Genomic DNA, 72,089 nt, shown 5'->3' with positions numbered 1-72,089 from the left:
TTTTTGTGGTTTATGTTATTGCCAGTATCTTCATACTCTCATCAGTGATCAAAACTCCTATCTTCATATTCATACTAGGGTCTTTCTTAGAAATTTTTGTCATTCCACCTAGGTCCTCATTCAAAAATTAACTCATTGATGGTAGCCCTAGTCTAAAAACCTCACTCTCCCTCAAAAAATCATACTCGCTGGCCCACCTTCATGTCTTACTGAGCATACATCAATTATGAAAGTTCATTTCATCATGTCTTCATGTTAGTCAAATCACCATGAAGTCTGCTCACTCAAGGTTTCGATTAGGTCATTAGGGTTTCCAAGGTTCCAATAAAACTCCATTGTATTACATATGACCAAAAAGTAAAGGGTGATCAAATAAAATATCTTCACCATGTGAAGATGATTTGTAAATATAAATGCTTATTTCATCATGTAATTTTGTGTTCAAATGTAAATTTTTATATTTTCACTATGTAAGAAGTTCATGAATCCCAAGCTACCAACTTAGAGTTGAACATGCCAAGCATAAAAATGTCAAATTCAAATGCCAACTACACTAGAAGTGCTTTCCAATGAGCTATCATGAGCTCAATTTGGAGTTGAGGAAGGCCTCCAAATGTTGTCTACAAGAGTAGATTGTGTTTCTGCACCCCCATTCTGCATTTTTTAACCAGTCTTAGGTGAATTGATTTTTTAGGAGATAGACTTGATCATTTTCAATGCTTGATAGGTCCAATATGTAGCCAAGCGAGAGATGTTTCTAAAAAACTATCCTAAGATCAATTTGGAATTCTGTAAGGCACTCAAAAGTTTATTTGAATTCAGCATTGTGCACCTGTTCATTACACTGCGCGCTTGTGTTTTGCGATGCAGGCTTGGTAGAAGGAGGGTGCGCCTATTCATTGCGCTACACACCTGCTTGAGTTTCTCACCAAGCTTCAAAACAGAGTACCATCACCCTAAACTTTCAAAAATTCCTCGTTTCATCATCTTGCAAGTGAGTATGACAAATTTCTTACCTTCTTGAACTCCTAAACAATGATTTCATGGTGTTTTAATGTTCTATGCAAAATTTGGTCTCTTCTTTGCTATAAACACTAGTTTCATTCCTAATGTTCAAATATACTTCCTAAGACTTTCGAAAAACCTTCCCACATATATAAAAACAATATCCCTACCCTTACACTACCATTCCCTTTCCCCAAATCACTTTATCGCTTAAACCCTAAGACCTAGGTAATTCAATTTCCTAGGCTCCCAAATCCCTACACCTGTCATAAAATTCCTATTCCCAAATCCCACAACATTTCTACTGCCTATCACCTCCCTCAATTTGACAGTCCCTTCCCACATCTCCCTAATTTTTTCCATCCCATTCCCCACTCCCTAAACCTACATTTCACTCCCAATTCATCTCCCTAGGGTTTTAGACACTAAGACACCATGGAAAAAGAAGAGAATAGAAATTATAGTGAGGAGGAAGGTAGAAAGCAGAGAATGACATAAAAAGGAGGATGGAAAAACACTATGCCAAGAGAAACAAGAAAGGTCAGAACTTAAGAAAGGCCAATGCAAAACTTGAAACCCTAAAAATGCAGAAAGAGGAAGGGAGACTTGATATCCTTGCTAAAGACTCACTCCATGGCTAACCCTCATCATTAGTCACCACTCAGTAAATTTTGACAGGTTTTGCTGCATTTTTGCAAATTTTGGAATTTTTGTGCATTTCAAGACAGGTTGTGATAGCCAAAATGTCAAGAGTGAAATTCCCTAGGTGTTGTTGTTTTGTTTGAGGCACTTTTTGGTGAAAAGGTGAAGAAACACACAAAAAATCAATGTCCTACTTCCTTTTTCACCTTGGTGATGTGCGTTGAGCAGTCTTGGGAGGAACACATTTAGAGGGGCCACATCAACTCCATTCTTCAAACTAAAGGCACATCTGGAAGGTAGATAGAATAAGCTTTCCAACGAGCTAACCTGAGCTCAGTTTGGGCACCGAAAGCAACCCAAAACTTGTCTGCAACATGGAGGGTGCACCAGACAAAGAGATGGTGCACATGGCACAAAAATGGCACATTTGACAAATGTCTGATATTTTTCAATTTTCACTGCAAATTTGATTTTCATCTTGGAAAATCCTATTTTTACTTATGTAATTGATTATGTAAATGAAATTATGATGTTTTACGGGTAAATACATTAGGTAAATAGACTTAATGAGGTGTAATGAATTAGTTCACTTAAGTTAGGAATGAGGTACTTGGACCTCCCTAAACTTCAGCTTTTAGCTCAGTTTTTGGTGGAATTGCTCCTCCTCTAATGGATTCAACCCCGGAGGATGGGAGAGCTTGTTTGAGGTCTATATCTTGTACTTTTTTACTCATTACATAGGTTGTACTCAATTGGATGTTGTTGTAATGATTCGAGACACTAGTGTAATAAGTATTTGGCAGAAATTCAATGAATGAGTTGCAACTATTTTGATGGAATGCCTGTGGTATGGCATTTTGACATAGTTTCTTCTTATGTTGCATATGTTTGAATGTTTTGTACTCTCATGTTTCATTTCACTTCTATGATATGTTGATGGGAATAATACATCTTACATGCTGTTTTGGGGAAATATTCATAATTTGTCCATTTCCTTCAGTTTAGAAAGAATACATGCTTGTTTTTCTCTTTCTAGCACCCCACTAGTATAATCCATCTCACTCAAGAACCTTAAATTGTTTTAGTGTCTGCCTACCATGCTCCATTAGATGTCTGCAATCATACCCTTATTTGCCTTGACCTAGTCTCTTTGACCTAATCCTCATCCAACAACCCAATTTCAAACAATCAAACCCTTATGCACATCATAACTAGCCTAAAACCCTAATTCATCCAGCCCTCTTGGTTGTGATTTTTTGGAGAGAGCCCTCTTCAACTTGGTAGGGCTAGATACCAAGTCAAAATGTTGGTATGTGGTTACATTAGCTAGAGCCTTCCTCAACCTTGGAGATCCGAAGGATTGATAACAATTTACGTAACCATGTGTTTGCTTAGTGCTAGAAGAGAATGGAAATACGAAAGAGGATGAGGCGTGAAAGGCCTTCTCCACAGCAGAGAAAGAACTAGGTCAAGTAGATCTAGAGGAAGAAGACTTATAGCACTAATTGCGATAGAGATGGCCATTAAAGAGCCACATGTTGGAGTATCCATCCAGAGCAGCACCTTAAAGACAAAGCGTTAGTGCAAGAACCAGTTGAAAAATTTGTTTGATGAGCTAAACCACCACAAGGGGATGACCCATTCACATTGATAAGTGAAAAATGGTTTCTAGATATGGCAGCTTATCATGGGGATGTTTTTGTAAATCAATTGTTGCAATTTAAATGTAAAAGTGGTGATGTGTTTTGCATCACTTGTTAAACAAGAATGATATTTTGGCCTTGTTTTGATAGCTAGGGTATCATTTCCATTTTGTTGTAAACTTGACCAAAGAGTATGTGTTATAAAGTTGTGGAAAGTATGGGATGCTTGGGTCATTAGTCGGTCATGTAAAATAAGGGTGTAATTTGCAGAAATATACTACAGGTTTGCAGAGGCTATAGGTGTTGGCTCATTGGTTGTGGCTCTGAAAGATAGTGGTGAAGGAGAAGGAAGGGTGACCTATCATGACACTTGTAGTGCATACAAGGTACAAAGAAGTTGCAGATTATTCTCATTCTTTTGGAGGACCAAAAGCCTCTCAATGGGGAGGATTCATCCAAGTGGCTATAGAGACATGGAAAAGTCCAAGAGGGCTTAGAAATGTTCAAAATTAAAAGTGGTCATATTGCTCTCAAACTAGAACCTGATCGAATTGCTCATTTCCTTGATTCCAATGGTGAAAACGACACTCAAATCTGAGCTCATATGAGAGAGATAGAGCTCTTCCAAGTTTGATAAGACAGGGAAAAAGTGGGGCCCACAACATGCCACATGACTTCCTAGTCAGCAGGTGGGACCTACTAAGTTTATCTGGTGACTGAATGGCCACTAAACCATCGACACATGTTGCCTAACATTTTCTCCTAACCCTGCACAAAAAGACAAGAAAATAATCATTTTAAAATATTAATATGACAAATACCATATAAAACAAAAGAAATCATTAAAAAACAATATATATTAAAATATGGTTATAATAAATCATTTAAAGAAAGCAATGAAGTAATGGTTATTAACCATATCATAAAAGACCAAAGACAAAGATTAGATTCAAATTGTTCCAACGAGTATTAGTGGTACATTACTTTTTAAAAGGGAACACTTGTGGCCATAACATTTCAAAAACCAACAAACTTATGTTAAAAAGATATATGGTTATGGTATAATAACCAATGGTAGAGCAACACGCCAATGCAATGTGTCCATTCAACCCATTGACAACTTCCCAATGTCACTGTCACAATTTCTTATAACTGCCAACTTATAAGTGAAATCTGCCAACAAAACATGACTAAGGTGAGGGTTGGTGGGGTTGTATCCCCTGACCTCCTGTCACTGTTCCGAGGCTTTCACCATTAGGCCAATGATACACATTGTTTATTCCGCCCACAGACTTCATATAAGTTCCTTTCTAACTAGTTGACTAAGGAGGAGAGCAGAGAACAAAATGGAGACAGAGAGCCAATCGAATGACGAGGTAGAGAATGGAGTTTCGTGCAGTGGAACCATGCCTAGGTGGAACCATGACGTAGTTCTAAGAGGCAGAACCTTGACATGATTTTTGTGACGGGGGATATTCTCTCGATGTCGAAGATTCCTTGGGAGGTAATTTTTCTCAGTGTCAGAATGTGATCAAGTTTAGAGTAATTTTTCTCAAAATTTCATAGGGAACGTAATGACGACGTCAGATTCTCCTTTTGAGTAGCTAATTTACAGATTCCCAGCATAGGAGAATCTTTGAGAATCTTCAGGGAATATTCTAGATTCATTGGAGGCTGAAATTTTCTAGATCTAGAATGCAACCAACTTTATATTCATTCCTCTTAGAATTTCACAATGATCTCAATGGTGAGATCATTTTTTTGATTTGAGTTGTAGATTCCCTATCAACCTAGAGGAGGGATTCTTTGGGGAATCACGTGGAAGTCTAAAAGATTCCTACAGGCTCAAATTTTTCTGGTGTTAGAATTTGATAAATGGATAGTCGATTTTACACCTCTTAACGACACAAATTCAGTGTTGCAGTTAGTTTTTGTAGCTCAGCCTTATATTTTTTGACCATATTCTAGATTGGAGTGACGATGTCAGATTTCAGAGTGTGGACAGTTGATTCTATGCCATTCGATGCCACAATTTCGATGGTATCTAACAGCTGAGTATTCTATTCATCAACTAGCATCAGAGTTGAGGTATATGAAGTGTTGTTTTCATGTACTTCTTTGTTCATTTGCTGTGAAATGTACTATGTTGTTTTGATTCCTACTTGACGTATAATGAAGAATCTTTGTGTCTATTTCATGTGAGATGTATTCATCATGGATTGTTATGTTTGTTATTATTAAGATCCCTTTGTTTCCATGATGGAGGGATACTCATTGTCACCATGTGTAAGATTATTTCATGCTGGTAGGAGGTCTATTATGAGTGATAGTTCTTGTAGAGGAACATCTCGTGGAGATATTTTTCCACTCATGTAGAGAGCACATGTACTTGTATGATAAAAAACACAGTCCATGTACATGTTCACAATTTCCAGCACTAAATGAAGCGACCAACACCATCTTGACACTTAGCCCAGATACGTAGACCACACTGGATGAACTTCATTATCAATGTCTCTTATTTATGATTTTTTGATCGTCATTATGTTTCCATTTGCTTAAGCATGCATATATGTTCATTTATTCTCTTACAAATGAAATTCTAACTACATCATGAAATCAAAAGATTTGGTTATTTCTGGAAGTTGAGTCAACTCAGATCAAAATGTCATACAGGTTATATCCTTCATGGTATTGATTCGATATTATTGATGATTCATTTGATATTTTTCAAATATCAAGCATTCAATAATAACCTTAAAAAGGAAATGAGTAAAATTTCAATGGACATTATAGTGTACGACTAGTTTTGTGTTATGTAACGAGCTCACAAAACAAAACAAAAGATAGATCAACAACTTAAAAATTAATTTTGTTCTAGGGGGGAATCTCCTTCATATTACATAAATGAACAATTCTCGGATGATCCAAATTAAAATACCTCGATGGTATAAATAGGAGCCTAAGTGGTCACAATATAATTAGAGCCTACATAACAATAATAATTTAAGGACACAACAATGACAATAGTGGGATTCTAAGAGGCACAATAATAACAATATGGGTAATACACGGGAACAACAATAACAATAATTGGCTACACTAGAGAAGGGGTGGGGGGGGCTACACTAGTATTATAGGGACCTAACATGCCCCTCTCCTTCAAGGAAAGTGCTTTCCTCAACACTTCAGTAGTCCTGGATGCTTCTATATAAAATTCTCATCCTCCCATGTGGAATATTCAACGTGTAAGTTCTTCCACTTAATGAGATACTATAAAATTGATAGATTCCATAGTTGTTCGATTCTTGTTTTCATGACTTCTTGAGGCTCTAATATGATTTTTCCTTCATCGTCAAGTTATGATAGTACTGTTTGAACTGGGGGCTTATCATCGATACCCTTATTTAATCATCAAACATGGAAAACAAGATGTACTTTGGAAGATGTCGACAATTCCAATTTGTATGCCACAATATCAATATTTTGCAACAGCTTGTAAGGATGATAGTACTTGGTGATATTATTATCCTTATTAGCTTGTTTTAGGGACATTTGTTTGTATAGTTGTAGGCGTAAAAATACCCAGTCACCTACATGAAAATGTCTTTGACTACAATGTTGATCAACCTATTGTTTCATTTGGTTCTATGCCATGGTGAGGTTATCCTTTAAGAGTTGGAGAACTTGTTCTTGGTGGTTGATGTGATCTTCAACTACTTGAACCTTAGAATTTTATCTTAAAGATGATGTCATGAATGGTGGATGATATCCATAAAGTGCCATAACTAGGGTCATTTTCTGTGCAGTATGGAAGGAAGTGTTATACCACCATTGAGCCAAAGGTAGCCCCTTGACCCATTGTTTTCATTTATTAGATACAAAGCAACGAAGATATCCTTCCAAACATTTTTTCACTGTCTCTATTTTCCCATCATATTGAGGATGATAAGATGAGCTATGAGCCAATTGATTACAAAGACAAGAAAATGATTCAATGTAAAAATTTCGAGTGAAAATTTGATATTTTTCACTTACAATAATATTTAGGTTTCCATGTAGATTTTGAATTATTTCGATAAATGCAATAACAACTGTATTGGCTTTCAAAGGATGCTATAATGAAAAATAGTGAGCATACTTGGTAATTATATCAACTACCACCATGATGAAATGCTTTCCTTTAGAGTTTGGTAAAACTACGATAAAATTCATTGAGATCTCCCCCCATCACTGACATGGAATGGCTAAAGGTTGTAACAGACACGGGGTCTGAATTGTCTCAACTTTAGTTTTTTGGAAAACCAAAGATTCTTCCATAGAATTCTGAATATCAAATTTAAGGCCTTCCCAAAAAAATTCCTTCTTGACCTAATGGTAATGTATTAAAATTCCTAAGTACCCTCCTAATGGGTAGATTGCAATTCCAAACGAATATTTTGTTTTCGCTGTGAATTCTTAAAAATATATAGGTGATCTTTGTACCATAATGAACTATATTTCCTCATAAATTTATCAGATGTACTACGATATTGCTGCAATTTTTGAATGAGTGTCCATATCTTTTCATCATTATTCCATTCATCCCTTGCTTTAGTTATACAATTAGGCTAGATAATAGAAATTTCACAGAGAAATTCTTCCACATCCTCATCCTTTCCTGAGAGGTCATATGCAACAACATTTTGCTTCCCTTTTTGTATATGATTTCAAGGTCATAACCCAACATCTTGGTGACCCATTTTTCTTTCTCTTTTGAATATAATATTTGTTCCAAAGAGTATCTAAGACTACCGGGATCTATTTTTATCTTGGAGTGTCTTCCCATCACGTAAGCTTGCCATTTCTTAAGCACATGTAATATTTCCAACAATTCCTTCTCATAAATAGGCTTGTGTAAATACTTTCCCTTGATTTGAGGACTTCGAAAAGCAATGGGTCTTCCTTCATGCATTAAAACAACACCAATTAAATCTCCTAAGGTGTCAAACTCCATAATAAAGGCTTTTATGAAGTCTAGTGTAGCTAAGACTGGCGCTTAGAAATTTTTTTCCATAGGATGTTCAAAGGCCTTATTTTCTTTTAGAGTCCAAGAAAATGAATCCTTCTTTAGTAATTATTTTACAGGAATTTACATTCTCCCATAGCTTTTAACAAACTTGTGATAATACCTTGTCAACCTGAGAAATCCTCGAAGATGATTTATGGTTGTGGCGATTTTCCATTCCTTAATGGATTTAATTTTGTTAGGGTCTACCTAAATGATCCAGGTGGATCTTCAGATACAATGGAATGGAAAAATAAAAAATCAAAGTTCTTATAATGAATTCAAATTAGGACCAGAATGCAGATCTTGTTATCCCAATTCCAACGACATGAATGGTAGTTCAATCCGAGTCTGGATGGTAGAGTTATTGTGAAACGAAGGTTGCTTTGTTTCTTAAGGAAATGAGGATTTTTCCTTTAAACATGGGTTTGAAGTGTTGAAGGTAAAATCACAATCGGAGGATTCATGGAGGTGGACTTAAGAAAGGCATAGTGGAACCCCCAATCGCCAATCTCCCATTAAGTCGGATCGGCGATCAAAGGGCGATCGGTGGTCAACATTCTCCCTGTTAACAAAGCTCAAAACCTCAACAACTTGCGATTGTGATGTCGGTTTGGACCCGATAAGAAAATACACCTGACTAAATGATTTTTGATGTTTGAGGCTTGAAGATTTTGGTTGAATTTTAGTGTTTTTCGGGATTTTTGGGTATTCTTCATTTCAATGATAAATAGGCCAATTTAAGGGGCGGTTGTACCTACCGATCCTTCCACACCACTAGCCTCTATTGTGAACCAGACAACCCTGAATTAAAGGGGATTCTATCCAAAAACCCATTATAAAAACATGATGGATGGAAAGAGCAGGGAGGGAGTTTGGTAGCACGTTATTTTGTTTAGCAGGAGGCTGATAATGAATTTTTGTCTGTTGAGACAAGTTTTAGATGTGTTCAGCCCCTTTCAGTGCAATGGATGCTTTGATGCTACCCACTTCTCCATATGAGGCATCCATCTCACAACCATCTTTCAGATTGGAGGTATAATCCCTTGTATGCAGTTGATGATTGTAAATTCTCTTTGTCCATGCCATTCAATAGAAAGGCCTCCCCATTGTTGAGCGGGGCCTGGAGATATAGTTTGAATTGGACGAACTCCGTTATCAAGCCTTGGTGTCTTATTTTTGTGCCTTTTATGTGTTTTCTTCTTCTTTTCCTTTGTGCACATTAAATTTCGGTGTTAAGCTGCAATTTTTCATGTGATTATTTTCATACGTCTATAAACAAAAGTATCCTTGATCAAGTGGTATCAGAACAAGGCTTTTTAAATGTGAATTGCATGTTTGTATGCTAACAAGAAGCAGGATTCAACGAGGCAAAGAGAAACTAGAACCTTTTGATTCAGAAGCAGGGTGTGCACCTTGAAGGAGAAACATGGCAAAAGATGAGTTCAACTTGAAGAGGAGCGTAATTTCAAAAAGACTTTATATTCAATGGCAGAGAACCTCAGTCAGCTGGTTTTAAGATTAGAGAAAGCAGAAGAGAGGAATCAAGAAGGATAAGGTTCAGAACATGGGAATGGTGGAGAAGAACCCCCCCCCCCCCCCCCCCCCCCCCGCCTTCTCCTTCTGGGAGTCAAGGTTCTCCTTCCTCTCACCACCAAAATCAAAGAAATCCGAAGGAAGCATCTAAGAAACCTTTTTTTTATATTAGATGCTAAATTTGATCTTCCTATGTTTAATGGTGAAAGTAGCATAGAGAAGCTTAACAATTGGATTAGGCAGATTGAGGTTTACCTCGGGATTCAACAGATCATAGAGGATGAGACGAAAATCTAGTTGGCCTCTCTACGGTTGAGCAGCACAACTCTTGTTTGGTGGGAGATAAAATTGCAGAGTAGTAGTAATGTGGGTAAGCTCTTTTCCTCATGGTCTGATTTCACCTCTGCGTTAAAGGAACAATTTTATCCTTTAGGATACAAGCAGAAAGCTTTGATGAAATTGCAAGATTTAAGGCAAGGCAAAGGATAGGATGTTCAAAGTTTTACAGAAAAAGTTAGGAACTAAGCACTGAACTTGGGTATTGCACTTGATGCACATGAAGTTGTAACTAAGTATATTGGCTCATAGCATAGCTATATTAGGCATTCATTTTTATTTTTTGAACCAACCATTATTGATTCAGCCAGCGTAAAAGCAATTTATATTGAGAACAAGGGCAAGAATGAAAGAGATGATTAGTCTAGAAAACCACCGTTCAAACCTCCCAATGGCAAATCCAAAGTGAAATGGAAAACGAAGGAGAAGAAAATAACAAAAACCAAAGAAGGAGAGTGGCCTTATTGAAATCACTGCAAAAAGGAAGGCCACAATGATGATCACTATTGGAAGAAGCACCCAAAAAAGCATCCAAAGAAGTATGGAGGAAAAGGGAAGCAAAAAATAGTGGCAGTGGCATAGCAATACCTTGGATCGGATTCGGGAGATGAAGCGCTGATCACAACAATGCGAACAAAAGCTACTCTTACACCTCCTGTTAATTCTAAATAGCATGAAGGCACCAATTCTGTAGATGAGTCCCTTTCAAATGAATGAAAAAAAATTGAATTATTTCATATCAGAGTTATAGTAAATCATACCAAATTTGAAACTCTATTTGATACTGCATCCCAAGTAAACTTAATTGCATAATCCCTAGTAAAGAAGCTTGGCTTAGAGACAAAACCACACCCGAAACCTTGCCCGCTAGGATGGATACATGATAAAGCAAATGTTGGAAATAATACTGAGAGGGGGGGTGAATCAGTATTATCAGATCAATCAAACTTTTCAATGCTCAGAAACATATACGCTACTTCAATTAAGTGAACCCGCATGTACACGCTACTGTGTCTAATGAAACTCGCGTATATCCAGAGATCTTATAATTCAGTTATCTTAATCTTCAGTAAATGCATCAGATCATTATTAAGCATATTAACAGTAAACAGGTGCAGAATAATAGAACAGAACATCACACAAGAGCCACACACATGAACACCATGATATAAGGTGGAAACCCAATGTGGGTGAAAACCACCTGCTGCAATTCGTCTCTTTCTTCTTTAATAAGAAACTTCTTTTACAATGCACTGGTGCAGTCATTTACCAGCACGCAGGCTGCAACCTGCAGAGGGCTACAACCCTCATAGCTCTTGTACTAGCCGATCCATTTACTAGTACGTAGGTACCAACCCTACAGAAGGCTACAACCTTCATAGCTCTTGTACTAGCCGATCCATTTACTATTACGTAGGTGCCAACCCTACAGAAGGCTACAACCTTCACTCGTTTTCCAGCTGCTCCTGGAAGGGAGCTACAACCCCCCTTGGCTCTTGTACTAGCTGATATGTTTACCAGTACGTAGGTGCCGGCCTACGATCTTCCCGGGACCACGTTTCATACATTTTCATACTGGATCCATGAAACAATCATCATTGTAGAACAACCTGCATCATCAATCACTGAAACACCCAATTCTGAATCACTGTAACCCTGTCAACAACAACCAGACAACATAACAACAACCAGATCCAACTTCATCTTCAAATATCATACTTCACATTGTATACGCTACTTGGATGAACCCAACCTGCGTGTATACGCTCTTTTACCAAAGCCAACCCGCGTACAGATCTGCAAATTCTGCCTTATAACTCTGCAGCTATATCAGACATCGAAACATACCCAGATAATAATAATAAACATGCGTCAGTAGATCTGATCTATCCACAGGCAAACCATATGAAGATAATCATTCCAAGCCTTGAGATCTCGTTCCATCATTCATCATCCTCCACATGAGTGAAACCTTGGTTCAGATCACCAACCCATAACCAGCACTTGGATCACACACTTTCTCAGATCTTCATCACTCACACTTGCTCTCTTTGGCCTAGTGATCTTCTCCTTATATAGCCTTAGGCCTTGCTCAATACCAAGAGCCAAAACCATAGTAACACAATACCATCAACCTCGAAACTAGGGATCGACACGTCCGTCGAGACACCATGGTCCAAAACCATAGGCACAACTTCCAAGGACTAACTGCCACTGACCAAAGGTACGTTTTCACATGTACGCGCTTTTACTGAAGCCAACCTGCGTGTACACGCTGATTCTCCTTGCTGAACCTGCGTATATCTCTTTCTTGTCCTGCTATACTGAGATCTGTCCACTAGTTAAGTTGCCATCACCTGTACCAGTCTCTGAGCACCTGTACCAACCTCTGAGTGAGTTGCCATCAAGGACAACACTTGAATCATAATGCCAACAATCTCCCCCTTTGGACTTGATGGCAACCACCACACCAAGTCACTCTCCCCCTTTGACATCAAGGGCAAAGGGTGGACCAAGATATTCTCTTCTTTGGTATACCTTCTGCTGTCCATACTGCTGTCCATACTCCCCCTGAGTACATGCTGAAATCTCCAAATGTGCTCCCCCTTTGTGTATGCCAAAGTGTACCAATCTATCCATCCTGCTCTTGCTGAATTGTGCTGTTCATGCTCCCCTTGACTGTAGGCAAGATCTGCAAAAGATGTTCTTCAAGAAGAACAAAGACTTATACATTATAGAAGACCTTCCTATCACCAAAAGACTCAATACATACATTCATCACCCAAACTGGTGGGGATATACCAATATTGACTCATCCACCTAACCATGTGGAGATACATTAAGAGTTTACTCATGATAAGACATGAACATTACATCATTCATCCCAGGCATAGTGGGGAAACCAACATAGGCCGTTACATGACCTTGACACCATAAAAGAGATATCACAACAGAGATACATGCTGAAGTTTCTGAATGGGCTCCAAGTTGTATCAATCCATCCATGCTCCCCCTGAGTAGATGCAAGTTCTAGGACCAGCAATTCATTCAAGACCATGACTATCATTCATCATATATGATCTGTACCATCAGCCTGCAATGCCATTCCTTTGATCAAACAACAAGATGTATCATTTAGCTTCATAGACTTTATAAACAACTTCTAACCATAATGCCAACAATGCATTATTTGAAGTATATGCTCCCCCTGAGCCTGTGCCATCTGTAGTTAGATCTGATCATGCATACATCAGTAATAATCATCAAGATCTCATCATCAAGTTAGGATTAAACACTTCTAGCATCTTACAAGTATCAAAACATTTCCAAACATCCTCAGCAGACTGTAACTGTTAACCAATAGAGCATATACTGGACTGGATCATATCAGACCCCTTTTCTGAGTCTGTCCCCACTGCTTTTTCACAAACTGACATATACGCGACTTTTTAGTGTGAAACTCGCGTATATACGCGGCTTTACTTCATGAAACTTGCGTATGATAATTAGAACACTGAAGTTTTACATCTTCAGCTCCCCTTGAGTCTGTTATGTCTGTGCTGTGCTGAGTACCCTGTGCTGTGCCACATCTTTCTGGCTGAACTTCCTTCTTCTTCCATATCTTCAAGCATGTTGATGATTTCTTCTTATCATGAGCTTTGTTCCTGCAATCTCTTGCTTTATGTCCAAACTTGTTACATGCATAGCATCTTACATGTTTCATATTCCTCTTATAGCAATCAACAGCTTTTTGGCCAAATATATTGCAAGAAAAGCAATATCCATTAAAGTACCTTGAATGTGATGATCTTTCTGTATGATGGTCTTGAAACCTTCTTCTTCTACATATGGCTGCAACATGTCCAAGATTATGACATACATAACATTCAACATTATTCATGGGAGGAGTAAAAGATTTTCTTTGAGGAGTCTCTTTCCTTGATTGTTGATGAGGTTGACCTTTCATCTCCTTGTAGAGCCTTTCAGATTTTGCATTAGAGATTCTTGTCTTACTTTGTGAAACAGATTCACCTTCAATAGACTCATGAAAACCAAGACCAGTTTTGATAGCAGGGGACCTTTGACTACTAAGAATATCATCCAAGATCTTAGTACTATCTTGAAATCGTAATAGTTTATCCTTTTCTTCTAATTTACTTTTCAAGATATTTACCTCAACTTGATGTTGTTCTTCTTTGTCTAGACATTGCTTCTTCAAGGTCTCTTCAGCTTTCCTTCCTTCATCCAACTGATGTCTTAGTTTGAGGATCTCGTTTTCTTGCTCTTTATTCAGTGCTAGCAGCATTTCTCGAATTCTGGAGGCACATTCCAACGGATCTTCTAATTTGATGATTTCTTCTTTGAGGGCATTCTCCTTTTTGCTAGGTAGATCTTGCTGATCTATGGTTTGATCTGATGCTTCATTTGTTTGTCCATCTTCATTCTGAGGTGATTCAGGATCTGAATTCAACGGCAGGTTGTCATTGTTCCTTTGAGCTGCCTTCTTCTTCTGACGTGCTTTCTTCCCCATTGTTCTACGAATCTCCTTCAAGCGATCAAGCTTCTCTGAAGGACCTGCTCCGATACCAATTGTTGGAAATAATACTGAGAGGGGGGGTGAATCAGTATTATCAGATCAATCAAACTTTTCAATGCTCAGAAACATATACGCTACTTCAATTAAGTGAACCCGCGTGTACACGCTACTGTGTCTAATGAAACTCGCGTATATCCAGAGATCTTATAATTCAGTTATCTTAATCTTCAGTAAATGCATCAGATCATTATTAAGCATATTAACAGTAAACAGGTGCAGAATAACAGAACAGAACATCACACAAGAGCCACACACATGAACACCATGATATAAGGTGGAAACCCAATGTGGGTGAAAACCACCTGCTGCAATTCGTCTCTTTCTTCTTTAATAAGGAACTTCTTTTACAATGCACTGGTGCAGTCATTTACCAGCACGCAGGCTGCAACCTGCAGAGGGCTACAACCCTCATAGCTGTTGTACTAGCCGATCCATTTACTAGTACGTAGGTACCAACCCTACAGAAGGCTACAACCTTCATAGCTCTTGTACTAGCCGATCCATTTACTAGTACGTAGGTGCCAACCCTACAGAAGGCTACAACCTTCACTCATTTTCCAGCTGCTCCTGGAAGGGAGCTACAACCCCCCTTGGCTCTTGTACTGGCTGATATGTTTACCAGTACGTAGGTGCCGGCCTACGATCTTCCCGGGACCACGTTTCATACATTTTCATACTGGATCCATGAAACAATCATCATTGTAGAACAACCTGCATCATCAATCACTGAAACACCCAATTCTGAATCACTGTAACCCTGTCAAGAACAACCAGACAACATAACAACAACCAGATCCAACTTCATCTTCAAATATCATACTTCACATTGTATACGCTACTTGGATGAACCCAACCTGCGTGTATACGCTCTTTTACCAAAGCCAACCCGCGTACAGATCTGCAAATTCTAACTTATAACTCTGCAGCTATATCAGACATCGAAACATACCCAGATCATAATAATAAACATGCGTCAGTAGATCTGATCTATCCACAGGCAAACCATATGAAGATAATCATTCCAAGCCTTGAGATCTCGTTCCATCATTCATCATCCTCCACATGAGTGAAACCTTGGTTCAGATCACCAACCCATAACCAGCACTTGGATCACACACTTTCTCAGATCTTCATCACTCACACTTGCTCTCTTTGGCCTAGTGATCTTCTCCTTATATAGCCTTAGGCCTTGCTCAATACCAAGAGCCAAAACCATAGTAACACAATACCATCAACCTCGAAACTAGGGATCGACACGTCCGTCGAGACACCATGGTCCAAAACCATAGGCACAACTTCCAAGGACTAACTGCCACTGACCAAAGGTACGTTTTCACATGTACGTGCTTTTACTGAAGCCAACCTGCGTGTACACACTGATTCTCCTTGCTGAACCTGCGTATATCTCTTTCTTGTCCTACTGTACTGAGATCTGTCCACTAGTTAAGTTGCCATCACCTGTACCAGTCTCTGAGCACCTGTACCAACCTCTGAGTGAGTTGCCATCAAGGACAACACTTGAATCATAATGCCAACAGCAAAATTGAATGTAACCCAGTAGTGCAAGGTCAAATTTGTGATTGTGTCTAAGCTAGTAGATGAAGTAGAGTTGGATGTAATACCATTGGATATCTGTGGCATGATGTTAGGGAGTCCATACCTATATGATAGAAAGGAAATATTATTCTGTCATGAGAACAAATATAAAATCACCAAGGATGGGGTAGAATATATAATGACGGCTCATCAAAATAAAATTAATGTCAGCCTTGTAAGAATTGGACAAATGAAAAGACTGGTGTCCAGTAAAGGATGCATGCTTATGGTTGTAAGGGAGAAAGAGGCAGAATTTGCTGATGCATTCTAGGGCTGAGATTGGGAGCATAAATAGGAATTGACTGAATTGATTTCTAATTTTGATGTGTTGTTTTAGGAACCGAAGGGATTACCTCTGAAGAGGGAAATCCAACAATAAATCCATCTAAATCATGATTCCCCTCTACCAAACATTGGCATGTACAAGGTGTCGATGATTGAAATGGAAGAAATCAAGAGACAAGTGCAAGAATTGTTGGACCAAGGCGTCATCAGGCCGAGCACCTCTCTGTGTGGCTTGCCGATTGTTTTAGTGCGAAAGAAATATGACAACTGGAGGATGTGCATGGATTACCATGCGCTCAACAAGATAACGGTTAAAAATCGCTATCCCCTTCCATGCATAGATGATTTGTTAGACCAATTAAAAAGTGTTTTTTATTTCACAAAGTTGGATTTGCACAATGGTTATCACCAGGTCAGAATTGCGGAGCAGGACGTGTGAAAAACCGCATTCAAGACCAAGTAGGGGATATTTGAATGGATGGTGATGCCATTCGAGCTTTGCAATGCTCCAACCACATTTATGCGGGTTATGAATGATATATTTTAGCCTTTCATTGATGAGTTGTTCTTGTGTATTTAGATGATATACTAGTTTTTAGTAAGAGTTCGCTTGAACATGTGAGTCATGTAAAGAAAGTGCCTGATGTACTGAAGAAATAAAAACTCTTTGTAAAATTATCAAAGTGTGAGTTCGAGAAAACCTCTTTGGGTTACCTAGGTCATATTGTTGGTCATGGTCAGTTAAAAATTGACCCCTATAGAGTTGAAGCAATTGTAAATTGGCCTAAGCCTACTAATGTAACCGAGCTCCGTAGCTTTCTAGGTGCAGTACAGTATTGGAGGATATTTATTGCTAATTTCTCTATTATTGTAGCACCTTTGCACACATTGACAAGTGTGAAACAGGTCTTCCAATGGGGAGGAAGACAGTAGAAGTCCTTTGAGACATTGAAGGAAAAGATCTGCACCGTGCCCGTCTTAGCCTTACCTGATCTCCAACAACCATTCGAGATTGAAACCGATGCTAGCAGTTATGCCATGGGAGTTGTACTGATGTAGCAAAAGAAGCCAATTTGTTACCATTCTAAGAAATTTTCTCAAGCTGTGATAAACTATCCCACATATGACAAGGAACCTTATGCCTTAGTGCATAGTGTGAAAAAGTGGAAACACTACCTAATCGGTAAGGAGACCATCATCCACATAGATCATCAGCCCTTGCAGTACCTTCAGTCACAAACCAATTTGTAGAAATCTCGTCATTTTAGGTGGATGGTATTTCTTCAACAGTTTCATCTAGTAATAAATTATAAGAAGGGCACTAGCAATAAAGTGGTTGAGATGCTATCTCGCCCTCCTATTTCTGCTTTTGTTATTTTGCATAATGCTTTGTTATCTTTTGAAGGTTATGTTGAATAATATGCTAACGATGATGCCTTTAAGGAGATTTCTGCAAAACTAACCCATGGTTCATAGGTGGACAACTATCACTTGCAGGGGAAATTGTTGTATCACCTTGGTAAATTGTGTATTTCCACAGGGGAAAGAGTACATGTAATTCGAGAGGCCCACAACTCTCTTGTGTCCAGACACTTTGGTGTCAAAAATACTTTATGTCATGTATAAAGATTTTGCTTTTGGCCTCATGTGAAAAACATTGTGACTCACTATGTAAACGGTTGTGTGATGTGTTCTATTTCAAATCCCTCTATTAGAAAACTTGGGCTCTACACACCACTCCCTATTCCAAGTCGTCTATGGGAAAGTGTGTCAATGGAATTTGTAGCAGGCTTACCTTTGTCTAGGAAGATTCATGACTATTTGAATGTTGTCATTGACCATTTTAGAAAAATGTGTATTCTTACGCTTTGTAAAAAGAAGATTACTGTAGAACAGGATTCTTTTAGCATGTTTGGGTTAGCTTTAGATTACCCACATCAATTGTGTTGGATCCAGGATCTCGCTTTCTGGGAGAGTTTTGGACTAGTTTGTGGAGGATGATGGACACCAAATTGAAAAGAAACACGACATTTCATCCACAGACCGACAAACAAACAGATGTTGTTAACCATACCATGGTACATTTGTTAGAAGGCTATTATGGGAAACATCCCAAGATGTGTGATGAACATCTCCCATATGTACAACATTCCTATAACCGAGCAGTGCATTCACCTACGCAATGTTCACCATTCGAGACATGTTTTGGTTACCTACCAAAGGACCCTTTTGATATGGTATTTGGAAGGGAAGATGGCTCGGGTGGACGTAATGATAGGGACAAAGATCAACAGTTCATTCAACGAATCCAATTGATTCATGAAGCAGTACAAGAGCAGTTAGAGAAATGTCAAGCCCATTATAAGGCTTGACATGATACTAAGTCAACCATCAATTCCAAGTGGGAAACAAAGTGTGGTTCCACATCAGCAAAGACAGGATGATCGGAGAAGGAAATAATTTGCGACCAATTCGGTATGGACCATTCACCATTTTGGAGAAGATTGAGAACAATGCCTTTCACCTCGACTTGCTGGTATATATGCAGATGTACTCAGTAGTGAATGTGGAGAACCTAAAGTTGTATGAACCACCTTTGATCATGGACACTGATGAGGTGGGCACAGTTACTACAGTCGATGATTTTACACCAAAATATCTCGATGAGTTCCCTGAAGACATCATCCTTGACAAAAGAACCAGGATTTCATGGTGAGGAGATGTAGAATACCTTCGAGTTGGTTTCAAGGGAATGCACCCCAGCAAGGCTAGATGGATGGAGAAAGAGAAAGTGAGGGATCAATTCCCTCACTTGCCAATTCACTAATGAAAAGCTTTTTGTGGTTCAAAAGCTCCTCAATGGGGAGGATTGATCCAGGTGGATCTTCAGATACAATGGCATGGAAAATATCAGCAATCAAAGTGCTCAGAATGGAGTCAACTCAAGGCCAGAATGTAGATCTCGTCATCTTGATTCCAATGGTGTGAACGGTACTTCAATCCGAGTCCGGATGGTGAAGTTATCCCGAAAAAAAGTTTGCTTTATTTCTTAAGGAAATGAGGATTTTTCATTTAAAAATCTATTTGAAGCCTTAAATTCAAAATCACAATCAGAGGATTTATGGAGGCAGACTTATGAAAGGTGCAGTGGAACCGCTAATCGCCAATTTTCGATTAAATCAGATAGGCGATTAGAGGGAATTCAACGGTCAATGTTCTCCCTGTTAACAAAGCTCAGAACCTCAGCGACTTGCAATTGTGATGTTGGGCCGGACTCGATAAGAAAATGCACCCGATTTAATGACTTTTGAAGTCTGGGGCTTGAAGATTTTGGTCAAATTTTAGTGCTTTTTGGGATTTTTGGGTATTGTTCGTTTCAACGATAAAGAGGCCATTTTAAGGGGCGATTGTGCCTACCAATCCTTCCATGCCATCGGCCTCTATTATGAACCAAAAAACCACGGTTTAAAGGGGATTCTATCCAAAAAACCATTTTAGAAACATGATGGATGGAAAGAGCAGGGAGGGATTTTGGCAACACGCTATTTCATTTGGCAGGAGGCCGATAGTGCATTTTTGTCTATTGAGACAAGTTTCAGATTTGTTCAGCCCCTTTCAGCACCACGGATGCTTTGATGTTGCCCACTTCTCCATATGAGGCATCCATCTCGCAACCATCTTTCATATTTGAGGTGTAAGCCTCTTGTATGTAGTTGATGATTGTAAATTCTGTTTTTTCGTGCCATTTAATATAAAGGCCTCCCCATTGTTGAGCTAGGCCCAAAGACGTATTACGAATTGGATGAACTTAGTTATCAAGCCTTGGTGTCTTCTTTTTATGCCTTTTATGTGTATTCTTCTTTTCTTGTGTACACATTAAATTTTAGTGTTAAGCTGCAATTTTGCATGTGATTCTTTTCATACATCTATAAGAAAAAGTATCCTGGATCACTAAACACACTCATGAAATATAATATGACCCAAATATTCCACCGTCTGTACTCCAAAGAAACATTTCAAGGTTTTTTTCATATAATTATTTCTCATCCAATAGTTTGAGCACCCTGTTAACATGTTGAACATGATCCTTCCAAGACTTGTTGTAGATTAGTATATCATCAAAGAATACTAATACAAATTTTCTAAGGAAGGGTTTGAAAATGGATTTCATTAAAACCTGAAATGTGGAAGGTATATTAGTAAGGCCAAAAGGCATGACCAAGAATTCATAATGAACTTCATGAGTTATGAATGTTGTTTTTAGAACATCTTCAATATTCATTCTAATTTGATGATATCTTGAATGAAGATCCAGCCCGTTGAAGTAAATTGATCCAATCCAACAATTCATCAAAGATGCAAATGAGAAATTTATCTTAATAGTGATCTTGCTGAGCTCCCTATAAGTTGGACACATTACTAGGATCCATCCTTCTTGTGCACCAATACTACTAGAGAAAAGAAATAACTTTGCGTAGGTTGAATTATATTTTCCTCTAACATTTCCACATATGTACATTCAATTGCACTCTTTTGGGCTTATGGATATATGTAAGGCCTAATGTTTGGAGGAAAATTTCCTGGAATCAAGTGAATAGCATGATCATAATCATGAATAGGTGGGAGGCCTTTGGGAGTCTTAAATACCTTGTAATGAATGTCCAATACATTTTTTAAAAGATATGGAGAAATAGATGATTTTGATGTCTGAACATCTAGTGAGCATAATTGCAATTACACCATGTTGTTGCTTATTCAAAAGGTTTATCACACCATTAGAGCTAATTATCTTCCATGGTTTACCTGTGATACCTCTTAATTCAATTTCCTTTCCTTCCCAAATGAAAATTAAGAAAAATTCTTGAAAATTAAAAGTTATCATCCCAACAATTGTAACCATTAGACTCGTAGTACTACATCAACACCACCCACAGGAATGGAAATCATTGGACTATTTAATACATATTCCCCCATACTTAGCTTGATATTATGGAACTTTCTAGAGAAATTTATAGTGCCTCCATTTTCAATCATCACTTGACACTCCGGTGTTGGATATAGAAAGAAATTTATTTTCTTGGTTATCTTAGAATGAATAAAATTATGGGTACTACTCAAATAAATCAACACAACTACCCTTTTCTCTTGATATATCGTTCTACCTTGAGAGTTTGAGGAGTGGTAATTCATTCCAAATGCATTATAATATATGGTTGGATTCATTTATTCTTTGTATGGGGTTGGTTGCTGGTGTATATATTCTTCTTTTGATGTTCTTGTTTATTTTCTTCCTCCTCTTCACAATCAATGTAAAATAATTTCTTCTCAACACATTTATGACCTTTAGTGTATTTTCTATCTCAACTATAAAAAATCCCTTTAGCTCTTTTTTCCTCCAATTGTTGTGGTGTCAACTTGTAGGTCGTGGAAGGCTACCAGAAATAATAATTCCATCTTTATAATTGTGAGTGGTAGAATTCCTTGTTGCCATAATTTTGGTCTCAAATTTTCTTGTCACCTTGAATGCCTTCTCCAATGAATCAGGTTCCCAAAGGTGTACCTCATGTTGAATGTTATACTTTAAAGTCACTATGAAGAGATCAATCCTATTCTCCTCTAGAATGTCAATTACCTTGATATTCAATTTTTGGAAGTCCTTAATGTGCTTCACAATTATACCCTTTTTGTTTAAAACTTCTTAGTTGGTTAAAGAAGTTATCGCTCTTTGTATCATCACAATGTGCTATTATTTTCTCCGAAAAAATGACCAAATGGCAAGTGGTTTACAATAACAAATCCATAAATACCATACAAATTTATTTGGTTCTAAATATAAAGATGCAATGCGTACCTTTGTGTGTGTTACACATCATGTAAAGCAAAATATTGCTCCATGTGTAGTATCCATGTTAGTGGATCATTGCCATTAAATTTCCTCATATATATATTTGGAATGTGGTGGTTATAAAACCCCACATTGGAGTCTCTAAAATAATAATTTATTTTCATTTTGTCCTCATCATGATTTTCATGGAGTACCTTGTCACCATTAGGAAGAATTTATTGTAACAACTTTGTCAAACCTTCCATGTCTACTTTTAAACCATTCTTCAAACCATCCAACCTAGGTTCCATGTCTGCATTTAAATAATCCTTCAAACCTTCCATGTTGCCTTTCGTTTTTGTCTCTAAACCATCCATCTTAACTTCCAGTTCATTTTTGGTTACTCTTTGTGAGAGAACATTTTTTTGCACTTGGTCTTGTAATTTTGATATATCATGTTGTAATTCTTCCCCTTCTTCATGTGTCATAGTAGAGCTTTCTAGTTTCTCACTAGGTGTATCCATTTTTTGTCCAAGACATTTTGGAATCAAACAACGATGTCTATGGTTCACTATTCCCTTTGAATCACTGTAAACTAATTTCTTAAAAGAAAGTTATGATTTTTTTTTTTCTTAAATACACACCTCCCTCTTTCTTTTAGGAGCTCAATATTGTAACTATTTAATATATGTAAATTTGGCCTCCTAAGGTCTAAAATTTTATCTTGTGGTAGCTCTTTGAGTCTTCCTTCCAACGCCACAAGTCAGACCAATATTGGGTTCTTCAAGGTAACGTTAGGCTAAATCTCCCACGCTAACTTAATTATGGATTATTTCAATAAAGTGAACTTGTACGAAATTGCACGTGTCATTATTTATGAATTCTTCCCTAAAATTGATACCCATGAAACTATAGTCTGTGCAATTTCTATCAATTTCTATAAAATTCAAATCTGAAACATGAAGAGGAAGTTATGAAGATATTTCGTAGGTAACCTATTTGGGAATGAATTCTAGAGCCTGCAAAAACTCTAACTTCTTCGAACCATATCTCCAAATATATAGAGAACCAATATCATAAATTACTATAGGAAGTGCACCAATATTTCAGCTCCAAATGGTTGCAATTTTAACTTATGAAACACATATAATGTTCTTATAGCTAAAATTCTAGCATGACCTATTTGAATAAGCTAAACCCTAGAATCCAAAGCACTGCTACAAAATGTTATGCAACCACCTCACAAAACAGAAGAGAAGACAGCTCAAAGAATTAAACAATATCCTGCTCAAGGGGGAAACCTCCTATAAATTACATAAATGAAAATGTCTTGGATGATTCAAATGACAAGGTGTCCTTGGTATAAATAGGAGTCCAAGGGGTCACAATATAATTAGAGCCTACATAACAATAATAATGTAAGGACACAATAATAATAATATGGGGCACAACAATAAAAATATGGGGGATACATGGACACAACAATAATAATGGGGGGATACACTAACAATAACAATCAATGGGATACACTAGTATCATAGGTACCTAACATTTTGAGAATGCTAAAAAATTACTCACATGTGCACCTATTTTGAGAATAATAGATCCAAAGAAGGACTTTCTGGTTTGCACAGATGCTTATAAGGAAATAGAAGGTGGATTCCTAATCCAAGAAGGACATGTGATGTGTTATGAGTTGAGGGAATTAAATGAACATGATAAGAACTATGTCACTAATGAAATGGAACTTGCAACAATAGTGCATGCATTAAAAATATCGAGGCACTAATTTCATGGGTGAAAGTTTGTTTTGACATCATACCATGGAGGGATGAGATACTTATATTGACCAGTCTAAGCTAAATGATAGAAAATCCAAATGGTTGGATTTTATCCATGAATCCCAAATTCAGATAAAGTACATTAAAGAAAAGGAAAAAAGAGGTAGTAGATGCACTTAGTAGAAGCTTGCAAGTGAGCCATTTGGTTACCATGACAACTTAAGAGTTTGATATCAAAGAAATGATCAAAGGGGAATTAATACATGATGAGAATTACCAACATGTGAAGGAATGTTTGTAAAAGGATCTAGAGGGATCAATGAGGAAGATTTGCAAGCTCACTAACAATGTTATGCTACTATTAAAACATAGATGTTATGTGCCTTGTGTAGTTGAGTTACAGAAGCTCATCATAGATGAGTTTCATAAGAGACCTTACTTAGGTCATCCAAGTTATGTTAAACTGATAACAACCATGGAAAAGTAAAAGTAGAATGAAGCCACCCAATATGATTGATACAACTAATCCTAGTTCTTGAGTGGAAGTGGGAAGTCATATATATGAACGTCATTACAGTGTTATCAAAATTAACCAAATAGCATGATGCCATTATGGTCATGGTGGACAAGTTGAGAAAAGTAGCCCACATTATAGCTATCAAGTCCACACACAAAGGCATTGATATAGTACAAATATTCATCAGGAAAATATTCAATTTTCATGGTGTACGTAAGAAAATCATTGTAGATCGAGATGCCAAGTTCAGTTCAAATTTTCAAAAGGATTTTCTTGTTGTTTTTTAAACTCATTTAAGTTTTTCTACTACATATCATCCTTAAAATGATGGCTAAATGGAGAGAGTGAACATAATTTTAGAATACATGTTGAGAATGTATGTCATGAATCAACCAAAGTGGTGGGAATAATTCCTACCATTATTATATTTTGCATACAATAATGGGTACCAAGGGTCACTGAAAATGATCCATTTTGAGGCATTATATGGCTAAGAATGTAAAGCTTCAATTACCTAGGATGAACTAGTGAATAGAGTGGCTTGTGAGAGGGATAGGAAGAATGAAATTCAGTAAGAAGTTCTCAAAACATAGAATAAATTGAAGGAAACTCCTGATGAGAAAAATATATTTTCGGATCAATAGTGAATACACAAATAATTCCAGCTGGGAGAGCATATATACCTCCACATTAGACGAAGGAAGAGGTCACTAAAAGTGGGGTATCGGGCTATGTAGGAACCTGGATTTTATGGACCATTTCATGTTGTGAAAAAAATGGAGACAATGGCTTATAGATTCATCTTACCACCCACAGTGAAAGAACATGAGCTTTTTCACATTTATCAACTTAAGAAGTATGCACATGATTCTAATCATATTGTTGAATAGTTTGTGATACAAGTGGAACCCGAGGGAGATTTCTAGCCAAATCCATTAGGAATCCTACAATGGAGGCATACCACACTACAAAATAGAGTAATAGAGTATTTCAAGGTGAAATGGAACCACTTTCAACCCGATGAAGCCTCTTGGGATATTGCAAAAAAATTAAGGGTACTATACTCATTTTTTTAATTAAGCATATGAAAGAGTTAATATTAAAAACATTAGTTTTTTTTCTTCTAATTTTTAGTTATAAAAACACTAATGACAATGTTCATTTAAGCGTGTAGTGTTTGTAACAGTCCCATATTTATACCCCATATTTTTTTTATATGTGATCATAACTATAAAGGAAAATGTGGACACCATGGCTAGCTGAGAAAAATCTTGTGAAAAATTCAAGTGTTCAATTATTTTCATGGAAATAGTGAAAATATTAAATGCTAGCCTAAAGAGATGAAAACATAGATCTAATTATTATTAAGAGTATATAAATGTGAGGGAGGTATCTCATGGAATAATATTGGACAACCACACAAAAACTGGAAAGGATACAATTTGGATGAAGGAAAATGTGCATGTTTTCCTTGTTCAACACCATGAGTGAATGAAAGCTTGAAAGTCCTATAGGAAAATAAGGGATGCAAGGAATAGAATCCATCAGAAAATTAGGAACACAAATGAAACGAAAAAACAAGACAAAGGAAAAAGGAGAGATAAAGAGGATGCTGGAAAAAGGAGAGAACACAAAAGTAGAGCAAGAGCTATCCATAACATTGGACATGGAGTGCATGAGCAATGATAAAGTTTTAACTGAGTCATGTACTATAAAATTGGAGTATTTTTCCCTTGTATTGATTTGTTGACATTGTTGGAGTTTGTGTGTCCAATCCTGACTAGATAGTGGGAGTCTTAGAGGATGACAAAACCATGAGTGTTAATTGATTAAGTTGATAAACGACTAGGTGATTTCTTAATAAGATGATAAACCACTTGGGTTCTTATTGTAATGCCGATAAACCACTTAGCAGTGTGAGCTAAGCCATTGTGCTGGTTGTTATGAGGCTGATAATCCACCTAGATAGTTGACTATAGGCTCCTCTAATGTTTTTCTTAAAATTAAAATTTATAAAACACCTAGATAGAGTATTTAGACTTATGGAACTAAGAAATACCCAAGGTGGGTCTTGGATGAATTCTGTAAGAAAGCATCCCCCTAAAATTTGGATCTGATTTAAGGGGTGGTTAACAACAAGAAAGTTGCAATGTAGTGAGCCTATGGTTGGCTTCAGAATTGAAGTCACTTCTCCCACTGTAAACTAATTTAACTAATTTAACTCATTCAAATATGTATACATATTTATGTATAGTTTATTTGTGAATGATGTGTCATGCTTAATATGATAACAAACTAATATATTCTTTTGTATAATTCAAGAAAAAATGCTTAAATATATATATGTATCCATGGTTGATAATTTCCTAATATGTCCATGGCTATATGGATATCTAGTATTGTTAATTCTATTATAGAGCTTAGAAATTACAGATTATGTCATATGTTGTGTGTTACATTAATTTTTGGTTAATGTTGAGAATTTTTAGTCTATGAATGATGAGATGGTATTGAGGGTCTATGCACACTTTTATGCATTACTGTAATGTTGTTAGGTTAATTCTTAAAATTCACATTTTGTAAGCTACTTGTGAGAACATTTAAATTGCATGTCACCTTAATAAGAAATTCAAAAATGTCTTCCATATCAAAAAAATTATCTCATCTACAATAGAGAGTAAGGCTTAATTGCATGAACATGTGTAAACAACTTGTGAACTTTGTCTTTCTTGTTCAGGATCAAGTGTAAATTTGGGTCCTACTAATACCCAAATTTATATCACACTATCCTTAGACACTAACCTCCTCATCATGAATATCATTATAGAGTGGCCAATAGGTGCTTACTCAAATAGTGTCAGTACCGAGATTCCTTGATCACCATATAATGATTTGTTTTCTCAAACTACTACAAATCGTTAGATTTTTATTTCCTATTGGTCCTAAGACCAAGAGGTAGGACTAAAGGTGATGGGAATTTGCTGGTTATTGAGCCTGCCAAATAATGTCTAGGTCTACTAGATGGTTCCCATCACACATCTAACACCCTGCTATGCATAAGGCTTGAGAATAGAGAAAAAGACAAGAATTTCTCTCACATTTGATGAAGCTATAAGGAATATTGCTTAAGTGATAATCATTAACAACTAATCATTTTGAATAGCATGATTTTGGGACTAGGTCAAGTCTATGTCCCAACATAATCAGAGTCCCCCCTAGTCATAATACATTATCGGGGGGAGAAGGAGGAAACCACCTATATTAATCCCAATCTAAGTGGATGGACCTAGTTCATCATGGGACCCCCTATCTAGTTTACTAAACTGGGTATACAACCACCCACAAAACCACCTTTGGTTCTCTACCTTTTCCGCATGAACCATTCAATTTTTTGGAAACCTGAAACTAGACATAATGAACCATAGTAGAGAAGAAATCTGCATCAGCTCGGGCCTTAGTAGATGTTGGAGCACCAGAGTTGTGTTATCACTCTACCATTCACTGACCACTTCCTAGTCATGGATCTTGTTGGTGAAGGGTGGTATCACATCCAGGTGGCATGCCATGGGTATTTTGACACCTTTAGAATTAGGTCCCAATAAAACCATTTATAATGGAGAGATCCCACCAAAACCTAGGGGAAAGACCCCGTTGGCTTTGTGTTGGAGATGAAGTGGTAGCGACCACATGGAGGCCACATAGGCACTTGAGAAGAAGTGGACCCTTATTACCAAAAATATAGTGCCATGTAAAATACACGTGGATGCCACATGGAATGTCCCCTACTAATGTGGAAATTTCTATATATCACCCAACACCTGCCACTTGTTGGCAGTGTTTAATCCTAGGCACTTTAATGATGGTGTTGGTAGTGGAACAGTGTTGACTATTGTGATAGAAAATTTTATCTATTAGGGCTTCCAACTAATAGGACCATCCCCTTTCAATAAATTGACCTTATAAACCCTACATCATGATTGATGTGGTGGTTCCATGGGAGCCAAGTAGGATCAACACATCAATTTCATGCTTATGTGCCTCTTTATGGTGGGCCAACTTCAAGTAGGCATAAATTTCAATATGCGATTCAAATTTAGATAAAAATTATATCATTCTATATATCTCACAAGTTGGAAATGAAGGTGTTGTCAAAGCTTAATTTTGTAAAATTTGAGATAGAAGGATATTTAACCCCATAATTAAGATAGACTTTGAAGTTAAGTTCAATTCAATAAGTAACACCACCCATAGCCTAAGATAGTACAAGGGGATGGGAGGGAGTATTGTAGCCCCTTTATGCCTCTCTCTCTCTCATTCCACTCCCGTAAAACCAACATCAATTATTTTAGATGTGTTAAAGTGACTAGCTAGATGAAGGTATGCAAATTCCTAGAGCTAGAAATGTGCATGTGTTGTTAACAATGAAAATGAACATGTGCTATTAACATTCTTGGTGAGAATCATATGTCCATGGTGATTTTATTTCTTTGGATATAGGTTTAGGATGACAACCTCGCATTTTGTGCTACAAATAAATGAGGAAATATTTTTTTAGAAAAACATGTATATATCGTTGTCTTTGACATTATTATTCTGTAACCTAGACAAATAATTTATGCATTAAACTATATAGCCATATAATGTCAACTTTGTAGAGTATACATATGTAAAATTTTAAAATAATTAATAGTTTTACTATTTTTAATACATATTTCCCTTAACATATATCAAAATGTTATAATACATCTTTCGCCTCTTTTTGTTATAACCTTTTTGGGCCTTAACCATTTGGTAAAAAACAATATAGTGCACTAGAGAACATTAATACCTACAATATAAAAAAAAATAAGAAGAAGGAATGTTTTGATAACTAACTATATAATGATGATTGATTAATGTTCAAAATAGATAATAGTTGCAAAATCACATTCTATGGAGGTGTAGGATCTAAATGATATATCATTGTAATAGTTAAATTTAAGAGATGGTTGAAAAATATTCAAGCTACTATTGTGTGCTCAAAGTCACATCTTTTCATCACCCATTTAATACTTTTTTTCATACCCTTTTCATATATTCATCTCATTTTGATACACTTTTCATCCATATTGGTGTAATTTTGGTCAAGGTATAATGATCCATTTAAGACCCCATTTCAATACTTATCCTTAATATTTTCAAGATATTATTTCCTTTATGTCATAAAAGTGGTATACAAGAACAAAGCTATGCAGGTACCTTCCTAGAGAAAGTTCTACAACTCTCTCAAGAGTTGTTGCATGTTTATGTGGGACACATGTGTTACAACTCTCTCAATAGTTGTTGAAACAACCTATGGGACACAAGTGTTGCAATTCCCAAGTATGAATTGTTACAACTCTATGCTTGAGTATAGTTGTTACAACTCCAAGTTGCTACCTTTAGCGATACAACTATAGGATGCTGGTAACATTTTTGGAACACCCATTTTCTATGAATCTCACTTTTCTAATGTTGAACCTTTTGTTTTTTGTCTCTCTCATCATTGTTGTGAATCAAACCACATGGACATTGTTACAAAGCACTAAAGACTATTGCTACAACTCTGAGGAATCTTTTGAGACTCTAAACCAGCTATAATAGCTTATTAATCATTTGAACAAATATCATATTTGGACTAGTTAGGTAGCCAAACAACCAATATCCTCATGTAGGAAAATGACAAAGTTGGGTAGGTTCTTCATGTTACATGTCAATTTGTCGCCATGCCACTTGATCACTTTATGGGCATTTTTACCATCCGTGAACATGTTTGAACCAACTCTCTCAGAAGTCAAACAACCCAAAATATCTTGAAGTAGATGAAAAATTTGGGGAAAATAATTGTCACAACTTGTTAAGTTCCACCTGCACTGATTTTTCTAAAGTTTCCCGTGCATTCTCTCGAATTAACTCTAAGAATAGCATAGAGATGTGCTCTATATTCTGCTATAAACCCACACAGGTGAATTCAAAAAAGTAAAAATAAAAATTACACTCTAGAAACATAGTTGGTCAAATATTTTCGAACTAAAAGATTTTACGTGATGACTATCCAAACTATAACCCTCAAATGATGCATCTTAATCCATTTTCTTATGGTAACCTACTCACTCAATAAAGGAGTCTCATCCTCCTCTTTAGGATATGAAACTTCTTCCTCTTGGCCTACAAAATGACCAGATGGTAGAGGGACTCAGGAGGTCAGAACTTAGAGAAGACAAACTTATGTTGTTGGTTTGAGATTGGAAAGCTTATCATCTGAGGAGGAGATTGAAAGAATTTGGGAGGGACCCGTTAGTGCCTACCAGTCATGTCAGTCACTAGTGATCAAATATGCTCTTACAAGGTTTTGTTAGGGTCTCGAGGTCAACTTTTATCATTTCATTAGGTTTCAGTATCAAATTTGGTCACTAGCTATTATGTTTAGATCACTACTGCTCACTTAACTTACTCATGGTCTTCATCAATCATCATGGTCATTGTCTTCTTTGAGGTATCATATCTTCATTTAAGTTTCTTGGGTCACGAAATGGTTAAATTCCTCATTTTAGGTCATGGTCAAGGGTTTCACTCCATGTGTCATCATGATATCATATGTTAAAAAAAAAAAGAAATTCCATCAAGTGAGTCAGTGGGTAAAGGGAGTTAGCAGCTTAGGGAAAGAAGAAGAAAGGTAAAGGTAATGTTTTATTTCAAATAAGACAATCCTGTAATACATTACCTCATCTCATCATTTCTCAAAGGGACATATGATTTCATGCCACTACCAAAGCAAAAATCAACTTTCAAGATACAAAGGACCATCCAAAGAATCAAAAGGGTTTCATTTCAGCATTCACAAGCTTAAGCATCTCCTTGTCAAGTAAGTAAACTTTTGGCATCTCTTATGCATCCTTCATTTTGAAGAACTTAATGAAAATCCTTCTCCTAGGTTTCTGATGTGCTGTGCAGTGAGAAAAATTCCATTTTTTATGTTCCATAACTACCACACATACCTTATATACCCCTCCCATCCATTTCCCATACCCATTCCCTTCATTTCCCCTCATTTCCCCTAAACCCTACCTTAATGCTGTGTGTTTGCAAATTGTTGGGCTAGGATTGTGTTTCTCTTGTTTGAAACCCTTCCCCTTAACAAAATTCTAAATTTCCACTTTCCTTAGCTCCCTAACCTCCGTCACTATCCCTCCAAATTTCACTAGAATTTTCCCATTTCCCTATCCCTTTCATTTCACTAAATTTCCTCATAGCTATCAAATCCCCTTTTTTCTCAAAACTAAACCCTAATTATTCCTCCTAGTGAGCTAGGGTTTCACCTTCGAAGAAGAGGCCACACACACTAACAAGAAGAAGTACAATAATGAAGGACATGTCTAAATATTTGAGCCATCTAACATAAAAGATATCAATGCCTCACAAACTCATCAAGAAGTCACTTGCGACACACAGGGACAATTTGCTTCAAAGTGTGTTTCTCACCAAATGAATATGAACTTTACAAAAGTGGAAGATATTTTTTTCAATCATATACCAAGGGGAAAAAACACTTTATTTTTTACACAAATATCATATATTGGGAGATATGAAACTTTCTTGGAGACCTATATTAGAAGGTAAAAAAATTTCAAGTTAATTTCCTGTTTTAGGCATGATTTTGTAGTAGGGATACCGAGCAAACGAAAATGAATTTCTAGAACATGAGAGAGGTTGTTATTCAATACATCCTTATCTACAAAATCTCTCTCAGGTTACCGAAATGATATATGGTTAGAGAGATATAGCTCCATATTTGAGCACTAGTTTTGCAGAAAAACCCAGAATTTTGACCCTGCTATAAGCTCAATGCCTTGGCACTACACTTTCATATTAGAGCTCCAAATGCCAACAAATTTATATCCCTGGATAGATATTTCCCTAAGCATCTTAGAAGATCACATTTTGAAGAATTCCAACAAAATGGTGAGGAGAAAAATTCAAAAAAGATGTGAAAAAGTCACTTTCTGCCACTATTTTGAAGCAACATTGTGCTTATAGAGTCACCTTGTGAGAATTTATTTTTGAAGACCTTCCCATGGTCCATTTCAAACAATTCAAGTTGTGCTAGAACTACTCATAAAATTCGAGTTGCCTATTCTCTCACTTTTCAAATTTGACTTCCATAAGGCTTCCAAAATTGGCTTTCAAGGTGGTGTTATGCTTATAGTTGAATGCACTATGCTTATAGCCAAATGAGCTATGCTTATACCTGTAGTTGTATTTTTCATTTCGTTTACGTCAGATCTTGGTTTTATGATGTAATTTGGATGTTATAAATATTTGGTGATGTAATTATTGGTGTAATTAGCATGATAGGTTGTTTTTGTGCTTAATTAGGCCTCATAAAGGTAGAAAAACTCAAATCAAAGTCTAAAAGAGGAGTTTGTGTTTGACCTTCTTACTCTCTCTTGTTGGTTGAGAGATTCTTGGGGACTATTACACCACATAGGGATTTGACCCATGAAGGTGGGGAAATGGTTGTTTAGTCTATATGTATTATTTCTCATTCAGTGAGAAGTGTTAGACTTTTGTGGAGAGACTTGTACCTTATGTATTCATATAGCTAATCAAGGAGCAGTTGTAGCTATTTTTCAGGAATACTTGTTCAATGAGTCTATGGCGTTATTTTCCTTTCATATTAGTTTCTTTTTGATGAAATCATATCCCTTTACATGATTTTATTTCTTCTTATGGTTTTCCTTGCTGTCATATAGGAAAAATTCTTCGATTCAAAGCTCCGTTTATGTGGAAAATCATGTTTGTGTTTTTCTTCTTCTAAGATAAATGAATTCATGCTAATACATGCTCATTATGATTTCTTAAACTCTTGGCCCTATACTACATTGAAAAAATCTTAAGTTCACCACAACACATTGTTATATAGCTCCTCTTTATGCCTATTACTGCACACTTGATACCTTGACCTAATTACTTGCTCTCCTTCCGTAGTCCAACAAATGTAAAAAACCCTAAACTTTCAAATACTCAAAAATACTTATACATCTAACCTAAAATCCATTTCTTTTCCAATTATTCATTGAAATATCCTTAGAGAGATCCCTCTTTGGTTCAGTAGGGAACGAGTGATATTTCTTCCCTAAGAAAGAATGACAAAGATCATATCTGATTGTTGATGGTGAATAATGATTAGACACAAGAAAGGTTGTGCATCTTTCACCTAGTGACTCAAGTCTCGAAGAATCTAAAGGTTCATAATTTTCATGGCAACTCCACTATTAAAAAAAACACTATAGCTTGAAGAACTTATTGGTGACTTAACTATTTTCAAGATAGATTGAACTGCTCGAAGGTATGCTCCTATGAATAGAGCTCATATTTCAGGTTTTCCAAACCACATTCCTTTTGTAGATCGACAAACTTATTTTCTAAAGTTCAATGACGAGAAAGGAGAGCATGTTGCTCCTCACTTGGTCAAATTTCACATGCATGTACATAGGTTGCAAGTTCAATTTCGTGAATATTGTTTGATGAATATCCTCATGGCTACCTTGGAGGAACAATCAAGATCATGGTATCAAGGTCTTCCACCTGGTTGTATTTATTCACTTGCTGATTTTCATATGATGTTTTATGAAAATTTTAAAGAAGAACATCCATCTTTACTTCTGGTAAAATATTGTTGCAAGAATTTTCAAGGTTTTATTCATCATTTGGAAAGTGTTTATGGTGATGAAGAGTTCATGGATGCAGAGATCCTGGAGGCTTTATATGAGAACCCTTTCCATCACCAAGAAGAATAAGTGTTTTCTCCCTTGGATGAAAGTGAAACCGAGTAGGACTCCAATGATGGCATTAAAAAGGTTTTAGACATTTCAAAAGAACAAGAGAACATTTGACCCTGTTTTAATGAAGAAATGATTCTTATGAATGATATTCATGTTCCATCCTACAAGTTTGAGGAATCTTTTCAACAAATTTGTCAATATTTTAATGAAAGCTATGAAGATAATCATTCATTTGTTGTTTCAGATTGTTCTTTCTCTAGGTTTTTATTTCAAGATCAGGTTTGTGAAGACCAAGATGAGGTTTTTGATGAAATGCATCAACAGGGATCTGAAACACTATTCCAAGACCAGATTCATGCAAATCATAATTTTGAACTCGCATGTGTGGAGGTTCCAGACAATGTAATTATGGAAAAAAATAGTCATCAAAAATTGCAGGCAGATGATTAAGAGGAGAGAAGTGATAAAGTAGAGGTTGTTTTATAGCCTCATGCACATGATGATCTTCCTCCAGGTAAAGAAAACGAGGATTCTCTTTAAGAAGAGGAGATTGTCTTGGATGCTATGGATGTGCACATCTTTGCTATTGATGATATGGTTGCCTCAAAAGCATATTTTCAAGAACAAACTTCCCTTTTTCCTAATGCAAATGAAAAACTTAATGAACATTTTCATCCTAGCAAAACTTTTGCATTGGAAAATGAAGGGCGTGCTTGTATTTTTGCTCTTTCAAGAGAGGGTAAAATTTCAGATTATTCATGATCATTTTACTAATTTTCTTCACTTATCAAGGGATATGAAATTTATTGTATTTATGGATCATGTACATATGTTCAATTGAATCTTGGAGTGGCCTATATTTTGTTTCTTTTGCCTATTCAAAGAAAGTGTGAGCAGGATTCAAATAATTAGCCATTTGCTGGATTTTTACACTAGAGAGATTATTACACATGATTGTATATACAGCTTCAGCAGGTGGGCAGTTATCACCAGGGCTTGAATCCTGAGGTGAAGGCTCTAAGATCCTGATGATTTGCTACCATAAGTAAGTTTAGTATGTTTTTTATAGTCAAGTCAGTTCAGTTAGTTAATCAGTTTTCATTTTTGACTTTGGTCTTTTTGTTTTTGACTCCATTCCCAATGGATAAGGCTACCTAGTGTACGATGTTCTTGACACCTCCATGGAGACTCCATCCCCAGCTGGAGCCAATGTTAGTGTCTTCCAATCATGTCAATCACCAGTGATCAAATATGCTCTTACAAGGTTTTGTTAGAGTCTCGAGGTCAAATTTTATCATTTCATTAGGTTTCAGAATAAAATCTGGTCACTGCATGTTGTGTCTAGGTCATTGTTGCTCACTTCACTTACTCATGGTCTTCATCACTCATCATGGTCATTGTCTTCTTCAAGGTATCATATCTTCATTTAAGTGTCTTGGGTCACTAAATGGTTAAATTCTTCATTTTAGGTCATGGTCTAGGGTTTCACTCCATGTGTCATCATGATATCATATTTTAAAACAAAAACATTTCCATCAAGTGAGTCAGTGGGTTAAGGGAGTTAGAAACTTAGGGAAAGGAGAATAAAGGTAAAGCTAATTTTTTATTTCAAATAAGACATTCCTGCAATACATTACCTCACCTCATCATTTCTTAAAGGGACATATGATGTCATGCCACTACCAAAGAAAGAATCAAATTTCAAGATACAAAGGACCATCCAAAGCATCGAAAGGGTTTCATTTCAGAATTCACAAGTTTAAGCATCTCCTTGTCAAGTAAGTAAACTTTTGGCACCTCTTATGCATCCTTCATTTTGAAGAAGTCAATGAAAATCCTTCTCCTAGGGTTCCGTTGTGCTTTTGGTCTCGAAATGATTTTGCTTCATTGTGTTGAGAAAAATCCTAGTGTTTTTGTTCCATAACCCCCACACATACCTTATATATCCCTCCCAACCATTTCCCATACCCATTCCCTTCATTTCCCCTTATTTTCTTTAAACCCTAGATTAATGTTGCGTTTTCGCAAATTTCGAGGCTAGGACCATGTTTCTCTTATTTGAAACCCTTCCCCTCACCCAAATTATAAATTTCCACTTTCCTTAGCTCCCTAACCTCCCTCACTATCCCTCCAAATTTTCCTAGAATTTTTTCATTTCCCTATCCCTTTCATTTCCCTAAATTTCCTCACAACTATCAAATCCCGTTTTTTCCCAAAACTAAACCCTAATTCTTCCTCCTAGTGAGCTACAGTTTCACCTTGGAAGTAGAGGCCACACATTGAAAATAAGAAGTATAATAATCGAGGACATGTCTAAATATTTGATCCATCTAACATCAAAGATATCAACACCTCACAAACTCATCAAGAAGTCATTTATGACACAAAGGGACGATGTTGCTTCAAAGTGTGTTTCTGACCAAATGCAGATGGAATTTACCAAGGGAAAAAAAATTCCTTCATTTTCTACACAGGTATCATACATTGCGAGATATGCAACTTTCTTGGAGACCTATGTCAGAAAATAAAAAAATCAAGTTAATTTCCTGTTTTAGGCATGATTGTGTGGCATAGATTTTGAGCAAATGAAATTGATTTTCCAGAATATGAGAGAGTTTTTTCTTCACAAAATAATTATCTACAAAAACCTCTCTCATCATTCCAAAAATATTTATGGTTAGATATATATAGCTCCATCATTGAGCCCTAGTTTTGCAAAAAAACCCAAAATTTTGACCTTGATATAAGCACAAAGCCTTGGCGCTACACTTTCATCTCAGAGCTCCAAATGCCAAAAAATATATATCCCTGGATAGATATTTCCCTAAGGATCTTATATATACACTTTTTGAAGCATCTTGACAAACGGGTGGGGAGAAAAAGTCACTTTCTACCACTATTCTGAAGCAAGTTTTGAGCTTATAGCGTCACCTCGAGAGAATCGATTTTCGGAGGCCTTCCCATGGTCCATTTCCAAAAATTAAAGTTTTTCTGGAAACTTGATATAAAATTCTAGTTGACCACTCTCTCATGTTTCATATTTGACTTCCAGAAGGCTTCCAAAATCTGCTTTCAAGGTGGCACTACACTTATAGCTGAATGTGCTACGCTTATAGCCAAATGCGCTACGCTTACAGCCAAATGCACTACGCTTATATCTCTAGCTATCATTTTCAGTTCGTTTTTGCCAAATATTGATTTTATGATGTAATTTGGATATTATAAAGACTTGATGATGTAATTATTGATTTAATTAGAATGATAGGTTGTTTTTGTGCTTAATTAGGCCTCATAAGGTAGAAAAACTAAAATCAAAGTCTAAAAGAGGAGTTTGTGTTTGACCTTCTTATGCTTTGTTGTTGGTTCAAAGATTCTTGTGAAATATTCCACCACTTAGGGATTCAACCCCTGAAGGTGACGAAATGGTTATTTTGATTCTATATGTATGATTGCACATCCAATGAGAATGGTTGGATTTTTGTGGAGAGACTTGTACCTTATGTTTTCATACATCTAATCAAGGAGAAGTTGCAACTATTTTGAGGAATAGTTGATCAGTGAGTCTGTGGTGTTATTTTCCTTTCATATTAGTTTCTTATTGATGAAATTATCCGTATTTACATGCTTTGATTTCTTCTTATGGTTTTCCTTATAGTCATATAGACATAATTCATAGATTCAAAGCTTTGTTTATGTGGAAAACCATGTTTGTGTTCCTCTTCTTCTAAGATAAATGAATTCATGTTAATACATGCTCATTATGATTTCTTAATGTCTCATGCCTATACTACATTGACTAAATCCTAAGTTCACCACAACCAATTTTTATCTAGCTTGTATTAATGTCGGTTAGTGCACACTTGATACCTTGACCTAATTACTTGCTCTCATTCCCTAGTCCAGGAAACCTAAGAAACCCTAAATTTCCAAATACTCAAACAAGACTTATACATCTAGCCTAAAATACATTACTTTTACAATTATTCATTGAAAAATCCTTAGAGATATCCCTCACTAGTTCAGTAGGGCTAGCTACTAAACTAAAAGTGATTCGAGGTTACCTCTTTCGATGTCCTCCTTAGCGTGGGAAATTGTAGGGGATAATATTTTTGGCGCCCTTGCTGGGGAACAAGTGATATGTCTTCCCTGGGAAAGAACGAAAAAGATAGGATTTTATTGCTGATGGTGAACAATGATCAAACAAAAGAAAGGTTGTGCATCTTTCACCTAGCGACTCCAATGTCGAAGAATCCAAAGGTTCATAATGTTTAGGATGAATCCATTGTTAAAAAAACCCAGTAGTTTAAAGAACTTCTTGGTGACTTAACTGTTTTCAAGATGGATTCAACTACTTGAAGGTATGCTCCTATGAATCGAGCTCATGTTCCAGGTTTTCCAAACTGCATGCCTTGTGTATATTGGCATACCTATTTGCCAAAGTTCAAAGAGGAGAAAGAAGAGGATGCTGCTCTTCACTTGGTCAAATTTCGCATGCATGTACATAGGCTACAGATTTAGTTTCATGAAGATTTTTTGAAGAAGATCTTCATGGATACCTTGGAGGAACAAGCAAGATCATGGTATCAAGGTTTGCTACCTAGTTGTATTTATCACTTGCTGATTTTCATATGATGTTTTATGAAAATTTTAAAGAAGAACATCCATATTTACTACTGGTAAAAGATTGTTGCAAGAATTTTCAAGGTTTTATTCATCATTTGGAAAGTATTTATGGTGATGAAGAGTTCATGGATGAAGATATCTTGGAGGATTTATATGAGAACCTTTTCCATCACCAAGAAGAACAAGTGTTTTCTCCCTTATATGAAAGTGAAACTGAGCAGGACTTCAATGATGACATTAAAAAGGTTGTAGACATTTCAATAGAACAAGAGAACCTTCCGCCCTATTTTAATGAAGAAATGATGCTTATGAATGATAATGATGATCCATCCTATGAGTTTGAGGAATCTTTACAGCATATCTGTCCGTATTTTAATGAAAGGTATGAAGATAGTCATTCATTTTCTGTATCAGATTGTTCTTTCTCTGGTTTTTTATTTCAAGGTTAGGTTTGTGAAGACCAAGCTGAGGTTTCTGATGAAATGAATCAACAAGGATCTGAAATCTTATTCCAAGATAAGATTCATGCAAATCATAATTTTGAAGTCGAATGTGTGGATGTTTCAGATAATGTAATTATGGTAGAAAATAATCATCAGACATTGGAGGAAGATGATGAAGAGGAGAGAAACAATAAAGGAGAGGTTGTTTTAGAGCTTCATGCACATGGTTATCTTCCTCTAAGTAAAGAAAATGAGGAGTCTCTTCAAGAAGAGGAGATTGTCCTGTATCCTATGGATGTGCACGTCTTTTCTATTGATGATATGGTTTCCCCAAACACAAATTTTCGAGAGAAAACTTCCCTTTTTCCTAATGTGAATGAAAAACATAATGAACATTTTCATCTTGACAAAAATTTTTCTTTGGAAAATGAGGGGTATGCTTGTATTTCTGCTGAATTTCAAGACAGGGAAAAATTTCAGATTGTTTACAATCATTTTACTAATTTTATTCAGTGATAAAGGGAGATGAATTTTATTGTATTTATGGATCATGTACATATGTTCAATGGACACTTGGAGTGGCCTATATTTTGTTTTTTTTTTCCTATTCAAAGAAAGTGTGAGCAGGGTTCAAATAATAATCAATTTGTTGGATTGGTTACACTGGAGGGATCATTACACATGATTGTATATACATCCTCAGTAGGTGGGTAGTTATCACCAAGGTTTAAAGCCAGAGGTGAAGGACCTAAGATCCTGATGGTCTGTTGCCATAATTAAGTTCAGTAAGTATGTTTTTTTATAATCAAGTCACTTGAGTTAGTAGATTTCCAGTTTTGAGTTTGGTCTTTTTTATTTTGACTCCATGCCCAATGGATAAGACTACCTAGTGTACGGTGTTCTTGACACCTCCAAGGAGCTACCATACCCAGCATGAGCGAATTTTAGTGCCTTCCAATCATTTCAATCACCAGTGATCAAATATTCTCTTACAAGGTTTTGTTAGGGTCTCGAGGTCAAATTTTATTCATTAGGTTTTATAATAAAATATGGTCACTGGCTGTTGTGTCTAGGACACTTCACTTTCTCATCATCTTCATCACTCGTCATGGTCATTGTCTTCTTCAAGGTATCATATATTCATTTAAGTGTCTTGGGTCATGAAATGGTTAAATTCCTCATTTTAGGTCATGGTCTAGGGTTTCACTCCATGAGTCATCATGATACCATATGTCAAAACAAAACATACCCATCATGTGAGTCAGTGGTTGAATGGAGTTAGCAGCTGAGGGAAAGAAAAATTAAGGTAAAGGTAATGTTTTATTTCAAATAAGATAATGTTGTTGTACACTACCTTGTCTCATCATTTCTCAAAGGGACATATGATGTCGTGCCACTACCAAAGAAAAAATCAATTTTCAAGCTAGAAAGGAGCATCCAAAGCATAAAAAGGGTTTCATTTCAGCATTCATAGGCTTAATCATCTCCTTTTCAACTAAGTAAACCTCTGGCACCTCTTATGCATCCTTCATTTTGAAGATCTTAGTGAAAATCCTTCTCCTAGGGTTCCACTGTGCTTTTGGTCTCCAAATGATTTTTATTCACTGTAGTGCAAAAGATCCTAGATTTTATGCTCCATAACCCACACACATACCTTATATACCCCTCCCAACCATTTTCCATACCCATTCCCTTCATTTCTGCAAACCCTATCTTAATGCTCTGTTTTTGCAAATTCCTAGGCTAGGACAGTGTTTCTCTTGTTTGAAACCCTTCCCCTCACCCAAATTCTAAATTTACACTTTCTTTAGCTCCCTAACCTCCCTCACTATCCCTCCAAATTGTCCTATGTTTTTTCCATCTCCCTATACATTTCATCTCCCTAAATTTCCTCACAACTATCAAATCCCTTGTTTTCCCAAAACTAAACGCTAACTCTTCCTACTAGTGAGCTAGGGTTTCACCATAGAAGTAGAGGCCACACACAATGGCAAGAAGAAGTACAATAATGGAGGAAATTTATGAAGATTTGAGCCATCTAAAATCAAAGAGACCAATGCCTCACAAACTCATCAAGAAGTCATTTGTGGCACACAGAGACAATTTTTCTTCAAAGTGTGTTTCTGACCAAATGCAGATGGCATTTACAAGGGTGGAAGATATTTTTGTCAATAATATACCAAGGGACGAAAACCTCCTTCATTGTTTACACATGTATCATATATTCTGAGATATGAAATTTCTTGCAAACATATGTTAGAAAATAAAAAAATTTCAAGTTAATTTCCTCTTTTAGGCATGATCTTGTGGCACAGATTTCTAGCAAATGAAAATTAATTTCTAGAAACTAAGAGAGGATTGGCTTCAAATAATCCTTATTTACAAAAAACGTTGTCATGATTTCAAAAATATTTATGGTTAGAGATATAGAACTCCATATTTTAGCCCTTGTTTTGCATAGAAACCCAAAAATTTTACCCTCCTATAAGCGGAGCGCCTTGGTGCTACGCTTTCATATCAGAGCTCAAAATGCCAAAAAATTTATATACATGGATACATATTTCCATAAGGATATAAGATATCGACTTTTTGTAGCAAGTCAACAAACTGGTGAGGAGAAAAAGTCAAAAAAGAGGTGAAAAAGACACTTTCTGCCATTGTTCTGAAGTAGTTGCTGTGCTTATAGAGTCACCTCAGGATAATCAAATTTTGAAGGCCTTACGTCGGTCTATTTCCAAAAATTTAAGTTTTTTTGGAAAATAGACAAAACAATTATATTTCATCATTATCTCACTTTTCAAATTTGAATTCCCTAAGGCTTCCAAAATCAGCTTTCAAGGTGGTGCTATGCTTATCGCTAAATGCACTACGTTTATAGCCAAATGCGCTATGCTTATACTTGTAGATATCTTTTTCAGTTCATTTTTACCAGATCTTGGTTTTATGATGTAATTTGGATATTTGAAAGACTTGATGAGGTAATTGTTGATTTAATTAGCATCATAGGTTGTTTCTGTGCTTAATTAGGCTTCATAAAGGTAGAAAAACTCAAATCATAGTCCAAAAGAGGAGTTTGTGTTTAACCTTCTTACTCTCTCTTGTTGGTTGAGAGATTCTTGGGAACTATTCCACCACTTAGGGATTCTGTTGGAAATAATACTGAGAGGGGGGGGGGTGGTGAATCAATATTAGCAAATCAGTAACTTTTTCATTTCCATAATCAGATGCATATACACTACTTCAGTGAAGGGAACTTGCATGTACACACAACTGTATTTATGGCAACTATTGTATATCTAGCAAACTTATGATTCAATTAATTCATCATATGTTCATCTTTAATTAGTGCATCAGTACTTCATTAACCATATAAACAGTAACCAGGTGCAGTAGAAATAGAATACACCATGACACATAAGAGACACACATGAACACCAAGACATAAGGTGGAAACCCAATGCAGGACAAAAACCACCTGCCGATGTCTTCTTTTTAATATAAGAAAAACCTGTTTACAATATTATACTAGTGCAAACTCATATCAGTACATAGGAAACCACCTGCAGAAGGCTACAACCTTCTCTCGTTCTCCAACTACTAATGGAAGGGATCTACAACCCCCTAGCTTCTGTACTAGCCGATCTGTTTACTAATACGTAAGCGCCGGCCTACTAAAGGCTCCAACCTTCACTCGTTTTGCAGCTACTACTGGAAGGGAGCTCCAACCACCTGGCTCTTGTATTGGCCTATATGTTTACCAGTACATAGGCACCGGCCTACAGAAGGCTATGACCTTCTCTCTTCCTCCAAGGACCACGTTTAAAAAATTTTCAAACTAGATACTCCTGGAGCATGGCACCATAATATGAAGGCCACATTTCATCCAATTTTCATACTGGACTCATCAATAACATTGAAGCTCAAAATCAATCACCACTACAATACAACTACTTCATTAACCAATCATTGAAACTTAATAATCAATCTCTGAGTCACCCACAACTGAATCACTGAAGGACTATAATCAAAACATAGTCACCAGAACAGAGAATAGAACCCAGAACTCTCCAACAACCACTAAAACCAACTACAAATTTAGATATCATATTTCATAATGTATAAAATACTCTAATGAGATGAGCCAACATGTATACACGCTTTTACCAAAGTGAACCCATGCACAAATCTGGAAATACTAACTTAAAAACATCACAACTATTTCAGAATTTAGTCATACACAGATTATACTATTTGTAGAATAAAACATGCATCATTATTCAGATATAGTCTATCCATGATCAAATCGCATAATGACAATACATTCCAAGCCTTAAGGTCCTGATCCATCATCCATCATCATCCACATAGGTGCATCCTTAGTTCAGACCAAAAAGAGCATCACAAACCCATAACCTGCATACTGGATCTCACACTTCATCAAATATTCAATCCTTGCACACATTGGCCTAATGATATTCTCCTCCTTTTATAGTTTTATGCCTTTCTGAATACCATGGACCAAAGCCACTTAGGACGAATACCTTGGACCAAATACCTAGGGTCAATACCTCAGACTAGATACCTTGGACCAATACCATGGATCAAAATACCATGGATCAAAATACCATGGACCAAATACCTTGGAACAAAAATTATTTTTCCAAGATATACACGCTTTTCATTCTATGAAAGTGCATGTGTACGTTAGACACCCCTTTTGGTTTGTTAACCTACGTGTATACACTCCTTTGTCAAGGTGAACCTGCATATACCTCTATTTCTTCATTCTTTCTAGTTTGATCATGCTGCACCATGATCTTCCATCAGAGAGAGTTTCCAACAAGGACAACACCTGTATCATAATGCCAACAATATTCCCCTTTGGACTTGATTCCAACAACAACAACAACACCAAGTCACTCTCCCCCTTTGACAACAAGGGCAAAGGGTGGACCAAGATATTCTCCCCTTTTGACATACATTATGTTGTCCATGCTCCCCTTGAGCACATGCTGAAATATCTAGTTGGGCTGCCCCTTTGTACGTACTTAGATGCACCAAACCATCCATGATCACCCTGAGCACATGCAGAGTCTGCAAAAATATTTTTCAAAAGAATAACATGAATCTACCACTCAACTAAGTGATTATGACCTTCCTATCACCAATGACTCATACATACATCAATCTCCCAACCAAGTGGGGATACACCAATTTTGACTCATCCACCCAACCCAGTGGGGATATACCAAACGTTTATACATGACAGAAAGTAGAAATTATTACATCATGCTTCCTATGCATAGTGGGGTTACAAATTAGGCCTTTTTTTTCATGACCTTTACATAAAATGATATACATGACATTTATAACAAGGACAACTAATCTAAACAAGATCATGATAGTCATCAACAACTATCATACACCATATGATCTGCAGCATCAGCAACATCAGGATCAACAACCTATGAATTCCCATCATCAAACGAGTCACCTGACTAAAAAATAACTATGTGGATCTATATCAAGATCTTTTAAGATAATGCCTACAATGCATTATTAGAAGCATATGCTCCCCCTGAACATATGCCAAACAACACATACCATCAACGAATAGAGTAGATAAGTGACTGAACCATATCAGACTCCTTTTCTTGAGTCTGTCCCATTGCTTTTCCTTCAGAACACCATATACGCGACTCTGAAACATCTAACTTGAGTATATACATGACTTCTCTTCATAATAGTTGTGCATGAAAATTGGAATACTGAAGTTTTACACTTTCAGCTTCCCCTGGGTTTGTTATGTATGCAAATTGAGCTATGCCACATCTTTCTGACAATAATTCCATCTTCTTCAATACCTTGGATTGGGATGATGTATTCTCCTTTTGGTTTGGTGTCCGAATTTTGCTCCTGCATTCCTTTACTTTATGTCCAAACTTGTTACACAAATAACATGTTACATGTTTCATATTCCTTTTATTGCAATCAATAGCTTTGTGACCAAACATATTGCAAGCAAAAAAATATCTCTTAAATTACCTGGAACGTGATGATCTTTCTGTGTGATGGTTTTGAACCATTCTACTTCTGCATCTGGCTGCAACATGTCCAAAATTAGGACAGATAAAACATTCAACATCATTCCTTGAAGGAAATAATTGAATATCACTTCCACAGTTAGGAGTAAAAGAGTTTCTTTGAAGAATTTCGTTCCTTGGTTGTTAATGGGGTTGACTATTTATTTCCTTGTTGAGCATCTCATATTTTTCATTGGAGTTTCTTACCTTACCTTGTGAGCCAGATTCATCTTCATGAAAACCAAGACCAGTCCTTATAATGGGCGAATGCTAAACTTTGAGGATTTCATCTAACGTTTTTGATCATTTAGCAAATCTAAGATTCAGAGTCTTTGTCTTTTCATGTTCTTTTATTAGACTTACTACTTCACATTCTAACACTTCATTGTGTTTTTCCTTTTCAATGAGTTGATGTGTCACTGTGTTTATGACTGTATCCTTTTCTGCCAAACTGATTTTAAGTTGACTGATTTCTTTAAGGAAATCTTCCTTTTCTAAGCCATTATTTTCATATGCCATGAGTAGTTTAATTTCTTGATCATCTTCATCACTATTGGACAAGCCATCACTATCATCATGAGTATAATAACTTCTATTACCTTCTTCAGACATCTTTCCTTTGTTATGAGGGCATCTAGCAACGTAATGACCAACTCTACCACAAGAAAAACATTTGAAAGGTAGCTTACCTTTGAACCTTCCAGAACCCCGTTGAAGTTTCTTGACAAAATTTACCTCATCTTCTTCTTCTGAAATGTGTCCTGATTCATAGAGTTTTTCTTTTCCCTTTGCTGATGCTTTAAATGTAGCTTCTCTCATATTTGATGGTCCTCCTTTTCTCATCTCAAAGGCAGTTAAGATTCCATGAAGCTACGTCATAGTGATATTTTGCAGATCCTATTTTTCTTCTATGGTAGACACTTTGGGTTCAAATTTAGTAGACAAGGATCTCAAAACTTTCTCAACTAAGACAACTTCCTTAATTTCTTCACCTAGATTCTTCATACAATTGACAAACTCATCTATACGTAGCAAGTAATTGGCTATGTTTTCATCACTATGCATCTTAAGAGTTTCATACTGAATTTTGAGAGTTTGAAGCTTAGCATGTTTTACCGAAGAGTCTCCTTCGTAGCTTAGAATGATTTTGTCCCATATCTCTGTCACTGATTTGAGCTGAATGACTTTGCAAACTTTGATTTTGACAAACTTCACAATAAAATGGTAACAACTTTGGAATTGGTTTCATAATCCTTTTGCCTACTGTATCTATAGGAATTTCTGTTTGAAATGTATATCCTTTTTCCACAATTTCCCAAACATATGTTCCAAGCGATTGTAGATAGGTTGTGGTTCTTATTTTCTAGTAAACAAAATTGCTCCCATCAAAGATTGGCGGTTTGATGTATCCCATGCTCTCCTGATTATTCATTTTGATGGATCTCCCTTCAAGTGATCAAGCTTCTTATGAAGGACCTCCTCTGATACCAATTGTTGGAAATAATACTGAGAGGGGGGGCGGGGGGTGAAACAGTATTGGAAAATCAATAACTTTTTCATTTCTATAATCAGATTCATATACACTACTTTGATGAAGGGAACTTGCGTGTACACGCAACTATATTTAAGGCAACTAGTTTATATCCATCAAAATTATGATTCATTTAATTCATCATATGTTGATCTTTAATCAATGCATTACTTCTTCATTAACCATATAAAAAGAAACCAGGTGCAGTAAAAACAAAATAGACCATCACACATAAGAGACAGACATGAACACTAAGATATAAGGTGGAAACCTAATGCGGGACAAAAACCACCTGCTGCTGTCTTCTTTTTAATATAAGAAAAACCTCTTTACAATATTGTACTGGTGTAGACTCATACTAGTATGGAGGCACCCGGCTGCAAAAGGCTAAAACCTTCTCTCATTCTAAAACTACTACTTGAAGGGAGCTACAACCCCCTAGCTCTTGTACTAGCTTATCTGTTTACTAGTAAGTAAGCGCGACCTACTGAAGGTTCCAACCTTCACTCATTTTCCAGCTACTACTGGAAGGGAGCTCCAACCCCCTGGCTCTTGTACTAGCCAATATGTTTACCGGTACGTAGGCGCTAGCCTATAGAAGGCTACAACCTTCTCTCTTCGTCCAGGGACCATGTTTCATAAATTTTCAGACTAGATACTCCTGGAACACAACACCATAATTTGAAGGCCACGTTTCATCCAATTTTCATACTAAATCCAACAACAACATTGAATCTCAAAATCAATCACCACTGCAATACAACTATTGTGTTAACCAAACATTGAAACTTAATCATCAATCTCTGAATCACCCAAAACTGAATCACTGAAGGCCTGTCATCAAAACACAGTCACTAGAACACAAAACAAAACCCAGAACTGTGCAACAAGCACTAAAACCAACTGCAAATTCAGATATCATATCTCATAATGTATATGCTACTCTGATGAGCTGAGCCAGTGTGTATACATGCTTTTACTAAAGTGGACCCATGTACAGATCTACAAATACTAAGTTAAAAACTTCACAACTATTTCAGAATTTAGTCATACCTAGATTATAACATTTGCAGAATAAAACATGCGTCAGTATTTAAATCTAGCCTATCCATGATCAAATCACATAATGATAATAAATTCCAAGCCTTAAGATCGTGATCCATCATCCATCATCATCATCATCCACATAGGTGCATCCTTAGATCAGATCAAGCATAACATCACAAATCCATAACTTGCATACTGGATCTCACACTTTCATCAGATATTCAATCCTTGAACACATTGGCCTAATGATATCCTCCTCCTTTTATAGTTTTAGGCCTTTCTCAATACCATGGACCAAATAATTGGTGTCAATACCTCGAACTAGATACCTTGGACCAATACCATGGATCAAAATACCATGGACCAAATACCTTGGACCAAAACTTAGTTTTCCAAGATATACGCACCTTTCATTCTGTGAAATTGCGTGTCTATGTTAAACACCCCTTTTGGTCTGTTAACCCACGTGTATATGCTCCTTTCTCAAGGTGAACCTGCATATACCTCTTTTTCTTCATCCTTTGTAGTCTAATCATGTTGCACCGTGATCTTCCATCTCAGTGAGTTTCCATCAAGGACAACACCTGTATCATAATTCCAATAGATTCGACTCCTGAAGTTGGGGAAATGGTTGTTTTGAGTATATACATATTATTTCTCATTTAGTGAGAAGGGTTGGACTTTTGTGGAGAGACTTGTACCTTATGTTTTCATGTAGCTAATCAAGGAGCAGTTGCAACTATTTTTCAAGAATACTTGTTCAATGAGTTTGCGGTGTTATTTTCCTTTCATATCAGTTTCTTATTGATGAAATCATCTCCCTTTAGATGATTTTCTTTCCTCTTATGGTTTTCCTTACAGTTATATAGGTATAATTCTTAGATTCAAAGCTCTGTTTATGTGGAAAACCACGTTTGTGTTCCTCTTATCCTAAGATTATTGAATTCATGCTAATACATTCTCATTACGATTTATTAAACTCTCAGACATATACTACATTGACTAAATCTTAAGTTCACCAAAATACATTGTTATCTGGCTCCTCTTTATGCTTGTTATTTCACACTTCATACCTTGAACTAATTACTTGCTCTCATTCCCTAGTACAGCAAACCTAAAAACCCTCAATTTTTAAATACTCAAACAAGACTTATACATCTAGCCTAAAATACATTTCTTTTCCAGTTATTCATTGACAAATCCTTAGAGATATCCCTCTGGTTAAGTAGGGCTAGCTATTGAACTCAAAGTGGATTGAGGTTACCTCTTTCGATCTCCTCCTCAACCCGAGACATTGTAGGGGATAATAGGACCTCATGGAATTAAGGTGAAGGTTGTAAGGCTCCTCTTAATCCTTGATTAATAGAAATGAATACTTCCTCCCATTGATTTGTCTTATTGGAATAATGAATGGTTTACAATTTTTTATAATATTTATTAAGAAAAATTCAATTCCTAATATCCTTGATCATTAGGTTAAGTTGTTTGGATTACTACATCACATGTGATTTTGATCCATTTATGGTCGATGTTTGCAGGTCTTATCAGGCATTAAAGAGCTGTATTGAATCACAACAAGGGATATTCATCGAGAATTTCGTGAAATAGGTAAGAGGCTCATCCATTATCTTTAATTATTATAATTCAAACAAGTTAAACTTCGGCAAAGGGTCAGTTCAATTGTCATGTTTGCTTCTAGTTTTCCCCAAGGATCTATGGAGACCGCCCTTGTCTACAAGAGGGATTTACTCAATGTAAAAAAATGGCGACCAGAGTAGGGAACTCCTCTGTTCTTGTCCTTTCCATTAGTTTTTCTTTCTAATTATTCTAATCTATGCAAACCTGAGTCTTTATAAATTAATGACCTTTCATATCTGGATAGTTGATTTTTCGAATTTTTATTTTTTCTTAAGTTTTTTACCCTCCATTGTTTTTGTTTGCTAAGAGAGCATAATTTTCACTAGTTTTTCCTTAGAAATAGACCACATGCACTCTATTTGGCACTATTTACCCATGCAAGCCTTGAGAATTTTTGAAAATATAGCTTTTGCTTCAACCCAGGCTTGAGTTTTTTTTTTTCTTTTTCTGGAAGTGTCATTATCTTTGTTTGGACTACGTTGTGTCTCTTCTGAACTCAATTGAGTGATTTGTTAATGTTTTTTGAGAATTAGGTATTTTTAAAGAAATTACTTAGGGTTTTTCATGGTTGATTTCCTGATTGACGAAAAGAAGATAGATTTTCCTTTTTCTTATGATATTTTTATTTTGTTCTGTCAAATACACTAGCTAAGCCTGAGTTGTTTCTTATTTTTGGTCAAACTCATTTTGAATTACAAAATAGGGTTTCATGAGACATAGTGCTTTTGTGAAAGAATTGTGGACATTTTTGCTTGATAAAGGATATTGTTGCTTTCATCTTGGAAATTTCTCACAATTACATTGTTATTATCATTAAATCAAAGCATTCATATGGAAAAATGTGTTTTCTCCAACTCTCTTGATTGATTTCTATGTGCTTGAAACTTTTGAGTGATTAGAGATAAAGAGTATTTTGGCTTATTTGATGTTTAGGGAAATTTGGAATTTATTTTGTTGCCTACATTTTCATATATTTTAAAAGTGAAATTGGTTGCTTTAAAAAAAATTGGAAAGTTTGTGAGTTTTTGCATTTCATTTCGAAAAAATCAAAGAAACTCTTTATTTTCTCTAAATAGGAATTCATTGAATTTGAAAGTTGCTATTGCATTTTTGAGTGCATTAAGGTTTCAAGTCATGCCATAACATCATAAGTTTCACCTTCATTGCCTATTGAGTAAAGAACAACTTAATAATACGACGTTAATTAAAATTCATATACAATTTTACATTTTTTATGACTCTTGTCACCTACAGTAGCTTAAGTGTAGGGATTTGGAATAGGGAAGGAAGTGAACATTCCAAAGCTACAAACAAACAATAGAATCTTGAGTTAGGAAGAGAAAATCAAATTATCTCTATTTTTCTCTTTGGAATCTCTTCATGTACACGAGTTAAGAATGAGATTGTGTCGAATCTATTTATGTGATCATACCCACTTCATCATCCTAGATATAGTTATTTTCATGTATTACAATAGTACCAAAAGGTACTTGGGGTCACTTGAAAGTAAGCCTCCAATTAGTCATGTGGAGAATCCTTCAAGGGGATTGAGCTTATTACTCTGCCCTTGCATGAACATCCGATTTGCAATTCCTCCCTAGGTAAAATTGTTGTATTTGGTAAACTTAGTGAATATAATCCTAGAGCTCTACCTAAGGTGACAGGAGAGGGAAGATCTTGTTGTACCTAGAACATATGTTGACTAGACTTACTTGAACCTTTTGGAGGGTAACCTTTGCTCGGGATGGTTTATAACAAAGTTAATTGCACTAGACTATTTCATTAAGAAACTTGTCAGGGTAGCTGTTCCAAAATGCTCATTTCTATAATGATTTTCACCTTGATCACTACGACGTTGGATTTCATCATCAACTAGTAATTATTTTTCTTTGTGAAGAGTCAGTTTGTATGGTTTGAAGTACTAGATTTTTAGCACATGTTACTTTCTGTGTTGTTTGTTTTTACTTTTTAGAGACTTTAGGTGTAATTTAGATATTGTGTAATTGATCAATTGAAAAAATTTTATTGTGGCGAGATTACCAAGACAGTCACGTAGAATACTCAAGGACCCCGTTGTGTATACATCGAGTCAATTAGAAAAGATAAAAGCCAAAAAATCTAAATCATCAGGATCCAGAACTGCAACAAAAACTGAAATGTCTACTATTATAGACTTTCATGTAAAAGGAATTGAAGTTAATCAACTGATAACATCTGCTATTCTAGGCCTTGAAGTGATAGAAATTGAATTTGATCAAACTCAGAAATTAACATCACACTCAGAAGGAACTAATTTACAAATTATTGAACTCATTCACAAAAAATCAAATACTAGAGACTTTTTAGATTAAAATCCCATTTTTGAACCAGATATTGATGAACCTGAGTCTGATATTTTTGAGACTGAGACTTATACACCTGCTACAATGCATATTCAAGACCCTCCACATTCAGTGCATGTGAAACTTATGATTACTGATAGTCTCCCTCCTAGTCTCATTTCCATTGAAGAACTTGTTTCAAATAGAGAAGAAGAATTAATAGTTTCTACCAAAGAACCTACAGATATCTCAGAGCTTTTGTTTAGATCACTTAACTGTGACCCTTGGTATTTCATACCCTTTAATTTTTAGGACAAGGGATTCCACATTACATACTCCTTATTCTACTATACCAGGTTTGGATTGGTCTATGTTGGCTTCTAGAAGTACCTCACGAGACACATCTATGTTTTCTACTTCTCTGAATTCAACATTGTATGGTGGCTTTCTACCACCTGGATATCACTCTCTTGTGGGAGCTTATTCAGGACCTTCTTCTTTGAAATCATATTCACACATGTTAACTGGTGTAATTAATCCTACCAATGAAGGTTTGACATCTGAACAATTTATTAATATTATTTCTGATAATGTTGGTAATCCACAAACCAACCCAACAGATGGTTATTACATGCCTGGGGGCCAACTTTCATATCCTGCACCCATAGGACAAACTTTTGGTGGATCTTATCTTATATTTGGGAGGGAATCCTTTGCTGAGAATTATATTAATTGTGCTCAAATTCCTCAAACTAGTTTTGGTTAGTCTATTCTGCTTCAACCCACCATTGGAATGCCTTACCCTGGAATGATTACAATCTATAACCCTTTGTTAAATCATGAGTCAATTCCAGTTGCTTCACAAGTGCCTGTTTATCAACCTATTGGACAACCCATACAACAATTACCTTTTCAAGGTATTCCTTCTCAAGTCTAACCAAATGTCTATGTTAATCCATCGACACCTACCCAACAACCATTTCAACACCCTATCCAGAGTACTCCTCAACCCATGGTAAAGTCCACTATACCAACGACTATTCGAAACCCGAGCTCAAGTTTGCCTCAAACTCCCATTCCAGGAGTATCATAGGTGACTCTCCCACTTATATCACAAGTAACAGTGCAACCCCTTGTTTATTCTTTAGCCTAGGTATCTAGTGTTCAGTTTGGTTAAGGTCCACCTTTTCAAGCTCAATTTCTCAAAGGCCAACCTTTACAAAATCAAAACTTTCAAGGATAGTTTGTTCAAGGTCAAATGGGTCAGATTCTTCCTTCTTAGAATCAACAAAAACTAGGTCATACATTTCAACAACCTATACAACCGCAATACTATATGGTTCATCCTAGATATCTAGAAGGTATGCAGATTCCAACTACTCAGGCTATTCTAGGATATCCTGGATATCCTCCACCCGGTATGGGTCTCATCCCTCAGGGTTATCAATATCCATCTCAGGATCCTAACCGCCAATTTCACTTCATTGAAACTTTGGATTTTCCTGACCTCTCTCGTTTAACTAATCGTTCACTTCTTTATTTATCATTTTGGCCATCCATTCCTACTATGTTGCCCAATGATATTCCTAATTTTGAAGGCAATTCAGGTGAAGATCCATCCAACCATGTTAGGAGCTATCATCTATGGTGCACATCCAACTCATTAATTGACTATTCTATTAGATTATGACATTTTCAATGGACCTTAACTGATTTGGCAGCCAAACGATATGTAGAATTGTTTCACACTTCTTAACTTCATTGACGTAGTGAACGTCAACCCATATCTCAGATCACATTCATGAATGGAGACAAAGATGTCACCTGGTTAAAGATTACATTCCAAACTAGATTTTGGCTTAATGGTTCATAAAATATCTTTTACTGGTAATAACTAAAGATGTGGCCAAAAGAGGTATTGTAACTTAAGAGCAAGTAATTTCTCGTGCTCAGTACCTTTATCTTGTTTATACTCAGTCTCATACTTTGTATGAAAAGGTACCAGATTTACCCCGACCTGGTCAAACTAATCTAGCCCTTAGAGGATCACATGCTATAGATGGCATGATCAATTTTGTGAGCCAAAAATGTAAGAAAAAAGGAAAAATTATAAGAAAACTCAGATTTAGGCTCTATCTGATTCACTTGAAGAAGATCCTTCTCTCGAAAATACTTCAAAATTAACATCGTAGAATCATCTATCGGAAAGGATAGGAATTATAGAAATAAGAAAAAGGGGAAAGGTAAAGCTAAATAAGACACTCATTCTAAATAAAACAAGAATGAACCATCCGATGAAAAGAAGAATCCTTGGTATCCTTGCCTAATTTGTGTTGAAGATCATTACACCAAGGAGTACCCACATCATGCCCATGTTTCCAAATTTGTTAAAATTTCACTCACTCCCACTGTTTTGAAGGATCCTTTTCCTCCCCAAGATAGTAAAATTGTTTCTCATGACCAATCCTCCTCATTCGCATCGACAAATATCATGATGATGTCTTCCAAAGTTATGGTAGCACTGAGATCCAAAGATTACACGTCAAAGAGTCCTTTTGAAGATGGAGATGACTCCAGTCTAGCTGGTCAAACTTACACCTCTACTCCACCTTCTTATGGACCATTGCATATTGAAAAACCAAACCCTAATATGATAATTTGTCTACGTCCTAAGGGTATGCTTTGAAAGTCAGCCTTTAATCCTCATGTTAAGGTTGCTTAGAACTATAACAACATCAAAGATTTGGCTATGTCACCTTCGATAATGCCGACTCTTGAATTATTACAGACTTTCTCAACACAAAGGAACTTATTATTATCAACCATAGGAGTTATAGATCCTCATGAATCAAATTTTATTGTTTTCTATCTCGAAAATCATTTCATGCGTCTCCCGCACCAACTGAATTTTGAGATACCAGTTCATGTCGAAACTCGACGAATTTTTCAAACAGTGATTGATGAAGGATAATCGACATGTATTACACCCGTTGCCTTTCAGAAAGCTTTGGGTTCTCCAAAAATCAATCGATCTCCCATGACTTTGAAAGCCTTTGATGGAAGAGGTTTTTGTCCATATGGACTTTTAAATGATTTTGCAATCAAATTAGAGGATAAAATGGTTGCAATAGATGTTGAGGTTGTGATGCTCAACATGACCATAAAATTCTCCTTGGTCAGAGTTAGACTTATGCCATGGTGGCAGTAGTCTCATCATATTTCAGGATGATCATGTTTCTTCTCAATGGAAGAATTGTGAATGTAGACAAATTATCCTACTATATCTCAGACCCTAATTCCACTAGTAGTGTGCCCTTGTTGGAAAATTAATGAATCCATATCAGTATGTTGGTGTTTGTCTTCTAAAATACTCATATTTGATTTGAACTTTCATGTTCCCTCCACCCAATTTCCCTCATAATGATGCCTAGATTAACATGATTACACAAACTACTTTCGAATTAGGAGATCCATGGAAAGTACCTTAGAATTAGAAATGATCTTATATGGCAGTGAGATGCCTCATAGCCCTTTTGAGTTAGCCTATGAGGAAATTCAGTCCTTTTCCAAATCATCAACATCTGAGGACAATCAAACAAATACAATTATTGATGAATATTCTCATTTGTCATGATTTCAACCAATCTCTATTCCTCATCCTTTTAACAAAGATTTTTTAACTAATGAAAGGATTATGGAAGTTATGACCTTGGACGAAATGCCTTGGAATGATACTCATCATCGTTCAACCTTATTTCCATCCTTCGACAAAATTGAGAATAATTTTTCATCTAAGTTTTCATCTAAGACCCTTAGTGATCCTCAATGTCCAATATCTACCCTTTTTTCTAGTTCTAAATAGAATTTAGGGAACATAGTAGAAACGAACCCATAGATATCTTAGTGATACCCATGATAATTGAAAATATTCATATAGGAGATTCTTGTTCTTTAGAAAAGATTCAAACATACAAAGCCCTATCTTAGGGATTCTGTGACATCTTTGCCTAGACATACGAAGAAATGATAGGAATCAACCCTAGCATAGTTGCACATGAAACAAAAACTTATCCAGATGCTAAGCCTGTTAGAAAATGATTATGTCCTCTACATCCACGAAAAGCTACCGCTATCAAGACTAAGGTTGAAAATTTGCTCAAAGCAAGATGTATCTACCCCATTCCTTTAACTGATTGGGTATCAAATATTATGCACATTAATAAAAAACAAGGGAAAATAAGGAACTATTCAAGTATGTGTTGATTACCAATATATTAATAAAGCTTGTCCCAAGGTCAATTATCCAACTCCATATATTGACCAAATTATTGATGACTATGTCAGCAATGCAATATTTTCGTTCATGGATGGATTTTCTGGCTACAATCAAATAACTATACTCCCTATCGACAAATACAAAACTTCATTTACATGCCCATGGGGAATGTTTTCTTATCGCAAACTCCCATTTGGTATAAAAAATGCTGGCACAAATTTTCAACAAGCAATGCCTTATGCATTCCATGATATCAAGCATGTTGTTCAACCTTATTTAGATGAACTACCAGATCATTCAATGAAAAGGAAGGATCACCCATTGAACTTAAAAGATTTTTTCATTAGGTGCAGGCACTACAATATATGCTTGAATCCGCACAAATGTGTTTTTCGTGTTAAATCAAGTTAGCTTCTAGAAAGAAGGCATTCATGTTGACCCCCTCAAGGTAGAGGCAATTCTGAATTTTACCGATCCTTCTAGCCTTACTCGACTCCAAAGTTTGCAAGGGGAAGCAAACTTTTTGCATAGATTCATCCACAATTATGTTGAACTAACCCAAGGTTTTACTCGATTGTTGAAAAAAGGCATTCCATTTTTCTCAGATGAGCTTGCTAATAAATATTTAGATGCATTAAATCATGCATTGACCAATGTTCCATTACTGCATCTACCTGATTATCATCAAGATTACTTTCTGTACTTAGTCACGTCTGATGCCACCACTGGCATGGTGTTAGTCAAAGAGGGTGATTCTAGCAGAGAACATTTTATTTACTATTTGAGGAGAAGTATCACTAAAACCAAGATTAAATACACACATGTGGAGAAGCTATCGTTGGAAGATGTACAAGCTGTTCGACAATTCCGTCACTATATACTTCTCTGAAAAACAACAGTCATTTTAGATTGCAACCCTATGATATATATTCTCACTAAAAAAATTATAGGGGAGAAATACTCTAAGTGGATAGATATATTACAAGAGTTTGATTTGGAATTTGAAAAATTCAAATCAAAGAAATATTTTATTTTTGTCGAACTATTGTGTGACTTTCCTCATATTGATATAGAAACTGTAGCAGAAGATTCTTTTACTAATGAATATGTCTTTCTTATTAGTACGTCAGATCCATGGTATGGAGATATCATTATATATCTCCAAAAACAAACTTTTAGGCATGATTTATCTAAAATTAATTGCCATCAAATCTGATGCCAATCACAACAATACAATATCATTGGTGGCACTCTTTATCATCACGGTATTGATTCTATATTTTGACGTTGTTTGACTCTCCAAGAAGCCGAAAAAGCATTAAATGACTACCACTCTAGAGTGTGTCTCTTTCATATGTCTGGGTATGCTACTGCCCAAAATATATTACGTGTTGGTTATTTTTTGTTGTCAATGTTTAAATATTGTATTACTACAATCCGCAAATGTCGTAATTGCCAAATCTACAATCACAAAATGCAAGCACCTCCATCTCTTCTTTACCCTATCAGAACTGTCTTTCCTTTTGCCAAATGGGGCATCGATTTTATCACCTATAACCCTCACTCAACCCAGGGGCATCAGTATATTATCCATGCAGTCGATTACTTTATGAAATGGGCTGAGGTGATGCCTACATATAGAGACAATGACGTAACTGCACCATTTTTCATTTTCGATCATGTGATTGCTCTGTTTGGTGTCCCACAACCTATTGTTATGGACCATGGTAGTCATTTTTGTAACTTTATGATGGTTGAACTATTTGTACAACTCGGCCTATGCCACGATAGCTCTACTCCGTACTAAACACGTGATAATGGTCAAGACAAAGTTGTCAATAAATTTTTAAGAAATATGATTGAATATATAGTTTGTATTGAGCAAGCAAATTGACATTCTATGCTCTTTTCATCATATTGGGCTTACCATACTACTACAAAAACATCAACCTCTTTTACTCCTTTCCAACTTGTTTATGGTTTGGAAGCAATATTACCCATTGAGTGTGAAATCCCATCCCTAAAACTAGCTATTGGATTATTACCTGCTACCTCTACAGACGAAGAATTCTTTGTACATTTAACATATTTAGATGAAAATTGTTGTGATGTTGCAATGGATAGCAAGGCCCACAAAAGATGTGTCAAAGCTGGGTTTGATCAAAAATTTAATCCTCGTTCATATTCAGAAGGTGACCTAGTCTTGGTTTATGATTAAGCTCATGAAAACTTAGGCACAGGAAAGTTTGAACCCATGTGGTATGGCCCTTACATCATAAAACGTGTATTAGCTAAAGGAGCCTATGAGTTGGTTGATTTAGATGGTATTCCTTTGGGAAAGCCCAGAAATGGTCTTTACCTAAAGAAATATTATGAATAATGTTTTGGTGAAGATATGTCATTATTTACCTTTTTTTAGGTATGTGTGATAGTTAATGCTTTTCACATTTTCTACTACCTCTCCTTCTTATCTCCTTTTTACACTTGATTTGAAGATGTCGACATTCTCTTAGACTTACATTGGATTTGCTGATGGTGCTAGTCTTAATACTGAGAATTTATCTTCTGCACTGTGGGTTATCTATTCACCCAATGATGAGCTAATCTCTATTCATGGAATATGTCTCAGTGAAACAACAAAATACATACCATAATATAGCCAAGTAATTGAGTTATTAGTTGATGCCATCACATTTGGTATTAGGCGTTTGATGTTAGGTTAGATTCGTAGCTTGTGGTATTACATTTAAAGGGTGTCTATATAGTAAGGAGTCTAACAATGTTAATAGTATTTTTACAAGTCCGTCTTTTGGAAAGGAAATTTGAATATATTGAATATCAACACATTCCAAGATATTTAAACACATTGACAGATGCATTGGCGAATCATGTGTTAAATAAACATTTGCAACATTTATAAATTAAAAGCAATATTAATCCATACAATGATCAAAATAAACATTAGGGAAAAGTAGTAGTTTCTTCATTAAAATAGACTTTGTATAAAAGTGTTTGTCTACAAAAATATGTCATCTGAGGACATAAGGCCCTGTGTCCTTTTATTTTTTGAATATGTTGACACCAAAAACCAAATGTGGTCCTAGAAACTAGAACAACTAAGCATGTTCATGCTCATGATAGCAAACAATAGCACAAGCAACTCGACACAGCAAATGTCTAAGGGGCCCTTGAACACCAACCACATGTATCTGATAACTGCGAGGAATGTAATCTATCCCAGTCTCTGGGATATTCGATGTCAACCTCTCAAGGTTGTGTTCCATCTGTGTTAAGATGTCTTGTGCCTCTGGGTTAGCTCCCGCAACTGTTATAGTTTGCCTGCCTCTTCCATCAAATTGTCTCAACCATTCAGGTCACATTGGTCCCATTTCTGCAAATTCATTTTGGATAATTATCCTTTGAAGAAAAAAACACATAAAAATTTAAAAATTTGGAAATATGTAAAATTGCGAAATTCTCACCTAGATCACCCCATTGAGTTTGGACTGGAAGTGGGATATCAAGATCACCTCTATAATCCATCCCAATGTATGGAAAACCCTCAATCAAAACAATATGTTGGCCTAGCAAGTCAAAAATCTCTACAAGATACCTCACTACTAGTCCATCACCTCTATGTCATGCCATCAGTGCAACCCACCTCATCATGCGTGGATCTATAGGACTCACCTCATCTACTACAATCTACTGTCGCTGGACAATAGGAATTCTCTCTAGAGAAAACGTAACAAGAATGGAACCCTAACCAAAATTCTTCAGTTTTCCATTATTTCATCTAGTGAACTGGCCCCCCATGTTCACCACCATTGCCTCGCACCAGTTGTACACCATAGACTCCCAACATTTCACAGCCATCTACATCTGTGCTCATGTGGATAAATTAAGGGCAGCACTGCCACACATTTTTCAAATAGTGAAAGTAATGGTCCTCAGGGACAATATCTCGATGGTGTGAATATCAATTCTCCCATCCTTCGGTGGTGCACCCTTGTAAAAGTGCAATAGATAACCATCAGTCGTATCTCCTCCCACCCTCTATCCAAATAATGAAGTATTAGCTCCCCGATGAGACAACCCAGTCAATAAATAGATGTCGTCAGCGTCAATGGTAACATGATGATCAGAGATAAAAAACCCTATTCCTAGATATTCCAGGTTCTTACAAGCCATGTCCTCAGATCTACCTGAGCTTTCGTCCGAGGAATGAGCTAGTATTTTAGGAGGCCACAAGTTTTGAGAGCCTGCATGGTGGCTAGATCTGCCAAATCATTGTCTTCATGCCCTCTTTCCCCCCACTCCATTTTGAGAGATAAAATGAACTAAAATGACCATTTTAAGAGGATTAGAATAATTTTGGAAAGCCATCTCATGTTTTTTTTGGCCCTAACTTTGTTTAAAAATAAGCCCTCACCACCTAGGCGGCCACCATTTTACGGACATGGCATAGCAACACGGTTTTTTTGAGTAACATTTTGCACAGTCCATGATTTTCTGTATGGAAAATTCTATCAGTCTGCATGATCCCAACTGAAAAGAAACATCACAGGGCTGAGGGAAAATTTGTAAGCATATTTTTTCTCCAAAAAAATAAACGGAAGCTTAGAATGAAATTTTAAATGGATGAAAAGCTAAGTTAAGGAGAGATCTTTTACCTGGAAGAAGTGGCACGTGATTTCGACCACCGGTTAGCTCAGAATCAATCCTGGAAGTCTTGGGGTAAAAAATCCTCTCTCTTCGCTCAAATGGTGAAAATAATTTACCATTCCTACTTTTATAGGGTTTTTTGAAGCTAAAAAAAATACTATTTTTATATTTAAACATTTTGAGAGGGAAAATGACATTTTTTAGTAGTTATGATGATTTATTGAGTTTAAATGTGCAGGATAGGTTACAAAGAAAGGATGAATCATTTTGATTATTTAACAAACTTTTATCACTTTTCATGCTCTTAAGAAATTACGAAAAGCGAAAATCATGGAGTCCTCTTTTAAACCCTTTTCATACTCTTTCAAAATGAAAAGATTGCCAACTATTTTCTTATTCGAACTCATAAAAGTAAATGAACAATTGTCCCTCAGTGTAAGTTTACCCCTTTTACAAAATGAGTTAGGACTATTTATGAAAAAGGTATACGTTGACCAAACATGGTCAATAGAGTTCTCTCATGTATTATTTTATCCTTATTTCAGACGTGAGAGACTAAAAATTATAAAAAAGAACCTGATGGGGTCTACTTATGTTTTTCTTTCGACTCTCTAAACTTGAAAATTTTCGAGCTTTTCTTTCTCTGGACTCGTTAAAATTTTATGGTAAAATAATTTAATGCATTTCCTTTTTGTGTCCTTTTCAAACTCTTTAAAAGAAAACGATATCGAGTTACTCCTTTACTAGACTTGTAAAAAACAAACAGGATAGGACCTATTAAGCATAATGAGACTGAACCATTCCTTCTTAGGGTTTTTTAAAAATACTTTGATGGACTCATCCGAAGGATGAACTTATAGTCCAAACATATGTTATCCTCCTCATACTTGTAAAAAATAAAGAGGTATTTTCCAGTAATGGTGGGAGAATTCGGGAAGGATGTCCATTTTAAATTTTCATTTTATAAAAGGTAGTAAGTCACTCTTGAACACAACACCTTGTCATACTCATGTCCGGGTTGGGAAATCCATTTTAATTACAATTAATCGAACCTCATTTGAAATTCTTCATGGTTTTTGGTATTACCGATAAGTCAAATGTTTCCAACTCAATTGTCATGTCAGTATGTGTTCGAGAGAAATTCAACCTTAGTTCAAAACCCCTTTACAAATTCTAGCCTACAATCTCATTGGTCATCCTTGAGTTAGTCCTTCCAAACTATTTTCAAAACTTGACATATGTTTCGCGTCGTAGGCTTTCCTACAATGAGTCGCTTCCTATTGACTTCAGCCCATTATCTAGGAAGTTGATCTAGAAACCTTCAGTACCTTGAAGCCTGCATGCCTTAATGGTAGGTTTATCACTTTTGAGGATGGGTTCTCATCATTGGCCTTTGATCAAACAATTCTATGAGTGTTCAACTTCGTATCACCTATTCAGACTTCATATATTATATTGGAGGTACCTTGAGAACCATTTTAATTATCGGTAGTTTCTCTCGTGCGTGTTAACCGTTCACATCATTGACCTATAATCAAGTGGTTTTTGCCATTTTTTACTTCGAAACATTTACTTGCATGGTCATATTCATACTATGGATTGAGAGATGGAGATCAAGACCTTGGATCTAGTTTCACCAATCCAGGTTGTGAGGAAATTTTATATTCATGATTATGTAGACAAATTGTTGTGTCCATGCTGTGTCTATCATCTATATGATTTTGGTTTTTCCATTCTTTTTCATCAAGTTTTATTTACTCTGAGTATAGAAATTCCTACCTCAAAGATGATTTTTGATACATATTTGCATTGTAATCCTTGAATGTTCGTTGTAGGTTTCTGACCATTGCCTCTAATCCAATCATTGGAATGATAAAGTGCTTCAATATTTTAAATTTATTTCACAGACTTCGCACTTTAGGGGGCAATCTATTACATGTTAGTTTATTTCCATGAAATTTCACTAGCTTACGGGTCTTTTTACCATCCATGAACATATTGAGCAAGTGCCCTCATAAGTCAAACAACCCAAAATATCTTGAAGTAGACAAGAAATTTGGGGAAATAGTTGTCACACCTTGTGAAGTTCCACCTCCGCTGATTTTCTAGAGTTTCCCATGCATTCTCTAGAATTAACTCTGCGAACAACACAAATATGCACTCTGTCTACCACTATAAACCTGCGCAAGTGAATTGAAGAAAGTAAAATTAAAAAGTACATTCTAGAAACATAGTTGGTCGAATAATTTCCAACTAAAAGCTTCCAATTGATGACTATTCAAACTATAAACATTAGATGATGCATCTTAATCCCTTTTCTCATGGTAACCTAATCCCTGAATGAAGGAGTCTCATCCTCCTCTTTAGGATCTGAAAGTTCTTCCTCTTGGCCTATAAAATGACTAGAGGGTAGAGGGATTAAGGAGGCTAGAACTCAGAGAAGACAAACTTATGTTGTTTGTTTGAGATTAGAAAGTTTTTCATCTAAGGAGGAGATTGAAGGCATTTGGGAGGGACCTCATGACATCAACGCGAAGGTTGTAAGGCTCCTCTTAATCTTCTATTAATACAAATGAACACTTTCTCCCATTGATTTGTCTTATTGGAATAACGAATGGCTTACAAATGTTTATAATGTTTATTAAAGCAAATTCAATTCCTAATCTCCTTGATCATTAGATTAAGTTGTTTTGATTATTATATTACATGTGCTTTTGATCCTTTTATGGTCATTGTTTGTAGGTCTTATCAAGCATTGAAGATCTGCATTGAATTACAACAAGGGTTCTTCATCGAGAATTTCATGAAATAGGTAAGAGGCTCATCCATTAGATTTAATTCTTATAATGGAAACAAGTTCAACATAGGGAAATGGTTAGTTCAATTGTCTTGATTGTTTCTAGTTTCCGTCAAGGATCTACGGATATCACTCTTGTCTGCATGAGGTATTTTTCCGATGTAACACTTAAGGTAGAATGAATGACTCAGTAGCCATTTGTCATACAACTGACTAGTTCAACATGTGCGATTTTAACATGATGGAACAATGTAATTCGTATGATTTCTGATAAACGCGATTGATTAAATTACATAAAGATTATTATGTATAAATACTACCTTTTTTTCCTAGGTTATCTGAATCTTGAGATGAATGGAATGCCTATCGTGTGGCTTGAGTAGCCACGACCCATGGGCATCTAAGCTATCAAAATAACTTGGTATTTGCACCTAATGTGGACCACAACAACCCTTAGCATGGTTGGATTTGGCCATGGAGTTTTGAACTAGTGACCTTTACACCACTCAATACCTTATCAAAAGAACTTGGCATCATCTACTCTACAAACCTTGGGAAAAAACCAACCTAATTAGCAAGATAGTGTAGGATGGATAAAAGAAAATATATATTCCCTTATTTTAATTTTACTTTTTCGCAACAAACTCCTTTTTTTGTCTCGACTCAATCAATGGTGTGATGAGTATCTAGCACCATACTACTTTCATAAATTAGTGCTTGTCTAAGGAGGTGTTCCCCCCTCCTTAGCCAAGTATTTATGTACTTCATGAAGTAGTCGTAGTGTCTTTCATACATTTCTTTTACTTCCAATAATTACTTTACTCAATATTCAACTAAAATCTGATGTTTCATTTGATACAACACTAAATTTCAATTTTTGAAACTATGATAATTCATGTTACTACAATTTCGTATTCTATTTTTATTTCTATAATGCAATTATGAATATTAACTATAATTACATACTAGCCATTGCGGTTTATACAATGTCTATTACTTAGGTCATTGCTACAACTCTACATTGGCATTAGAATACTCTATTTCTTCCATAATTACAATTAACGTATTTCTAATTGACCTATGTTTACAACATTCACTTTATTAACTTATTTCTTTATGAGAAAGTGTGGCTTGTTCATTTCTGACTTACTACATCATATTGCACATGCAACTCCAACTATGTCAAAACAACCAAGATCATCTTAAAAATTGGAACAAGTCACCTTAGATGCATGTGTGGTTTAGTTTCCTGCAAGTGTTATACTTATATTGATGCAAGTGTGGATTTCATTGCAAATACATTTATTCTAGTGACTTGTAAAAGAATCCCAATATATTGTCTTCTGACACTTATCTGGATTATTACAACTTCAAATTTATACTGGCACAAATGGTTCATGATATTTCACAAGTTCAATAGAAAACCTAAGATTAAGAAATAAATGTACAACATTTTGGTTTTATTTCTAGATAATTCTATGAATATTAATTAAAATATTTGTCATTTTTGGCAACATTTCCAGGGAATTATTTATAGTACAATCAACTACTAAAAGTATAGCCATTATTTTTTTCCTGATTTTTATATTTGATTGTTTGGTTCAATACAAAATATTTATTCTTGGTATATTAAAAAAATCAATAGTTTACCATAACTATAATGCTATTTTAATATATCATACCCAAAACTAGATATCAATAGTGTAGATTTACCAAAAAGCCCCAAAAACCTAACCATACATTACAATCTTAAGGTGGGAAAGGGAATTATCAACAAAATTAGTTAACATACATAAAAATATATCTTGCCAAAAATAGTCCCAAATTATATAGGTAGAAGCCCAAGTTCGCACAAGATTCATCATTTCCAACAACAAAAGCTCTTTTTTCCAAGGATTTACTAAGTGGGAAACTCCACTAAATGAAGTTGATTTTTAGATATTCTCCTAAAGTACCTTTAGAGGAGAAACAAAAGAATCATGTAGAGATCCCCCATGATGTAAATTAAGATAAAACCACCATCTAATTCCCCATAATTTAGTCAAATGAAGAAAAGAATATGAAACAAATTCCTCACTCGTCTCTTCCCAACTACCAATGATATTTCTAAGGAATATTCTTAGACCTTCCGTTTAAAATTTTATGTACTCTGCTAAAGTTATGACTACATGTCAGATGCTCATAAGTTAAACCTTATTCCCTATGAAACTTAACAATGCAACACTACATTGGTTCATAAGCCTTGGTAATGGTAGCATTCACACATGGGACAAAAAGAAGAAGAAATTCCTAGAAAAATATTACGAGTATTGTAAGGAGAAGGAATGAATGGAATAGGCCTTCAAAATGATACCAAATGAATAATATGGCCTTGAATACTATGTCTAAAGGTTCAACTACAATATTCATAGAGCAAGGCAAGAAAACATAGTGCTTGAGACATTACATGTCCTATTACTAAGAGGAATTCAACATTATTGTATTGAGCTCCTTAATATAATGGGAGGTGGAGATGTGTGTCAACAACCTTATTATGTCATTACTAAATTATGTCAAAGATAATCTAGGGACACTTTTAAGGCTAGTAAGGGATATAGAGACATACCAATAAGAATTGTAAAAGGTGTTGGTGGTGAGGTGACAAGAACAGAGATTGAGAACATGCTTGAATATTTTAACACTAATTTACTCATCACCTTGAGTTCACAAATAAACACACTATAGATGGAAGAAAAAGAGGGATGAATTAGAATTTCCCTTACCCATATTCTTCCAAAAATGTCAAATAAAATACCCATTGAAGGAATGTCACTTGAATCAAATTGCGGTCTATGCCATATGCAAGGACGAACACACCACAAATAGCTTCCCATTTGTGCCTACTTTCAAGTACTTTTATGAGGAAGAAAAATAATCAAAATATTTGTTTTTTGCGGTCTAGGAAAGGCCATGGTAGTAGAAACCCCAAGTTATTATTCAAGACTAATCTCAAAATAATATTTCTTATTGTAATAACCCTTAAGTGCAATATTATTCTCATCCATGGTGTATTTTCACAAAATCGTGGATTTCTCCTCCTCCCCAAAACCAAATTTGAAAACAAGGGCGAAGAATTCTTGCTTACAAAACCCTACACATGCCATTGTACAACAACCATGTAGATTTTGTCCCCTGCAAGAATCCACATTATCCCTCATCATCTACAACTACCTATACAAACTATTTCTAACCCTAATAATGTGAAGGTATCCCAACTAGCAAAGGCTACTAGACTTTCAAACTACACTACCTATTTTATCTCTTTCTTAGACTGCTAAGACATTCATTTTTTATTTGGGAAGACAATAACCCAAACCCATCCCCCTATTCATAATGAAAACTTGAGTTAATATGTCTATAATGAAGAACTAGAACATGAACCATCATCTATACCTTTGAATGATGCATACCCTAAACCCCAAAACCCACCTTATCCAAAGAGATTAACCCAAGATAAACCTGTTTCTTAGCCCAAATTTTATTTCTTGGAGGAACTCAGGAACTAATTTTTTAATATACCATTATTCCAAGGCATAAATAATGTGGCCACATATTCAAAATAATTACGGGAACATTGTTTATGAAGGCTTGGTCGAAGAAGGAAGGATCCCTAAACTATCCATGTCATGGGAAAATTGTCATACTTAATTATGGGGGGGCGGGGGGTGGGGTGTTCTTATAGTCAATATTTGTACCCTAATATCCAAATATTTAATTTATAGGTCAAGAATAAAGTCATTCCTAACACATTAATCAATATAAGTGCTACCATCAATGTCATGATATGAGAAAATATGTAGGCTCCAAGACTCTCTAGTATTATGAGAAACCCTATTGTACTCCAACTTGCTGATAGATCCACCATTAAACTAGGGTGAATATTGGAATATGTAATGATATTCATCAACTTATGTGAATATACTACAAACTTCATGGCTTTAAAAACAAAATCCTCTCTTGGTGGGTATCCTTTAACCCTAGGATGGGCATGGCTAGCCACTGCCATTTCTTATATTGGTTGTTGATTTGGAAACACGCCCATCTTTCATGCAAATTACACTAAAAATATAACCCTGTATCCTCCCACAAACCCCAACGTAGATTTTGAAACAAAATTTTGGGACATAGGAGAGGATAGTAATAGAAAAGGATAATCTCACCAAGTACTTTCTATAAAACAATATCTATCGATGAGGTAGAAAATCAAGAATGATGAAATCAACGATTTCATAGCTTCTTCCTTTTCCTCAATGAACTCACGTGCTCTTGACCATGCTATGCATCCCAAATCATAGGTTTTTCTTTCTTCAAAAAGTACATCACCTTTAGAACATGATTCTTTAGTTGAAAAATTCCAAGTTTCCATTATAGAAACTATAGAAATCATCCCTAGAAAAGCTCTAAACATGAATCAAGGGATGGCTATAAAATAGAAACAATGACTAACTAAAATGTTGCAAAAACATAGTGATGCCTTTTTTTGGATTACTTTGACATGAAGGTTATCTATATTGATTTGATTATACAACATATTTCCATTAAGTAAGGTTATAGACCCATCCACCAACCCCAACACAAGATGAATGTAGTATCGATGGAAATAATAAAGGAAGGGTTGTAGAAATTGCTGGTGGCTAGTGGGTGTCCCCTCTTAGTAGCTAGTTATTCTCCCCTCCTTTCAGTGTACTCAATAAAAATTATAAATTAGGAATTTTTCTGTAGTATCAATAACTTAGAAAAGTAACAAAAAATAACCATTTCCCACTTCTATTCACTTAATATATATTAAACATGTTAGCAAAGTTGAAATAATTTTCTTTACTCGATGGATTTAGTGGGCACAATAACATAAATATTACACCTAAGGAAAAATAAAAACAAACATTAACCTATCCATATGGGACATTGTCCTATCGTGTTCTACCAATTTGGATTATGTAATTGTCCTGCCACCTTTCAAAGAGTTGTATTTGGCATATTTCCTTATTTAATTTATGATTTTTTTGAGATCTATATAGATGATTTTATAACATATGGTAATGGATTTAATGAGACATTAGAAAATTTAGAGAAAAAATTAATATGCTATAAAACATATAGCATTTCCCTCAATAATATGAAATGTAAAATGATGTTAACCAATGGTAGCCATCATATTAGGGCACCTCATGTTGGCTAAATACATCGATGTGGATCAAGTGAAAATGGAAATAATATTAAAATTTTCAACTCCACATTCACACAAGAAGGTGTGACATTCATTAAGACATGTTAGTTACTATCATTTATTTATGAAAAACTTTTCATAGAATTCTCATCCACTGTTTGCATTAAATAACAATAATTATGAGCTTTTGTGGATGGAGTGTTGCCAACATGAATTTGGAGAACTAAAATATATGGTTTCTGGTTCTCCTATTTTGAGAGGACCCAGTTGGTCCCTCCCATTTCATATCTCTATATATGCATCATAAACTAGCACTGGATTTGTTCTTGGACAACTAGAACACAATGACCGATATCCAATTTATTACATTAGTAAAATATTTAACTTGTAAAATTAAACTATGCAGTAACAAAAAGACAATTAAATTATTGCAAGCACACATAAATTAATAAGTTTCAGCATTACCTCACAGGACATTGAATAGTGTTATACGCTAACCATGTTGCCATAAAAATTTTAATCGACAAAAAAATTACTAATGGTAGGATAACAAGATGGTTATATTATTATAGGAATACGATATAACTATCTTGAACAAATATCATAAACATAATGTAGTAGTTTACTTTCTTACAAGGCTTACATCTAACGAAAATGAGCCCTGTTATAACTTTTTTTGACACTGTGAAAGTTACAATATTTTTTTGAAATTCGTTAATTAGTTTCCTTGTGAAACACATGGGGGAATATGCAAATTTTGGTGGAAAAATAGTTCCTATATAAATTTCTTGGTAATTTTTAATAAAATTTTATTTTATTTCAATAATTTTTATTTTATAAAAGTAGATAATTTATATAAATATGATTATATCTTTTCATGAAATTAAATATTTATAATATAAAACTATTGTTAAGAAATTAAAATCAATATGGGGCATGCTCCAATCTCGGAGGCTAAATCATGTCTTATATGCTATGAAATTCCACTTTACAAGTAACCAAGTTGCAAACCAATAATAAATGACTCAAAAGTCAAATCGGAAGTCAAATTAAGTTTATGTCCCACCCCCACTTCTCACATTAAACCACAATAATTTAAATGCCTCAAGATGTGTGTAATACTAAACCAATGGCTTGCAAGGGGTTGCCTATTCAAATTTTAACCTACCCCCGGAAAAGTTGTTTCACATTTACATCTTTTTACAGTGGTCACTCTCTCATCGATTTTGGACCTTCCCTCCTCAATTAAACCACAATAATTTAAATTCCTCGAGATGTGTTTAATACTAAACCAATGGCTTGCAAGCGGTTGCCTATTCAAATTTTAACCTACCTCTCGGAAAAGTTGCTTCACATTTACATCATTTTACAGTGGTCACTCTCTCATTGATTTTGGACCTCCCCTCCTCAAAAGACCGTTGCAAAACAATTTTTACATTTGTCTAAATGTAAAAATGTGAGGCGAGATGTTTATGAGGCATGCAAGGAGATGTCTATATTATAAAGTGTGTATCGAGGGAAATAATGAATGGAACATTTTCTTAAATGATCTTATGGGTGGAAGGTTTGAGGTAAGAGGAGGCTAAGTGAAATGAGGTAAGATGAGGATACATATTTTAGAAATATGCTTCAATATAAAATACAGGGAGTTTCCAATCCTAGAAAGAATTTTTTCCTCATAGAATAACTTTACAGAGATAAAAATGAAATTTGACACAACAGAGAAATAATGTTTTATACTATGGATATAAGGAGGAAAATAATTATAAAGAGGAAAAATTTATGAGAGGAGAGAATTTGAATAAATTCTTATCCAAATATTTTACAGAAGTAAAAAGGGAAAGTAAAATATATTTTACCAATCATGGGAAAACATGACATGGTTTTCAAAACCATGGGGAAGAAAGAAAAAAGATGGTTTTCATAGAAAAAGTAAGATTATTTAGGAAGTTTCATTTATTCATAAGTAAACTAAAAGTGGGAAAAAATAAATATGAAAATAGTGAATGGTTTTCAGTAAATGTTTTTAAATTTAATTTATGAAATTCATAAACAAATAAATGCTACAATGGAGAAGTATTACAGGACAAGGTTTTCAAAATCGTGGATGGGTTTATAGAGCAATGCGTTGGGATTTGGTTTATGAAGTTTATGAGGAAAGGAGCAACAAAAAATACATGAAACATTGGTTTATATTGAAGACATAGTTTTTCAAAACTACGAGAAGGAATTATTTTTATGGAAATATGAAAATATAATTTTATCGGTTTTGGGAAATATTTTTGATAAAATATTTTATTCCCAAAAGCTTAAAATTAATATTTTAAAATGAAAGAGTGACAAGAAAAACCAATCATTTTCTAATTCCTTGACAATGGTTAAGCACCTGAAGGATAATTCAAATAATTGAATCATCAGTTGATTTTATAAAAGGAAAAACAATTAATCAAATTCTATAAAAATGATCAATCAACCAAATTATGGCAGAGTTAACCAAGATTTAGGGAAAATTGACAAGATCTTGGGGAACAACTCCAACAGAGTCATATTTGAAGGATTAAAATCAACAGTTGGAGGTTGTTAGCAGATTCACAGGATCGTCTTTAGATTTTCAAGCAAAGAACCTAGCAGTCAAGGGATCAAATTAAATTTTGAAAGAAACATTTGGGGAATGCAAATCAGAGTCAAAGGATTATTTCCAGAATTTTAGTCAGAGGATTTTCCTGCAGTTCCAAATTTCATGCAGGTTTTCAGAGATTCTTTTTATTTTTAGTTTATTATTTATATTTTTATTCCAAAAAGCTAGAAAAAATTAGCATGATGTAATTTTATATATATTCTTTGATT

The sequence above is a fragment of the Pinus tabuliformis genome, chromosome 1_2, assembly GCF_031772625.1.
Source record: "Pinus tabuliformis cultivar Carrire ecotype Pingquan chromosome 1_2, CPIR1, whole genome shotgun sequence".
Lineage (NCBI taxonomy): Eukaryota > Viridiplantae > Streptophyta > Pinopsida > Pinales > Pinaceae > Pinus > Pinus tabuliformis.
The sequence above is the reverse complement of the archived record's forward strand: the minus strand, read 5'-3'. Positions refer to the sequence as shown.